At 40.0% G+C, this 72,089-nt stretch overlaps 1 long non-coding RNA gene across 1 annotated transcript; it reads left to right on the top strand.

Moving 5' to 3' along the window:
- The first annotated feature begins 6,051 nt into the window (after window positions 1-6,051).
- LOC132535835 (uncharacterized) lies at window positions 6,052-16,414 on the top strand. Its single transcript, XR_009547563.1, has 3 exons — window positions 6,052-6,294; window positions 11,508-11,653; window positions 16,314-16,414. It is a non-coding gene; the product is annotated as an uncharacterized LOC132535835 (long non-coding RNA).
- The last annotated feature ends 55,675 nt before the right edge of the window (window positions 16,415-72,089 follow it).

The raw sequence follows: 72,089 nt of genomic DNA on the forward strand, positions 1-72,089 counted from the left end.
TTGTTGTTGGATAAGACAGAGAGAAATGGAGAGAGGAGGGAAAGACAGAGAAGGAGAGAAAGACACCTGCAGACCTGCTTCACCGCCTGTGAAGCGACTCCCCTGCAGGTGGGGAGCCGGGGGCTCGAACCGGGATCCTTAAGCCAGTCCTTGCGCTTTGCATCACCTGCACTTAACCTGCTGCGCTACCGCCCGGCTCCCTTATATTTTAAGCCCAAGAAGAGTAAGGCATGGCCAGATTAGAGAATCATAGTGCAAGGAAATATCAGGCCCAATGAGTTTTTTAAAATTATCTTTATATATTTATTGGATAGAGACAGACAGAAGTTGAGAAGAAAGTAGAGATAGAGAGGGATCAAGACAGAGAGACGAGAGACACCTGCAGCACTATCTACTTCACTGCTTGTGAAGCTTTTCCTCTGCAGGTGGGGACCAGGGGCTGGAACCCGGGTCCTTACGCATTATAGCATGTGTGCTCAACCAGATCTGCCACTTCTTGGCCCCAATTTTTTTTAAAATGAAATTTGTTTTTGTTTATTGCCACCAGGGTTATCATTGGGGATTGATGGCTTCATGAAAACACCACTGTTCCGGGCTGCCACTCCTACCTCCCTCCTTTCTTTTATTTGGTAGGACAGGTAAATTGAGAGGGGGAGATAAAAGAAAGAAGCACCTGTACCACTGCTCTATTGCTTGTGATGCTCCTTTCTCTGCAGCTTGGGGCCAGGTGAGCCACCATCTGGCCCCATAATTGGATTTCTTTTAAAATGTTTCATTGAGGTGGGGCTAGGTGGTAGCGCAATGGGTTAAGCGCACATGGCTCTATGTGCGAGGACCAGCGTAAAGATCCTGGTTGGAGCCCCCAGCTTCCCACCTGCAGGGGAGTTGCTTCACAGGTGGTAAAGCAGGTCTGCAGGTGTCTATCTTTATCTTCCCCTCTCTGTCTTCCCCATCTCTCCATTTCTCTCTGTTCTATCCAACAATAACAGCAGCAGCAACAACAACAATAGTAACAACAACAATGATAAACAAGGGCAACAAAAGGGGAAAAAATGGCCTCCAGGAACAGTGGATTCATAGTGTAGGCACCAAGCCCCAGCAATAACCATGGAGGTAAAAAAAAAAAAAATGGTTTCATTGAGGAAATAAATAAGAGTTTATAGGAAAGTTGTCGTCACATGAATCTAACTGTTCATTCATCTTTCCATGGTTGATACCCGTATTCCATCTTAGGTTCACACACATGCATTGGGTCCTCAGTGTCTATTCTCCCCCCTTCCTCCTGTTCCCCCACATCCTTGGCTTCCCTGCCAACCTCATGCAGTCTACAGTTCATCCCGTGGTTTGCCTGTCCCTCATTGTTTCTCACATTCCACCTGTAAAAGAGATCATCTGGGATTCATAGTACTTCTCGTCCTGCCTGATCTCAACATGAGTTCTTCACGTTCTAGTCACGATGAGGTAATGGAAATGATTTCGTCATTACTTAGAGCAGAATAGTATTTATTTATTTTTTTAACTTTTTTATTTCTAAAAAGGACACATTGACAAAACCATAGGATAAGAGGGGTACAGCATCGTACAATTCCCACTACGAGACCTCCGTATACCAACCCCTACCCTGATAGCTTTCCTACTCTTTAACCCTCTGGGAGTATGGACCCAAGATCATTGTGGGGTGCAATAGGTTGAAGGTCTGGCTTCTGTAATTGCTTCCCCACTGAATATGGGCATTGACAGGTCGATCCATACTCCCATCCTGTCTCTCTCTTTCCCTAGTGGGGCGAGATTCTGGGGAAGCAGAGCTCCAAGGCACATTGGTGGGGTTGTCTGTTCAGGGAAGTCTGGTCACATCCTGCTAGCATCTGGAACTTGGTGGCTGAAAATAGAGTTAACATACAAAGCCAAACAAACTGTTGGACAATTATAGGTGAGGAGGGTATCTAAGTCTAAGTGGACACTTGTTGGTTGTGGCCAGGTGTCGGGCTGTGCCGCGGAGAAGAGAGAGAGAGGAGGTCTGGAGCAAATGGGGTACACAAATCTTTATTATAGGATTGGGGGGGTGGCTCAGGCCACGTGGAGTCAGCTGACAATGGCCGTCCCCACTACCTCACCACCGGGCAAGAAGGAAGGGGTGCTTAGAGAGAGAGAGAGAGAGCCTAGAGAGAGCCGAGAGAGAGCCGAGGGGGGGGAGTGAGAGAGCTTTTATTGGTCAACAGCCAGGGGTGACGTGTGGGGGCAGGATTGGTTGAAGGGGGGCACTGCTAGGATTTCGCGGGGCATGGTAAAACCTGGGGGCAGAGACTGCATCAGAATAATTCCTCAGCATCAGACACTATTTCATTATGAACTTGATACTGACTCACTAAAGACTACTGTGTATTTTTGCTTTCAGGTATATATTTTGCCCTAATTTATAGATACATGTGAACATATGCTTTATCTTATGGGACCTGGCCTATATCTAGGTTTTGGGACTTTGTTAGGAAGTGAACCTCCTGGAATAGAACTAGAGAATACCATGAAAGGAAAGGTCTCATCCAAGTGATGAGGGTAAAGGGTTGGCAATCCATGCCTGATGTCTCTGGACAGTATAGTATTTCATTGAGTATTTTGTGCCACAACTGTGTCCATCTCTTGTTGGACATCTGGTTTGCTTTCATATTTGGACTATTAAAATACTGCTGCTGTTTACAGAGGTGTATAGTGAACTTTTTTGCACAGATGTTTTTGTTTTCTTTGGAGAGATCCTTCACAGAGGAATTGCTTGGTCATAGGGTAGGTCCATATGTAATGTTTTGAGAAATATCCAGACTATCTTCCACAGAGACTGAACTGCTGTATACTTCCACCAGTTTCTTTGCCAATGCTTATTGTTTCTGTCCTTTGAGTTATGACATCCTCACAGGTGTTAAGGTGATATTTCCTTGTTGTCTTTTTTTTTTTTTAATTATTATCCTTATTTATTTATTGGATAGAGACAGCCAGAAATCTAGAGGGGAGTGGGAGAAAAGAAAGAAAAAAGAGAAAAAAGAAAGAAGAAGAAGAATAAAAAGAAGAGATAGAGAGAGACAGACACCTGTAGCCCTGCTTCACTACTCATGAAGCTTTTCCCCTTCAGGTGGGGACTGGGTACTCGAACCTGGGTCCTTGCGCATTGTAACATGCACTCAACCAGGTACGCCACCACCCGGCCCCTCGTTGTTGTCTTTATATTTTTCTGGTAATCAATGATTTTGAGTATTTTTGTCATGTAACTGGACTCTTTGGATCTCTTCTTTGGTGAGGAGTCTCTCCATGTCCATTTTTACTTATTTCTTTATTATTTAGTTATATACTTATATATATATTTTTGTGTGCAGGGAGAATTCATGGGGCCAGGTGGTGGCTTACCTGGTTAAGCGTACACACTACAGTGCTTAAGGACCTGTATTCAAACCCCTAGTCCCCATCTGCCCATAAGTGGTGAAGTAGAGTTGCAGGTGTCTCTCTGTCTTCCTCTCTACCTCTCCCACCCCTCTCAATTTCTGTCTTTGTCTAGCCAATAATAAATAAATAATATCAAATTTTTTTTTAAAGACAGAGAGGAACCTAGAGGGAAAAGGAAGATAGAAAAGGAAACAGGGAGATGCCTCCAGATGTTCTTTATCACTTCTGAAGCTTTCCTTCTGCAGATGGAGACCTAAGACTTGAACTTATGGGATTCGGGCAGTAGCACAGCGGGTTAAGTGCACATGGAGCAAAATGCAAGGACCCGCATAAGGATCCCAGTTGGAGCCCTCGGCTCTCCACCTGCAGGGGAATCGCTTCACAAGCGGTGAAGCAGGTCTGCAGGTGTTTATCTTTCTCTTCCTCTCTCTTTCTTCCCCTCCTCTCTCCATTTCTCTGTCCTATCCAACAACGAACGACATAAATAACAATAGTAACTACAACAGTAAAACAACAAAGGCAACAAAAGTTAATAAATGAATAATAATAAAAAAAAGACTTGAACTGGGGCCTTGCACATAGTAACCTATGCACTCAGCTAAATGTTCCATCTCCTGGCCTTCTATGCCTATTTTTAAATGGGATTGCTTTTTCTTTTTGTTGCTGATTTTAGTGAGCTTTTTATATATTTTGTTTATGAGCCCTTTTATGGACAGCATGCAAATATCTCCCATTTTGTAGGGTGTCTTGCTGTTTAGTGATTTTTTTTTTTTTTTGCTGTGCAGAAGCCTTCCAACTTGATGTAGTTTCTCCACACCCCCCCGTTGATTTTTTTTTTAATTCTTTATTGGGGGATTAGTGTTTTACAGTCAACAGTAAATATAATAGTTTGTACATGCATAACATTTCTCAGTTTTACACATAAGGGTGCAACCCCCACTAGGTCCTCTGCCATCATGTTCCAGGACCTGAACCCCCCTCAACACCACAGAGACTTTTACTTTAGTGCAATACACTACCTCCAGTCCAAGTTTTGTTTAATGTTTTTCTCTTCTGATCTTGTTTTTCAACTTCTGCCTGAGAGTGAGATCATCCCATATTCATCCTTCTGTTTCTGACTTATTTCACTTAACGTGATTTCTTCAAGCTTCAAGATAGGGAGGGGGCCCCATCTTCTCTTCCTTTCCAAGTCACATGTACACTGTTTATTACATCCAAATGCCCTTTTCTTTCCCTCCTCTCTAAGGTACCTGATGGAGTTGGAGTTCAGACCCCCGTGGTCATCTTCCCCCTAACATTTTTTTCCCCACTGTGTGTATTGATCAAAATTATTTTTGGGTTGCAAGAAGTGAGAGTTCTGGCTTCTGTAATTGCTTCTTTGCTTGACATGGGCATTGGCAGGTTGATCCATACCCCTGGCCTGCTGTATTTTCCATTTGAAGTTTTGGTCCTCCTTGTGAAAAAATTTATTGTCCTAGGTGTGAAGCATTCCATGGCCTAATTTCTAAGAGTGATCAAAATGCAAAGATGGAGACATATTTGGGAGGAAATATCCTCTACTGCAGATTACACACTGTTAAGGTAAAAAGAAAGTGAAGTTATTTATGACTTTTTTTTATATACAAGTGCGAATAGATAATGAAGGGGCAAATCCTTCTATGAAAGATGTGATAGTTTTACACTTTGGAGAGTGAGTAGTTTACAGAGGAGCAGCTTCACTATTCACTTTTTTGATAAGGTGCTTTTGATTCTGTAGTTAATATATCATTTCTTTATTATTTTTATTTATTTAATTTTATTTTTAAAAGTTTTTTTAGTATATCATTTTTGTCAACAGAGACAGAGAAATTGAAGGGAAATGGGGAGATAGAGAGGAAGAATGAAAGAGAGACAGATGCCTGATGCACTGCTTCACCACTCGTGAAGCTTCCTCTGCCTGCAGATGGGGTCAGGGTGCTTGAACATGGGTCCTTGTACCTTGTAACAGATATGCTCTACCAAGTACGCTGGGACCCAACCCCATTCTAAAGCCACCCACTGTACTCAATCTCTAAAGGGAGTTAGGGAGACAGACACCCCCCAACTCTTTTCTGATCCTTTATTTATATGAGTATGAGCAGACCTGATCTCCTAATACAATCTTAATCTAAGATCTGGCCCCTCTTTCAGCAGCATGCTGCTTTGGATACCAGTTGTACAAGCATAGCCTCTATTGGCTTTATGATAAACACATTGGGCTGTGTTGCTTTGAACTTAACTAATAGGAGAATCTGAGCCAGACAGACTTTTGTTGGCTAAAAATAGTTTCCCGTGGAATGCTCTGCTGAAGGAAAGTGCAAAGCAACAACCCAGCTCTCACAGGTTTTCATGGCATTGCATCAAAGGATGGTTTGACTGGGGGAGGAAAACTTAAGTTTCACCGGAAATGTCCATTCTTGTCACAATACCGGACATGGACATGGAACCTCAATTCAGTTGATTGGGACCTAGAGCAGGAGGGCTTCAAAAACAGAACAAGCAAACAAACAACTTGCAAATGGAACATTGCAAGAGAAGGGGAGAGTTACGTTTACAGGACAGGGATACAGGCTTCTGTTATGTTTGCATGTCATAACTTGTTCCCTAGTCTTTGGACTGAGAACTTGGCTCATTGCCCTCAGGGCTGTGCTGGTAGAAAGGGATTGATGGTTTTCACACAATCCAGTCCTACTGTGCCGGGAAAAATACAAAAGAACTCAGACTGGACAAGTTTTTGATGTGTTTTCTGGTAATTGAAAAACTCTCTTAAAGGCTCCTTCAGCCCAAGTGCATCTGGGAACTCCAAGTTAGTGCATCTGAAGTGGCCACTGCATAACTGAAAGAGAAGTGAGTGAGTTCTTCTTGTCCTTTTAGCTAGGCGGTGAGAACTTTTGACTTCTTGGCTACCTATTGTCCGGGCAACACACCATGAGCATAAGTTATTCATGATAATTGGCGGAGAAAAACTGAGCCATTCTGAGCTTCTTGAAAGAGTTTTGAAGGTGACAAGACTCCTGATTGGATTTACTTGGGATTTTAACACTGTATTTTTTAAAAATTAAATATTTTTTTCTATTTATTTTACTTGACAGGACAGAGAAAAATGGAGGTAGAGGAAGAATAAGAAGAGAGAAAGAGACACCTATAGACCTGCTTCACCATATGTGAAGCTTCTCCCCTGCAGGTGGAGAATGGAGGCTTGAACCTGGGCCCTTACCCAAGATTAATGCGTGCACTCAAAGACATGTACCATTGTCTGGCTCCATAAGACTGAATTCATTTTCTTCCATACAATTCCCATAAGCAGTTGACTATGCCCAAAGTGTCTTCTTGACTTAAAAAAAATTGTCAGAGGATGTGTCTTACCTGGGTTAACAGAGATGCTTAGACATAATAGAGCCAGTGAATTGACTTCCTTTTCTATGGATTTAAAAGCAAGGAATGAGAGGTGATTCTGAAGCTTCCTTCTTGGGTACCCAATGTTATTGATGTCATGCTTATCAGTGATATAAATGAATAAATAATTGTTTTCATCATTGGGAGGTTGGCAGCCCTGGAGATGCTCAGTGTTATACTCTCAAGCATGATATTTCGAGTTTGATCCCTGGCATAGCATGTGCCAGAGTGATGCTCTGGTTCTCTCTCCTCTATCTCTCATATATAAATAAATCTTTTAAAATTTCCGAAGAGGTTGCTTGTGTCATGGGTGCTGTATTTGTAGAGTTCTACATATACATTTAAAATCTTTTGATTTGGAGCTAAAGGATCTTTGTTTTTGAGATCCACTAATAATACGGCACCTTTTGATAAGTCACATTCATTTTATTTCTATTTCTCAGTTCTCTCATCAGTAGTTATAAAGTTGGGATGATGTTGCTAGCTAATGTTATAGCTATTTGTCAGGATTTGTCTTGTAGTATTTTTGTGTAGAACCTCTTTGGCTTTTACACTGAGTTCATGATGTGGACATAATCATCATTCTCATTTCACAGATGATGCAGCTGAGGGATAAAATGCTAGGTAACTTATTCAGGGTGTCCCAGCTGGTGAGTGAAGAGGCAATAGTTTACCTCAGGTAGTCCAGTTCCATAACCTGAGCTTTTGAATTCTTCACTTCACAGACTGAATGTGATTTTTCTGACACCCATCGAATGAAATCATAAGCACGAAAGTGCTCTGAAAGCTATAAAATAAAATGCTGAAGAAATAAATGTTAGCGATCCTAACAGGAGCCTTTGGTTCTCTTGGAAGAAGCATTTTCTTGGCAGGAAGAACATAATCTGTGTGGTCTGATGAAGCTAGAATGTACTAGAAATGAGGTCTTGGCTTTCAGTGCCCCCTGGGCATGTTGTATCGAAAAGCTCACCAGAAGAAAAAGAAGCAGACTTGAATTTGACTCGCAGCTGAGCTACCAGTCACCAAGTTTTCCTATTCTCAGTTTCCAGAAATGTGAAAGAAGACTATCAGTGGCATCAGTGACTGTTAACCTCTCAAGGGCCACAAACCCCCTGCAGATTGCTTGTGTACACAGATGAGTTATGCTACCTCCACAGATTTTGCGAACAATTTGAGGTCTTTACTACAGATGCCTGAAGCCCATCCATGGTCCTGTAGACCCATGGTTAATAACTTCAGGTTTTGTTGTCAGAATCCAAGACTTGCAAAGAACTTCCAGGCTTGGCAAATACATTAAGTCCTTCACTTAATGACATTTATGAGATTTTTGGATGGTGTTAAATCAAAGAAGATATAAAGAAATTCATTTTAGGGGCTGGGTGGTGGCACACTTGGGACATAAGACTGAGCTCCCGGTCCCCACCTTCAGGGAAAAAGCTTTGTGAGTAGTGAAGCAGTGTTGCAAATGTCTCTCTGTCTCTCTGTCTCCCCTTACTGCCTCAATTTCTGGCTGTCTTTATCTAACAAGTAAAGATAATAGAAAAACTTCAAAAAAAAGAGAGAAATGTACTTTATGATGGGTTACTTGACACAAACCAGAGTACAATTCCCATTACATATTTCTCTTCACAGAAGGATCACTAAACTTAGGAATAGTGTCCCCAAACATTTCTAACCTCAGTTCATATTCATCTGTCGATTCATTTTCTTCATTTTTTTGTTTTGAATTATTTTATTAGTGGTTACTAGTGGTTTACAAGATCATAAGTTTACAAAGTATAGTTGCACACAGCACCCACCACAAAAGCCCTATGACCTCACCACCCCAACAGTGACTACCATAGTTCTCACAAAGCCTTTGAGACAGTTTGGTGACTTTGTTTGTCTGTTTGTTTTGCAAGTTCATGAATTTCAGTTCTCTGTTCCACACATAAGTGAGTCCATTCAGTAGTTGTCTTTTATCTCTTTACTAGGTTTGCTGAGCATTCATTCATTTTTTTTAAATAAAGATTTTGTTTGTTTATTTATGAGAAAGATAGGAGGAGAGAGAAAGAACCAGACATCACTCTGGCACACCTGCTGCCGGGGATCCAACTCAGGACCTGATGCATGATGAGTCCAAAGCTTTTTCACTTGGCCACGACCCGGACCACAACATTCATTTTATTTATTTGTCTATTTATTTATTTATTTATTTATTTATTTATTTATTTATTTATTCCTTTTTTGTTGCCCTTGTTTTTTAAATTTTTGTAGTTATTGATGTCATCGTTGTTGGATAGGACAGAGAGAAATGGAGAGAGGAGGGGAAGACAGAGAGGGGGAGAGAAAGACAGACACCTGCAGACCTGCTTCACGACTTGTAAAGCAACTCACCAGCAGGTGGGGAGCCAGGGGCTTGAACTGGGATCCTTATGCCGGTCCTTGCGCTTTGTGCCACATGCGGTTAACCCGCAGCGCTACCAACCAACTCCCTCATTCACTTTTTTTTTTTTAAGCACACTTATTCCAGTTCAATCTCTTGGGTAACCAGATCCTATCCCAGTGACTCAGGGCAGAAGGCAGGCCCAAATCTTCCATCACATGGCATATCTCTCTGTCTCTCTGTCTCTCTCTCTCTCATACACACACACACACACACACACACACACACACACACTGAGACAATAAACATAACACAGTGAACTTACTGTGGCAGTTTTGGGACAGCTTTCTGAGGAGGCAGGAACAGAAGATGTAGAGGGAGAATGTATGACCCTTGCAGTGACCTGCACTGGAAATCTAAATATTCCACTCATCAGCTTTATAAAGAAGTGATGATGTTGAACAAAATGACATTGAAGTTATGGAAATAGTGCAGGAGCTCACTGTGCTGACACAGTGAGAATCACATGATTTCGAGCTTAGGATCAGGGCCAATGAAATAGCTTCCATGGATGGTGCATTGCTTTGTTATGTGCATGACTCGGGTTCGAGTTCAGCAGCCAGTGCACAGAAAGAAACTTTGGTGCTGTGGTTTCCTTTCTCTCCCCTCCCTCTCCTCTCCCCTCTCCCTCTCCCTTCCCCTTTCCTCCTCTCATGCCTATCTTAAAAAAAAAAAGTTTAGGAAAAGCACCACTAGTAGCAGTGGAGTAACAGAGCCATCATAAGTTATACAAGAATCCTGATTTCAATTTTATTTTGTTGAAGAGCTCTTTTTTTTTTTAATTGGGGGAGGAGAGAGACATAGCAGCAATACCCAGCTCACTACCTTAATCATATGTTCAGCTTTGCAGTGTATTTAGGAAAGTGCTGGACTTACTGCTTTTAGTTCTGGTATCAGCAAAAGATAAACAGTCCCACTTCATGCTGGTCCACAGGGAGCAGCAGTATTTTTATTCTTTCCTTCTTTCCTTTCTTTCTTTCTTTCTTTCTTTCTTTCTTTCTTTCTTTCTTTCTTTCTTTTCCTGAGAAGCAAGCTTTGGCATGAAAGAGACAGCATTTTTACATCTATAAAAGTAGATAATGTCAAATCCTACTGGGGGCATGATTTGTGGGTGGTCTGTTTGTGCAACATTTCTAATTACTGTGGCGAATCCTGCTGGGGTTGCTAAAATTAAGTGTCTGTTGTTAACCACTTCCTGGTGTTTTTGGAACAGCTGCAAGAATTGTCAATGACTTCCAGCCTCCATGGAATGGGAGTGTAGAGGAGAAGCATTTTTTATTTGTTTGTTTTGTGTTTATTTGTGTTTGGTTTGCAAGGAGTCAACTCACCTTTTCATGTTACAGATGAGAAATACTGAGATCCAGCCTTAATTTTGGTCCTTTGTAGATGATTTGGGGACAGGGGTTTGCAGGCTGAAAATGTATTGGGGAACATCAGGAATACCCCTGAAAGATAGCTTGTGGAATCAATCTGGGCAGGAAGAGAGACTGAACGGGGAACTTGCTTCTTTTTTTTTGTTGTTGTTCTTTCCCCATCCAGGGTTATCACTGGGGCTCAGTGCCTGCACTACGAATCCACTGCTCCTGGAGGCCATTTTTTCCCATTTTGTTGCCCTTGTTGTTTATTGTTATTATCATTATTATTAAAATTGTTGTTATTACTGTCCTTGTGGTTGGATAGGATGTAGAGAAATCGAGAGAGAAGGAGAAGACAGGGGGAAGAGAAAGATAGACACCTGCAGACCTTCCTCACCGCTTGTGAAGCCATCCCCCCTGCAGGTGGGGAGCGGAGGGGGTTTCGAACAGGAGTCCTTAAGTGATCCTTGCACTTTGCGCCATGTGCATTTAACCTGCTGCACCACCGCCCGACTCCTGGGGATCTGCTTCTATGGGGCTTATCAGCTGAGGTTACTCCAGACTGGCCTCCAGCGGGCACAAAATGGTCAAGCTTGTGAATGCCTGCTTTGCCATTCATTGGATGTTGGCTGTCATGCTAAAAATACTTAGGCTGGTGAAAACAGTTCATTTGGATAGTGCACTATTTTGCCATGTGTGTGAACCAGGTTTGAGCCCGGCTTCCATTTCACTGAAGGAAACTTTGGTGCTATGATCTCTTTCATACTGTCTCTGCCTCTCAGCCTTTCTATCGCTATCTAAACTGAAAGAAAGAAAAAAAAAGTCTGGACACCTGATTTTAGTTTGGATTCTAAGACCCTTCATGACCGGTTTTCTATCTTTAGCCACTGCTCCTGAAATTTCTCTGTCAGCCATCATGAACCAGTTATGAAGCTACTTGCAGTACCTTGAACACACTCTGCTGTCCCTTGCCTGTGAGAACTGCCTGCATACTCTTCCCCTTGGAACATTCCAGCATAGGTATATGCATGTAGGTATTTTGTATTTTATACACCTTTTAAAATACACATATATATTTATTGATTTAATAATGATTGACAAAATTGTAGGATGGTAAGGATACAATTCCATAAAGTTTCCACCAACAGAGTTCCCTATCTCATCCCCTCCATTGGAAGCTTTCTTACTCTTTATTCCTCTAGAAGTACTGACCAAAGGTCTTGATGGGGTGCAGAAGGTGGGAGGTCTGACTGCTGTAATTGGTTTTCTGCTGGCTGTTGGACATAGGAGTTGACAGGTTGATCTGTACCCCCCAGCCTGTTTCTGTCTTTCCCTAGTGGGTTAGTGGTCTGAGGAGGTGGGGTTCTAGGACTCATTGGTGAACTCCTCTGCCCAGGAAATTCAGGTTGGTGCTATGGTAGCATTTGCAACGTGGTGGCTGGAAAACTTTAAGATATAAAGCAGAAAGAATTGTCTCGTAATCAGAAACCTAAAGGTAAGAATATAGCTGATGAGATTTGGGGTCTTCATACTGGAAGAAGGTAGGAAGTCTACGTATATTTCAAGGGGCCCATGATGTTAAGGAACTCTTATTAGTGATTAAGATGACTGAAGCAGGGGTGGGTGAAAGGGAAAGGAAGTTTATTTTACACAGGCGGCCAAGACTTCAGATCTTTCTGAGAACTCTGGTCCCAAACAAAGGGACAGTACAAGCTTCTATAGGAGGTGCAGGCCTGAGAGCAAAAAGCGTTGTTACAGAAGCAGAGGCTGCAAGGTTAAAAGGTGGGACTTGGACCCATTGCTCAAGGTCTGGTTGCCTTAGTTACTGTTATCTTTCCTGAGTAGCTGTGTCTGGTAAGTTTAGCTTCAACACAACCTATAGCACTGGGCAGGCGCTTGGTACCTTTTAGGAGGGCAGAAGCTAGCCGGAGTTACAGAAGCTGACGTGATAAGCAATTGAAAACAAAATATGAGAGTAACCTTGGTTAGTAAAGATATGGGTAGGCACATTTGCTCCTTCTATATCAAACATTTTACTTTATTGGCCCTCTGCTCTGAGTTGGGGCCTTCTCAGTAAAAGTTCAGTCTGACCTTCATCGTCTCTACTTTGTTTTCGCTTGCTCACCCGGTGAAGGTCAGCCCGTACCACCTGCACTATCTCAAACCTTGGCACATACTCAGTCCCACACATTCTTGATGCTTTACTCTCAGTTAGTCTCTTTTGTGTTGAGGTCTTCTTATGAACATACCACAACCATATTATGAGCACATTTTCTGAAGCTCAAATTCTGGAAATTATCAATTACTTTTCTCATTTTTGCCTGAGCCTGATAGCTAATATGCAGATAGACCCGAAAGTATTGTCTAGGAAGATGGTGTCAGCATTGGGAATAGGACTAGAAAGCTGGATCAGAGGAGAGAGGAGCTTCCCAAATGTAGGGAAAGTATATATAAATTACCATGAACTGCAGACCTCATTGATCTGACCTAAGATCCTTGTCCACCCATAATTAGCACAGGATCCTGTGCAACCTCTGTTTCCCTGCTAGTCTGAACTCACATTCCATGGTCACAGCTAGGAACATTCTAGGCTGCACTCACTTCAGGACCAGTCTTCCTTGAGTGGCAGAGTATGTTAACCCAGTCTCCCTTTGGAGAGTTTCTTTTTTAAAAAAAATATTTATTTATTTACTTATTCCCTTTTGTTGTCCTTATTTTATTGTTGTAGTCGTCGTTGTTGGATAGGACCAAGAGAAATGGAGAGAGGAGAGGAAGACAGAGAGGGGGAGAGAAAGAGAGACACCTGCAAACCTGCTTCACCACTTGTGAAGCGACTCCCCTGCAGGTGGAGAGCTGGGGGCTCGAACCGAACATTCTTACACTGGTCCTTGTGCTTTGCACCACTGGCGCTTATCCCGCTGTGTTACCGCCCAACTCCCACACTCTTTCTTTTATGAAACTTTCCCAGACTATTTCCATGCCATCCAACGATTACTCTACTATGGATGTATTTGACCTTAGACCATGACTGGCACCTAGAACATAGCCAATAAAAATTTCTGAAATAGATGGGTGTCTTGTTTTGTCCAAGATCAGCCAGGGTGTATCCTATGGATGGACTGTTTTTCCCATTTCTTATTTGTGATTAGCAGTGGGCTACAGGATTGTAAGGCTACAGTGCATGGTTCCACACCACACCCACCACCAAAGTTCTGGGTACCTACCCTCCTACCTCCCAAAGACAACCATCATAGTTCTTTTTTTTAAAAAAATTTTTATATTTATTTATTTATTTTCCCTTTTGTTGCCCTTGTTGTTTTTTACTGTTGTAGTTGTTGTTGTTATTGATGCTGTCGTTGTTAGATAAGGTAGAGAGAGATAGAAAGAGGAGGGGAAGACAGAAAGACACTTGCAAACCTGCTTCATCACCTGTAAAGGTACCCACCCTGCAGGTGGGGATCCTGGGGCTCTAACCAGGATCCTTGCGCCGGTCCTTGAGCTTTGCACCACGTGTGCTTAACTCATTGCGCTACTGCCCGACTCCCACCATCATAGTTCTTATAAGTATTGGAAAGAGTTTGCTTGCTTCTGTATTTTTTTTTCCGTTTCCCTTGCAGGTTCATGTGTACCAGTTCTCTAGATTCCATAAATATATACAACTATGGGGTACTTGCCTTTTATCTCTTTACTAATTTGCTAAGTATAATGTTCTCCAGTAGAGTGGATTGTTTTTGATATTCTCTACTGTTGCCAGGAGAAAAACTCTTGTCACCTCCAGGTTCCTTTTTCTGTGTCCATAGAGGACTCTGAGAAAGCAGGCCATTGTCTGCATGCACTCCCATCATAGATGGAAACACTCTAGCCGAGGTGAGAAATAGAACATTTTGAAAATGGATGTGATCTATGTGTCAGATTCTTACAGGTTCTCTGAAAAGTGATTTAAAAGAGACTAATCCTGTGAGGGATGTATGATGACATGGTGAATCATAAAAGGACACTCAGAGCTGATAGACTAGAATATCTAAGTATGGTAATCATGGCCAATAAGATTAATCATAGATTAATCATTGATTAAACATGTCTTCATTTTGACAATCTCCTGACTCTTCAGGGATTTGCCTGTCAGAGATTTTAGCAGAAGCACAGCTGAAACAGGGCCTGACTACAACTGTGGTGCTTGAAAGCTATTGCCAAGGGACTTATAACATTTCAAGAGATTTTCAGGAAATGAAAATCTTGTGGTTAATGTCTGCATTCCAGGGTTATAGTATATCGTTTTCTTGGCCAGAGGTGGTCTCTTTAATGAGATAGTTAGGCTGGTGATACCTCCATTGCATAAGATGACCTTTATAAATGTTTTGAAAAGACTTTTATCTGAGTCAAACAAAAAATTAATCCAAAGCCAACAAGGATTAGTCAGGAAAGAGATGTTACTGCCCTTTCTGTAGGATCATGCTGAGTCTGCTCCCAAGAACAGGCCGTTTGCTTATTTTTCTTAGCGTTAGGAGTGGCAAAGGCAAGATTTTGGCAGGACACTTAGTTACTGAGAGCCTCTATAATCTATACAGTCACATCATGTACCTCAGATTGACCAATAAGAAAATGCAGGGCCTCTCAAGCAGTGCTTGTAGATGTCGCTGAGAAGGTTCTTTCCAGACTGTGAAAGTCCACTAACTTTTATCATCAATATTTATGGGAGGTCATCAACTCCCCAAAGTCTTTAGTGACGCAGCAATAAAAAGTCATTCATTACCTTAAAGATGGAGGGGGGGGGGAGGCTACTGCAGACTGCTCGTCAGGCACTGGGCTAAACACTTACTAAGCAATATTTCATATAATCTGAACAATGCCTTGATGGAATAAGTACACTAAAAAACCCACTTTATTTTCATTGGATAGAGACAGAAATTGTGGGGGTAGGATAGGAGGTAGAGAGAGAAAAAGAGACAAATACCTACAACACTGCTTCACCACTCACAAAGCTTTCCCTCTGAAAAACGAGGAGCAGAGACTTGAATTTGGGTCCTTGTGCATTGTAACTTGTGCTGTCAACCGGGTTTACCACCACCCAGACCCTTGAAGTAAGAACACTTAAGATTTAACAGGTCACTCTCAGGCAGAAGTTGAAAAACAAGATGAGAAGAGAAAACACAAGTAGAACCTGAACTGGAATTAGCGTATTTCACCAAAGTAAAAGAAAGACTCTGGGGTGGGTGGGTGGGTGTGTGGGGAGAATACAGGTCCAAGAAGGATGACAGAGGACCTAGTGGGGGTTGTATTGTTATATGGGAAACTGGGGAATGTTACGCATGTACAAACTATTGTATATACTTTTGAATGTAAAAGATTAATTCCCCAATTAAAAAAAAAGAAAAAAATAATAAAAAATTACTTAACAGTTTAGAGGTGATTCTAACAGATTCCAGATTCTAAAGATTCTAATAGAATCTGGGGTTCTAAAAGATTCCACATCCTAAAACCATGAAAGTTTACCATATAATGTCTACTGTGTCTTATACACTTATATCCAGTTGAAGCTTTGTTCTTTATTAACGTTGAATAGCAAGTATCTCTTTGAATTCTGTATTCAGAACAAATCTCAATTAATTCTTCATGGATTCTGAGTTTGATTATTCTGCCATATTAATTAGTTTGCTTAAATATTTTATTTATTTATTTATTTTATATAGAGACAAGGAGAAATTAAGAGAACTGGAAGATATAGAGGAAGAAAGACAGAGGGACACCTGCAGATCTGATTCTACCACTCATGAACTCCTCACACCCCAGGTGGGTACTGGAGGGGTTGAACTTCCACCTTTTGCATCCAAAAATGATCTGGGTCCATACTCCAGAGGGATAAAGAATAGGGAAGCTTATGAATTCTAGATCATCATTTTTAGCCTTAGTTCATTCCATGCCTTCCTTGAGTCTGCTAGAGGCTGTTTGTGCAGCTAAAGTTATCATCATTATCTCTCATCTATATTGGAAATATCAGATCCATGTTTTAAAATTTAATTTAATTTTTATATTTTCATATTAGGGAATTACATGTCGACAGGGTTTTGAATCCACACTATCCCACCACCAGAGTTCTGAAGGGACATTTTGGTTGCTTCCAAATTTTTGCTATTGTAGAAAATGCAGCTATGAACATGGGTATGCATATATCCCTTCGAATTAGTGAAATTATCTCTTTTGGATAAATGCCTAGGAGTGGGATTGTTGGGTCGTAAGGTATTTCCATCTGTATTTGTTTAAGGATTCCCCATACTGTTCTCCGTAATGGTTGTACCATTTTGCATTAGAGTGTAATGGTTGTACCATTTTGCAGCAGTGTATTAGAGTTCCTTTCTCTCCACATCCTTTCCAACGTTTATTTTCTCCTGCTTTGTTGATGAAGGTTCTTCTTGCAGGTGTGAGGTGGTATCTCAATGTGGATGTAATTTGCATTTCTCTGGTGATGAGTGAATTAGAGCATTTCTGCATATGTCTGTGGGCCATATCTCTTCTTGTATCTCTGCTTTGGAGAACTGTCTATGCATGTCTATGCATGTAACTCTGCCCACTTTTTAATTGGGTTCTTTTTCTTTTTGTTGAGCTGAATGAGTTCTTTATTGATGTTTGATATCAAGTGCTTGTCTGAAGTATGATGTGCAAATATGTTCTCCCATTTGCTGGGTTTCCTGTTTATCTTTATGGAGTTTTCTTTTGATGTATGGAAGCTTTTTAGTTTGATATAGTCCCACTTGTTCAATCTTGCTTTGTTTCTGCCCATGGGGCAGAAATATATCTTTGATGTCAATGTCATGAAATGTTTCACCGATATGTTCTTCTATGTATTTTATACTTTCAGGTCTGATATCCAGATCTTTCATCCATTTTGAGTTATGTTTGGTGTATGGTGTTAATTGGTGGTCTAGTTTCTTTCTTTCTTTCTTTTTTTTTTTTTTTACATGTGGCTGTCTAATTCTGCCAACACAATTTGTTAAAGAGACTTTCTTTTCCCCAATGGGTATATTTGGCCCCTTTGTCATATATAAGGTATCTGTATATGTATGGATTGAGTTCTGGCCCCTCTATCCTATTCCAATGGTCCATATGACCATTTTTGTTCCAGTGCCACTCTGTTTTGATCACTACTGCTTTGTGGTATTGTGATGCCTCCATTTTTCTTTTTCCTTAGAAGGGTTTTGGCTATTCATGGTTTCTTAGAGTTCCACACAAATTTTTGAATAATCTGTTCAATTTCCTTGAAATATATTATTGGGATTTTAGTAGGGATTGCATTGAATCTATAGATTGCTTTTGGCATAATAGCCCTCTTAATGGTATTTATTATCCCAATCCATGAACAGGAGATGTTCTTTCATTTCTTTGCATCATCCTTTATTTCTTTTAACACTTATAGTTTTCCTTGAAAAGGTCCTTTCCATCCTTTGTTAGATTTATTCTTAGATATTTGATCTTCTTGGGTTCAATTGTGAATGGTATTGCTTCCTTCAGTTTCATTCCTTCTTACCTATGCTTTTCATAAAGAAATGCTACAGATTTATGGGTATTGATTTTGTAGCCTGCTACTTTACTGAATTCATTGACGATTTACAGTAGTTTCTTGGCAGAGTTTCTGGGGGTCTACTACATATACCAACTTATCATCTGTGAATAATGAATGTATAACTTCATTCATTCCAATTAGGATTCCTTTGATATCTCTTTTCTTTTTAAAAAAATTTTATTTATTTTCTCTTTTGTTGCCCTTGTGTTTTTTATTGTTGTTGTTATAGATGTCGTTATTGTTAGATAGGACAAAGATAAATGGAGAGAGGAGAAGACAGAGGGGGAGATAAAGAGAGACACCTGCAGACCTGTTTTACCGCCTGTGAAGCAACTCCCATGCAGGTGGGGAGCCCGGGGCTTGAACGGGATCCTTACACTGGTCCTTGCGCTTTATGCCACCTGCACTTAACCCACTGCGCTACTGCCCAACTCCCGATATAGTTTAGTTAAATTCCAAAGGGCCTGTGGCTATACTACTTATTTTTTTTCCTTTTTCTTTTTGCCTCTGAGCCTGAAATCTGATAATGCCAGTGGATCCAAGTTATTGTCTATGGAGATATCATGGATGGAAAAAGGACCAGAAAGCTGGATCCAGGAAGAGAGTAGCTCCTTAATATGGGAAAGGGGTATAAATATTGTTGAATGTAAATCCCATCAATTTGATGTGATCTGGAGCCTTTAATTAGCTTAGGAGCCTATGTGACCACTGAATCCCTCTAGATCTGAACTCACATTCTGTGGTCATGAGTAGGAACATTCCATGCTGCCTCAATATTGCCCCATCTTCCTCAGGTGTAGCATAGAGTATGTAGTCCATTCTCCCTTTGGAGAATGGGATATTCTTTACCATTGTTGATCCAAGTTGAGGGCAAGATCATATGGGGGCCCACAAAGGGGTCTATTTTGTTGTTTTCGATAGAAATGACCAGTCACAATGGAGAGAGGGATATATTCGAGTTTTAGGCCCATCTTGTCTGTTTGGCAATCTCAGGACTCCCCGATTAGGGCCCAAGCTGATGGAGTGGCCTGATAGTGACTAAAGAATCATCGTTAAAGTATTCCAGTCTCTTGCCCTTACTCAGTTTTTGCAGTCCTTGCTTTGCTAAGCTTAGCTTTGGAGTGAGTGAGGGAAGGGTAATAGGAAGTAGATGAGGAAGGTATCTAAGTCTAAGTAGACACTATTTCATTATGAACTTTATACTGACTCACTGCAGACTATTGTGTATTTTTGCTTTCAGGTATATATTTTGCCCTCATTTATGGATACATGTGAACATATGGAATACTATGCCACTATTAAGAACAATGACCCACCTTCTCTGACCCATCTTGGATGGAGCTAGAAGGAATTATGTTAAGTGAGCTAAATCAGAAAGATAAAGATGATTATGGGATGATCCCACTCATAAACAGAAGTTGAGGACAGAGAAATAGAGAGAGGAAGGCAAGACAGAGAGATGGAGAGAAAGATAGACACCTGCAGAGCTGCTTCACCACTTGTGAAGCGACTCCCCTGCAGGTGGGGAGCCGGGGGCTAGAACCAGGATACTTAAGCTGGTTCTTGGCGCTTTGTGCCATGTGCGCTGGTTCTTGGCACTTTGTGCCATGTGCGCTTAACCGCTGCTCTACCGCCTGACTCCCCTCTTTCTTTTTTTAACCATGACCCTATTCAGCTATTCCTTTTGATGCTGTAAAGGATTGGACCTGGGATTTTGGAACTTTAGAGATGAGAATATGTTTGCATAACCATTATGCTAACTATCCTCTGTTGGACATGTAGTTTCTCTCTTTATTTATTTATTTATTTATTTATTTATTTATTTATTTATTTATTTCCAGGGTTATTACTGGGTCTCAGGGCTCTCCCTCTCTTACACTTTCTCTCCTCCCCCCTCTATCTCTCTTTTAAATATTTTTGGTTGTTACAATTTTTTCACTATTATCTTTATTTATTTATTGTGTAGAGATAGCCAGAAATAAAGAAGAGGTGGAGAGACAGAGAGACACTTGCAACACTGCTTCACTAGGTTTGAAATTTTCCCCTGTACATGGGGGCTGGGGGTCCCGCTTTTTCTCTATTTGTAGGAATCAAGATGGAAGTGAGTGGTAAAGAGAGAGAAAGACACCTGCAGCACTGCTTCATCACTCATGAAATTTCTTCCCTGCAGGTGCAGACAAAGCGCTTGGCAATTTGTAGACTGAAATGGGCACACCGTTTTTCTAGCTACTTTTGTAACTGAGCATCTGATATAAAGTCTTAGATTCAAGTCAAGCGTGTTTGAGAGTGTCATATATAGCCTAGTCTATGCTGAGTGCTTTATGTTGTATCACATTAATTAGATAATCACCCTTTCAGTATTGCTGAGATTCTTCCCTAATTACAGTGACGACTGCATAATTTCATGAATTTTGGAAAAGCTTACAATTTATTTGAATCCCTTTTGCCATCCCAGCTCTCCCTCCCCACTATGCCTCACTGCATCACATCTCTTTAATAGGCACCAAATTCTTTTAATTCTATAACCAGACAGACACATCAAACAACTGACTGCTTTTAGAGCCTTTAAATCCTTTCAAGTAAGGAGAGAGGAAAAGGTAGTTTAAGGCAGAGAGTCCAGAAGTGGTCTATGGGGGAATCTTAGAGAGGAAAAAAAAAAAAGGGAAGATGTCTTATAACTTCTCTGAGAGATTGCCTTGGCTTAAACTCTGGCAAGCATATATGAGACCCATTTCAGAAAAAGAAGACAGTGACCATATGAACACTTAACATGAGAAGAAGTATGCAAGACTTGGACTTCTTAGGACACACTGAGCTTAGATTAAGCAATGCTTAATCCCCACTTGCAGTTTCTCTTTCTTTTTCTCTTTCTCTTTCCCTTTCCTTTCTCTTTCTCTCTCATTCCCCCCCACACACACACAATTACCTTTTTTATTGTGTGCGTAGCTCAAGTTCTTCTCCATCCCCACAATCTACGTGATCTATATATCTCTGGCATATTCTTACTCCTCTTCCCTAAATGAGTCCTCCCTTACCAAACTCATCCAAAATGAAGAATTGCATTATTTTTTGGACACATTTTTTTAAAAAGAAATCATCTGTTGTCTCTGGGGCTTCACCACTTTGGGTTGACTTTATCAGACAGAGACAGAGGCAGAGAGATAAGAGGAAGAGAGGAAAGTACACCACAGTACTGGTACACAGCTTCTTTGTCCACTACTGTGGGGACCAGACTTGAACCTGGGTTGTCTGCATGGCAAAGCAGACTCCATGTCATGTGAGCTATCTCGCTGGCTCCATATTTAACTCATTTGAACTAGAGAGAGCAGTGCATGCCTGTAAGTGTAGGGCACGAGGATTTTCAGCATGTGATAGTGGGAGAGAAATAACTGAGGACATAGCTTTATGACAAGAGACACAGAATAGTTATTACGAAAAATTAACTCTTGGGCTGGCAAATTAACTCACTTGGGTAGTTACTTTGCCTTTTTTTTTTTTTCTGTTTTCTTTCTTAAGGATTATTACTGGGACTCAGTGCTGGCACTATGAACCTTCTGCTCCTAGAGACCATCGTATTTTCCATTTTTATTGGGTAGGACAGAGAGAAGTTGAGAGGAGCGAGAAGCAGTGAGGGAAAGGAAGATAGAGACCTGCTTTGGTACTTGAGAAGCTTCCCCTCCCTACAAGTGGGGAAAGGGGCCTTGAACCCAGATCCTTGTGCAGGTCCTCACACTTAGTACTATGTGTGCTTAACCTGGGTGTGCCACTGCCCGACCCCTCACTTTGCCATTTGCAGCCCAGGTTCAGTCCTGCTCCCATTCTATTGAAGGAAGCATTAGTGTTGTGGTCTCTTTCATCCTCTTTCTCTGCCACTCTGCCTCTCGCTAATAAGAAAAGGAATATTACAAGAAACAAAAAAACATACAAAACCTCCCCTTATTGGTGTTCACATTATGTAGTGGCTTCACAATATATTTCCCACTAGGACTGCCTAGTCTGTGGATATGAACATTCTATTGCAAATCTTGAGTTTCAACTGCCACTAGACCCGATATGCCATATTCTTTCTTCATAGCGCTTTTACCCTTGTGATTTAAAAAAAAACAGAAAATTGTCTGTGACATGAGTTTTGGAGAACAGAAGTCATGGCTCTCAAAGAAATACACCCTAGCTTTGGTAATTTTTTGACATGTGGACATGGGCTACAAAGTATTCGTAAGTCAGCGCGTCCAGCACAAACTGATAAGTCATCTAGAAGTTGTAAGTTGGTAGCCTTTCAGAGCTGAGTGCCAGGACGCCATTTATTCTCTTTTTTGTCTCTGTGTGTGGGAGGAGGGTAGGTGGGTAGTGGGAAGGTGTCTGTTTCAGTGAGAGTAGCCCTGTCTGAGCCTCTAGAAGCAGTGGGCTTGGGTACCTGCGAGCCTGAAAGAGAGTAGCCTGGCCTGATCTCTGGGCCCCGTGGCTCCAGGATTTGTGCTGCAACTCCCGGTAGCTCTGCTTGGATTTAACTTGGTCAGTAGCGCCTATTTCCCAAGATACTAATTAAATTAAACAAGACTATAGTCGATGATTCATTATTCCCTAAATACTTACTAAAAGCCCACGATGTGTCGGGCACTGTGGTAGCTGCTGCAGAGATACGGTAAGTTTCTCCTGCAACATTACCTCATCAAATTAAATCTCAGACAGACAGTGAATAGAAAAGCAGATACAAATCCCTTAAGTTGCAAGTGCTTTGGAAAAGAAAAAATAAATAGCCAGGGACTGCGGTAGAAAATAGCAGGGACTCATTTCGACAAAGGGTTGTGAGGAGAATTTTCACTGTGTGTGTACCCAGTGGGACTCTAGATGTGTTTGTTAGAAAGACTGTTGGGAAAGGGTCCGGTTGGTGTCTCACTTGGCAGAGTGCACATGTTAACCATTCTCGAGGTCACAGGTTCGAGCATCTGATTCCCACCTGCAAGGGGGAAGTTTCATGAATAAAGCAGTGCTATGAATGGAAAAGGTGGCCTCCAGGGGCAGTGGATTCTTTGTGTTGGCACTGAGTTCCAAGAATAAACGTGGAGAGGTGGTGGGGGAAGCATGAGGAATGATGGAGTCGTGCAGGTACTGAGCCCCAGTAATAACTGCAGGGGGAAAAAAGTAGCAAGAAGATTAGGGAGCATCTTTCCTTTGTGTCTGAGTTTCTACTCATTTCTGATAAGTTGAATAAGAGAAGCATACAGGAAGTAGAATGGGAACAAGAAAGAACACAAAAATCAATGACTCTTCCTGGTGGCAATTAGAGGAGGGAGGTCAGAGACAGAATGGTGGCATCCTTGAGAGAGAAAAACAGACAAACAGAAAGGCAGAGTTACAGGCTTGCTGGGTAAATGGGAAGGAGCAAGGATTAGGAAATCCTTGGTAATAGGGGAGGCAACAAGAGGAGGGACATGGAAGCATGTGTGAGGGAGTGTGGTAGGTCATCTCAGAGGCCAGAAGGACCCTGATGTGGCAACAGCATCATTGCCGAGCTGTTGTTTGAGGCCCCCTAGGTGTGAGTGATAGCTGAGCCTAGTAACCTTCCAAGGTTGTGAGAGCAAATGGTCACACACTTATCACTTAAATGCATTAAGACTCTATCTTTACTAAAATGTCTTTGTTTATTTACTTATGTGGAAGAGACAGAGAGGAGTTGAGAGGCAAGAGAGAGAGAGAGAGAGAGAGAGGCTCCAGCATTTGCTTCACCATATGTGAAGCTTCCTTCCTGCAGGTTTGAATCTCATGCATTGCACTTTGAAACACGTAGTCTATTGTGAGTGTCACTGGCCAGGCACTAGACTTATTATCCTACAGCTCTGTGGAGGACAGGATGGCAGAAGGGCAGCCAGGATGGCCTTTGCCTGATCTTGACAGATCCAAAAAGTACATTTTTTAAATTTATTGATATTTGCTATCTAGAAAATTAATCATGGGCTCTGAGAATCAAGATCCGGATGTCTATAGAATTCATTGTTCTGCTTACCAAGAACTAAGGATTCCTGTGAACTCCAGCCACCACCTGGTCCCTCACAGTTAATGTTTTAAGACCTGTAGGGGCCGGGTGGTGGTGCACCTGGTTGAACCCACATATTACAATGTGCAAGGACCCGAGTTCAAGCCCGCAGTCCCCACCTGCAAGGGGAAAGCTTCAGGAATGGTGAAGCAGGGCTGCAGGTGGCTCTCTCTCTCTCTCTCTCTCTCTCTCTCTCTCTCTCTCTCTCTCTTTCCTCTCTTGATTTCTAGCTGCCTCTATCCAATAAATAAATAAATAAATAAATCAAGATAATAAAACATTAAAAAGAAAAGGCCTGCGATGAGAAAAAGCCTTAAGAGGTTTGCTATGGGCTGCTGAAAGCCTGCAGACCTGTAGGAGTCCCTTAATCACGGTGCGGGAAGACTGGCATGGAAAAAGACAGAAAACACATGCCCAGAGGCCAGATGGTAACTTCTCTCAGTCAGCAGCTGTTAGCATAGAAGGGAGATGCCAGTCTGAGAACTTGACAATGATTATGCACAGCAGACACCCAACGTTTGAGAGTGGATGGCAGAGGACCACATGCCCTGTGTCCTTGTGATTCCTCTGGTGTGGGTATAAGTAAGCTCCTTGAAATAAGATCAGTCCTGGAACAAAATAGAGGGCATAGTGAGAGGACAAAGCCCCAAAGGGTGTCTCAGTCTAAAATGACAGAACAATCCAGAAGTCATTGGCGAGATTTTCTGCTTCTTGTTGGAATGCCGAGATCAAACTCAGCATGCGTAAAACAACATTTCTATAGACCTGAGAATGAAGATGGTTAAAATGCATAGTTGAGGGAGTCGGGCGGTAGTGCAGAGACTTAAGCGCAGGTGGTGCAAAGCGCAAGGACTGGCGGAAGGATCCTGGTTCGAGCCTCTGGCTCCCCACCTGCAGGGGGGTCATTTCACAGGCTGTGAAACAGGTCTGCAGGTGTCTGTCTTTCTCTCCCCCTCTCTGCCTCCCCTTCCTGTCTCCATTTCTCTCTGTCCTATCCAACAATGACGACAACAATAACAACAATAATAATAACTACAACAATGTTAAAACAAGGACAAAAAAAGGGAAAATAAATAAATATAAAAAAACCTTAAAAATGCATAGTTGATGTATATATGTATGTATATAAATTATATATATGTACACACATATCTATATCTAGATATAGATATAGTGCTTTGGATTTTATTCTATTCAACCCTTGCTAGCTGTAGGGTGACATCAAGGATTTTGACTGGAAGAGAGACAGAATCAGCTCTGCTTTTGAAAAGTGAATGTAAAGAAAGCTAGAGAGCATTTTGGAAGAAAGCTTGAAGGGTGTGGATAGCAGAGAAAGTTAGAGAACATTCTCTGGCCACCCAAGTGAGAGAGACCTATTTTCATGCCTTGTCACACATAATTGAGGCATGAAAGATTCCTGCTTTGCTGGTTCCTTGTGTTTTTATTTTGGGGGGGTGGTGGCAGCGAGGACAGGTAGTCACATTCAAATGTTACAGGTGAGGTAGCCGAGGCTCAGAGATGAGCAGTGAATCACAAATGACCTTGCTATTGGAATAATCATTTCACTAATGTGGGAATGATAGCCATTAAGGGCTAGGAGATACATTTCTTGTTTTAAATTTGCATCTGATCGATCACTGGGTAATACTGGCTGGAGTTTGTGGCAATCACAATGTACAGTAGTTAGCTTGGTATGTTTGGTAAGTAGAATCCGGTAGTAGATAGGCAGCAACTGGCCACCTGGTCATGATCTCCAAACTAGTAAGAAGTCACATGGGCTCCATTGTAACCTGTCATGTAACATTTTCTCTTCTGAGTGTGCTCAGTACTGAACTGGGAGAAAAAACAAGGAAAACAACAGCAACAACAAAAAACAACAATACTAATTAAAAAAAAAAAAACCAAAATCCCAAGGAGAGTGAGTATGGGGATTTGGTTGTTAATGAATTTTTAAAAAATCTTACTGATTGCTAGATGAGGCCACCAAAAGGTGACAAAGGGTATTATTAGGCCACCAATGTGCTACATTCTGAGCTCATAAGATTTTTCTGTTTCTTTTCTAGGAGAGTCACCACAACATTAAACCTTCCCCCCAGTGCTTTACTCCTTTCATGTGGTGTACAGGGAATTCTGAAACGTGGGTTGTATGTGTGACAAAGGACACTTCCCATGTGAGCTATCTCACTCTCCCCCGTATTTTTCTCTTCCTCCTGCTCCTCTTCCTTCTCCTCCTCAGTCTTCTTTTTCAGAGAAAATCTCACACATGCACAATTTCACTGTCCCTGGGTTGACATTTTCAGAGATAAAGAGATAGAGGATAGACACACAGATAAAGAAGAACCATCATAGGGCTGGGTGGTGGCATAGCTGCTTAAGAGCATACATTACAGTGTGCAAGGGCACACAGGTTCAAGCCCCCGGTCCCCACTTGCAGGGGGAAAGCTTCACTAGTGGTGAAGCAGGTCTGCAGGTGTCTCTCTTTCCCCCACTCTCTCCCTCTCAATTTCTATCCAATAAATGAATATAAATTAAAAACAAAACAAAACAAACCAACAAAAAGAATAAGAAGAACCATCATAGCAATGGAGCTTCCCCTAATGTATGGCTTTGTCATGTGGTGCTGGGATTGGAATCTGGGCCATGCAGGTCTCTTATCTAGTATGCTATGTCTCTGGCCCTGGCCCATGTTTTTTTTTTTTTTAAAGATAGGGTAAGAGAGGCCACAGAACTGAAGCTTCCTTCTGGGCAGTAGAGTCTAGGTCACACACATGGCAAAGCAGTGCATTATCCATGGGAAGTATTTGATTTACTTTCGTCATCTGACTAGATTTGCAAACTTTTTTTGTTTGCTTGCACTCTTTTTTATTTCAGTCCACATCCCCAACCTTTTTAATGCTGTAGTACTAATAGAATGAAAATGGGTAAAGTCTCTAGATGGTCAGTTTACTGATGGGGAAGCAATTTCGGCAGTACCTTACTCTAGACTGTTTCTCTCAGTTTGGTGACTTTATTCTTAATTTTTTTATAGATTCTTTTTTAAATCTTTATTTTATTTATTTATTCCCTTTTGTTGCCCTTGTTATTTTATTGTTGTAGTTATTATTGTTGTTGTCGTTGTTGGTTAGGACAGAGAGAAATGGAGAGAGGAGGGGAAGACAGAGAGGAGGAGAGAAAGATAGACACCTGCAGACCTGCTTCACCACTTGTGAAGCGACTCCCCTGCAGGTGGGGGAGCCGGGGTTTGAACCGGGATCCTTATGCCGGTCCTTGTGCTTTGCGCCACCTGTGCTTAACCCGCTGTGCTACAGCCCGACTCCCTATTCTTAATTTTTTAACAACTTCTTTTCCCCTTTTGTTGCCTTTGTTGTTTTATTGTTGTTGTAGTTATTGTTTTTATTGATGTCGTCATTGTTGGATAGGACAGAGAGAAATTGAGAGAGGAGGGGAAGAAAGAGAGAGAGAAAGACTGACACCTACAGACCTGCCTCACTGCCTGTGAAGAGACTCTCCTGCAGGTGGGGAGCCGGGCGCTCGAACCAGGATCCTTACACTGGTCCTTGCTCTTCTCGCCACATGTGCTTAACCTGCTGCGCTACTATCTGACCCCCTTTAATTTGTTATTATCATCATCCTAAATCTGATCTGTTCACTAGAGTCAGAGTTTTTTGTTGGTTAGGCTGGTTAGTTAGCTTTGTTATGAAACCAGAGCACTGTTTCGTTTTGGCTTAGGGTGGTGCTGGGGGTTGAACTTGGGACCTTTGGAGCTTCAAGCATGAAAGACATTTTGCATAGTTATTATACTACTATCTCCCCAACCCAGTTTATGATTTTTTGTTAGTACTTTTTAGTGGGTGTAACAGTATTCTCTTACTCCTCCTTTTGAAGTAAACATACTGCACTAATAACAGATATATCTGGAAAAAAATTAAGTTCGGGTCCCAGTGCATTCAAGTTAAGAATAATTTTACATTTATAACTTTTCCCCCCACTCTTTCCCATATATGGACACATTACTATAGCCTCTAGTTACAGTGGTCAAATGTCCTGTTTTCTCATTTCTTTTTTTAAGGTGCTGCAAGAGAGGGAGGACGAAAGAGACCATAGCACAAAAAGTTTCCTTCAGTGCTGTGGGAGACCAGGTTTGAACCTGGACCCTGCACATAACAAAGCAAAATACTGGCCAAGTTAGCTATTTTGCTAGCCTTTAAAAAAAATTAATTTCATATTATATGTTACATCTGTTTCTATATTTCCACATGGTTCACAGAACCAGTGTAACGTGAAGAAACTTCAAGGGTTGTGACTACCTCAGGTTTCATAGTTCAGTCTTCACCCCCCCTCTCTCTCTCCAGGCTGTCTAAAATTTGAGGGCCAGATATTTTTTTTTTTAATTTGCCTGCTGACTTGATGGCCCTCGGCTCAAGCCATCAGAAGAGAGAACTTTGAGCTGTGCATTTTGAGCAGAGGCTCTCTTGCCTTTGAATTTCAGTGACATCCATTTCAGTCACAGGATCGGAAAGTTGTGTTAAGGCAGTTTGGAAATGCTGGTTTCCATTTCTTTCCTGTTGGGGACATGCCAGCGAACACAGCTTTTACTGTAATAGGTCTGTACAGACTGCAGCTGGTGTGCCATGTGGGGCTGGAGAACTGTGAATTCAGTCCCTTTCCTGTTGGAAAGCCAGAGTCCCTGGGAATGATCCACACATTCTGAAAGGGAAGCAGGTGGGATAAAAGTTAGGAAATGGGCTGTCCAAGGGCTATGGGGCAAGGTGGTGCTTGAGATTCAAGAAAACATTAGTTGGAAGATATTGTAGGTGGGACAGATCTCTAGAAGATATTCAAGCATTCATAATAATAGTAATACAATTATATATATAATATATGTTTTATTTCTCTCCCTCCCAAGCTCATGCTCTTATTAATATCTGACTCTTAGGTTCCTCCAAACACTAGAAATGAGCCTGCCTTCATGAAATAGCACTTCCACTACTAGGGATCTATCCAAAGAACATAAAAACACTTGTTAAAAGTGTCCTGTGTTCATAGTTCATAATAGCCCAAACCTGGAAACAACCCAGACGGCCAAGGACAGATGAGTAGTTGAGATATTGGTAGTCTCTATACACAATGGACTGCTGCTCACCTGCAAGAAATTATAAAAGTTGCAGATATTGGTTGCCTATTATTTCTGTAACTATCTGTCTATATTTGTCCATTTTTCCCCCCCTCCGCATCCCCCCCCCTGTGGTCTTGTCTTCTCTTCCTTTGTCACACACCTACAGTTATTACTTCTTTTGAATGTCCTTCCTTTTTTCTTTTTTCTCTCTCCAGGTCCTGATGGAGTTCAGAGCTCTCTGTTCATTTTCCTCTTATCATTCCTCCACCTCTGGGAGTATGGACCAAATTTCTTTCTTTTTGTTCTTCTTCCCCTTCCCCTTCCCCTTCCCCTTCCCCTTCCCCTTCCCCTTCCCCTTCCCCTTCCCCTTCTCCTTCTCCTTCTCCTTCTCCTCCTCCTTCTTCTGTGCAGAAGGTAGAAGTTCTGGCTTCTATAATTGCGTTTCCAATGGACATGGGTATTGGCAGGTCGATCCATATCCCCAGCTTTTGTTTTCCTTTTTAAAATATTATTTATTTATTTAGTTTTCACTGGATAGAGACAGAGGAATTGAGAAGGGTGGGGAGAGAGATAGATAGATAGATAGGGATATATATATATACAAACATATATATATATATAGAGAGGGATATATATATATATATATATATATATATATATATATATATATATATATAGAGAGAGAGAGAGAGAGAGAGAGAGAGAGATACCTGCAGCTCTACTTCTCCACTTGCAGGAGCTTTCCTCCGGCCAATGGGGATTAGAGGCTTGAACTAGTCCTTACATACTGTAATGTATGGACTGAATCCCCAGCCTGTTTCTATCTTGTCATAGTTGGGCAGGTTCCATGATAAGTCAGCATGAAATCATGATGGCATCTGCAACTTGGTTGCTGATTTCTTTCACCTGCTTATTCTAATAAACCTTCTATAACTTTTGTTGCATGTTGCCTTATTCCCTACCCTTCTCTGCACCTTACTTGCCAGAGTATGTCTTTGCTTAAGATATGCCTTCAAATATTATGAACGTTAACTTTTTTTTTTAAATTAAGATTTCAAGAATAATTCTGCTTCTTTAAGTCCATGAGCCAGTTAATCAAATCATTGCCTACACAGGAATGGAAATGGGCATTGCTGACCTGTTAATGAAATTGGAAGGGGACTTTTTCCCCCCATTTTCATCTTTCATTGGATATTTTTTGTTTGCTTTCACCGATTTTGTTTTCCCCTCATTTTTAATTTTTTACATTTTAGTATTTTTATTTATAAAAAGGAAACACTGACAAAAACCATAGAAGATGGGTACAACTTCACACAATTCCCACCACCAGAACTCCATATCCCAAGGAGACTTTTATCATTAAAGTATGTTATTCAGGTATCTCCAAAGACAACCTTCTATACCTCTGCCTTGCCATTTAGAAGATTCCTGTGGTTTTGGTAACATCAGTGAAGACTGGTTTGAAAATTTAGCCAAGATACATGTCCAGGTTCACATGAATAATTAACTTGTGTTTTATTGATAAATTTACCAGGCTTTTCTGAAAGATGAGAATTAGTTGTCAAAGGCAACATTTCACTGACAACATATTGCACGAACCTTCTAGCAATAGGATAGTTTCCTCCTGGAGAGGCAGGCAAAAATTTCGCAGGCAATGAAATTAGAGTTTAAGAAAATCCACCTTGGGACTTGGGCAGTAGTGCAGCGGGTTAAGCTTACGTGGTGCAAAGCGCAAGGACCAGCATAAGGATCCCACTTCGAACCCCTGGCTCTCCACCTGCAGGGGAGTCTCTTCACAGGCGGTGAAGCAGGTCTGCAGGTGTCTATCTTTCCCTTCCCCTCTCTGTCTTGCCCTCCTCTCTTCATTTCTCTCTGTCCTTTCCAACAACAACAACAACAACAATAAAACAACAAGGGCAACAAAAGAGAAAATAAATAATAAAAAAAATTAAAAAGAAAATCCACCTTGAAGGGGGAAGCCAGCTGAAGTCATTATCTCTGTCTCTTCAAAGCTGATAAAGATACAAAACCGAGGCAGGTTTATCCGACCCAGGGGGTTGTGATCTTGAGTTCATCATAAACCTTCACAGTGACTTCTTACAATCTCTTCATTCTCTGTCAACAGTAATCTTCACAGTTAGTGCGGTTACTGCTAACTTCATTGTCTTCTCTGCTGGAGTAGATCCATCATGAGATCAGGTCTGGCTCTTCCTTATTATCTTAAACTCACGTGTTTCAGAATGTCCTGTAATCACTATCCAGTGACAGTTTCTTACATCCCAATATGATGTATTATTGAATCATAACATATAATGGTTAAGAGTCTTAATTTTGAATTCCTTGACTCTGAGATTGATTTCCTAAGGGAGCTGTCAGTATCTTGTTTCACTTTCTTGTGTTTCATTGGATCTTCTATACAATGATGATGGTGATAACTAATTCATAGGACTACTGTGAGCATTACATAAAATGTCCCACAGTTTATAGGACACATGGTATATATTCTGGGAATTGTAGTTCTACTAATGTAGTTTAACCAGAATGCTCATTGTTCTTGTTTGGAGGTAGAAAGGGAAAGTTGGCATAAATGGTATAGATTATGGGAAACTGGACAGATGATGCAAAATTCTGAAAAACAAAGATAGATATGTTCTATTAGAATGGAGTAACTCGAAGGAACATTTTAATAGTTAAGTAGATTAACTTATACTCTTGTGGACTCAATGATGATGCCTCCAAGTTTAACATGCTAACTAAATTTTACTAAGAAAATACTTAGTGTTACCCAAGGTGTTTTCATCCCAATCACCCAGCACAATCATATCTTGCATACTCCCAGAAAGACTCTTTTTTTATTTTTAAATTTTTATTTAGGAAAGGATTAATGAACAAAAACATAAGGTAGGAGGGGTACAACTCCACACAATTCCCACCACCCAATCTCCATAACCCACCCCCTTCCATGATAGCTTTCCCATTCTCTAGCCCTCTGGGAGCATGGACCTAGGGTCGTTGAGGGTTGCAGAAGGTAGAAGGTCTGGCTTCTGTAATTGCTTCCCCGCTGAACATGGGCATTGACTGGTCGTCCATACTCCCAGTCTGTCTCTCTCTTTCCCTAGTAAGGTGTCTCTGGGGAAGCTGAGCTCCAGGACACATTGGTGGGGTCTTCAATCCAGGGAAGCCTGGCCAGCTTCCTGGTGGCGTCTGGAACCTGGTGATTGAAAAGAGAGTTAACATACGAAGCTAAACAATTTGTTGAGCAATCATGGATCCGAAGCTTGGAATAGTGGAGAGGAAATGTTAGGGAGGTACTCACTGCAAACTCTAGTGTACTACTGCTTTCCGGTATATATTTTGCAGTAGTTTGTGGATACGTGTGCACATAAGCTCTCTCTCACAGAAACTGGTGTATATCTAGGTTATGCGACTTTGTTAGAAAGTGAACTACCTGAGATGAAATTAGAGTGTACTATAAAAGGAAAGGTCTCACCCAAGTAATGAAGCTGAAGGGTTGTCATTCCACACGTGAAGTCTCTGGACACAGTCTGAGGTGAAGCATGTTGAGGTGGCAATCGTTGCGTTGGTTAGGTTGTGATTGGCGGATGCAATATTATTTGGTTTGGATTGGGAGATGCATACGGGAAAGTGGGCCCTATCGAAAGGTTCCAGGACTGGGGGAAGTAGGGGCTCTATAGTGGAGATGTAAGGTTCCTGCTGTCTTAGGGTTCAAAAAGACAATCGATAGTTAATGTTATCATCACATTATTTGGTAATTGGGTTAACTTTGAAAAGTCCTTTTGTTATGGTTTTCTGTACAGTATCCAGTATCTTGTATATAGCTGTGCTATTGGATGCTTCTAATCTACTTGGTCTAGGCTTTTGAGAGAGTTCGCATATCAAATACACAGCCTATATATTAAAAGGATTCAGTCTGTGTTTTGAGAAACTTTGAGAAATACAATTGAGTTTCCCCCTCTCATATTAATTAACTACTGATTTATATGTCTACATTTTGCTAGGAGTGTACAAAAACACCATTCCCACCACCAAAGGACTGTGACCCATCCCTTCCGCCCACTCCCACCCCCCACTGGCCCAGGAAGCTACATGCCTACCCCTCACCACTGGGTTTTTACTTTGGTGCCCTACTTACAATTTGATCAGGTCCTGCTTTTAGTTTCCCTTTCAGATCTTCTTAGTCAGCTTCTGTTGATGAGTGGGATCATCCCATACTCATCTTTATCTTTCTGACTTAGTTCACTTAACATAATTCCTTCTAGCCTTGTCCAAGATGGGTCAGAGAAGGTGGGTTCATTGTTCTTGATAGCTGCATAGTATTCCATTGTGTATATATACCACAGCTTTTTCAGCCACTCATCTGTTGTTGGGCACCTGGGTTGCTTCCAGGTTTTAGCTATTATGAATTGTGCTGCTATGAACATAGTAGTACACACCTCTTTTTGGTTGGCTGTTATGGAGTCCTTGGGGTATAACCCCAGGAGAGGAATTACTGGATCATATGGAAGGTCCATGTCTAGTCTTCTGAGAGTTGTCCAGACTGCTCTCCACAGAGGCTGTACCAATTTACATTCCCACCAGCAATGTAAAAGGGTTCCTCTGTCCCCACATCCTCTCCAGCATTTGTTGCTGCTGTCCTTTTTGATGTATGCCATTCCTACAGGAGTGAGGTGGTATCTTAGTGTTGTCTTAATTTGCATTTCTCTGACAATCAGTGACCTAGAGCAGTTTTTCATATGTTTGTTAGCCTTTTGGATCTCCTCTGCGGTGAATGTTTTGTTCATATCCTCTGCCCATTTTTGGATGGGGTCATTTGCTTTTTTGGTGCTAAGTTTGCTTAGCTCTTTATATATTTTGGTGATTAGTTTCTTGTCTGATGTATGGCATGTGAAGATCTTCTCCCATTCTGTGAGAGGTCTCTCTGTTTGTTTAATAGTTTCTTTGGATGTGCAGAAGCTTTTCAATTTGATGTATTCCCATTGGTTTGTTTCTGCTTTAGTCTTCCTTGCAATTGGGTTTGATTCATCAAAGATGTCCTTGAGGTGTAGGTGGGAAAGTGTTTTACCAATGTTTTCCTCTAAGTATTTGATTGTTTCTGGTCTGACATCTAGGTCTTTGATCCATTTGGAGTTGATTTTTGTTTCTGGTGAGATAAAGTGGTTCAATTTCATTCTTCTGCATGTTTCAACCCAGTTTTCCGAGCACCATTTATTGAACAGAGCCGCCTTTTTCCATTTAATCCTTTGGGTCCCCTTATCAAATATTAGATGCCCATAGGTGTTGGGATTTACTTCTTGGCTTTCAATTCTGTTCCTCTGGTCTGTGTGCCTATTTTTGTTCCAGTACCATGCTGTTTTGATGATGATGGCTTTATAATATTGTTTAAGGTCTGGGAGTGTGATGCCTCCATTTCTGTTTCTTTTCCTCAAGATGGTTTTGGCAATTCTAGGTGTTTTCAGGTTCCAGATAAATGATTGTAGTGTTTGTTCTACTCTCTTAAAGAAGCTTGGTGGAACTTTGATGGGTATTGCATTAAATTTGTATATGGCTCTGGGGAGAATATTCATTTTGATGATATTTATTCTTCCAATCCATGAGCATGGGATATCTTTCCATTTCTTGGTATCAGTTTCTATTTCCTTGAGTAGCGACTCAGAGTTTTCAGCATACAAGTCTTTCACTTCTTTGGAGTCTATATATAGCAAACCTACAGCCAACAACATACTCAATGGACAGAAGCTGAAAGAATTCCCCCTCAGATCGGGGACTAGACAGGGCTGTCCACTGTCACCGTTACTCTTCAACATAGTATTGGAAGTTCTTGCCATAGCAATCAGGCAAGAGAAAGAAATCAAAGGAATATAGATTGGAAGGGAAGAACTATTTGCAGATGATATGATAGTATACATAGAAAGACCTAAAGAATCCAGTAGAAAATTACTGGAAGTTATTAGGCAATATAGCAAGGTATCAGGCTACAAAATCAATGTACAAAAATCAGTGGCATTTCTTTATGCAAACACAAATCTGAAGAAGACATCCAGAAATCACTCCCATTTACTGTTTCAGCAAAATCAATAAAATACCTAGGAATAAAGTTGACCAGAAAGACTCTTATCCTTAGTGTTACCCAAGATATTTTCATCCCAATCACGCAGCAGAATCGTATCTTGTATACTCCCAGAAAGATTCTTATCCTTAAGTCATTATACCCTTTGGTCAAGGAGGTATCCCCCCCCCCTGCCATGTATTTTGCCTGTGTCACTGAGTTTTGATAGACCAAACCTGAATTCTTATAAAGACCCCTTTTCATACTGGCATAATACTTCATGTGGCTAGTACACTGCTTTGTTCTGTGCTTGACTCGGGATTGAGACCTCCTGCACTGAAGGAACTTTCCTTTGGTGCTGTGGTTGATTTCCCTTTCTCTCTCAAAAGAAGAGAAAGAATGTCCTCTTCAATGCTGCCAGGGGAGACAACAATGCGGTAGCACACAAGATTTGCAAACTCAAGATCCAAGAGGCCCTAGGCTCAATCTTTGGTACTACCATATGTCAAGTCTGAGGAGTGCTTTGTTTGTCACCCTCTTGTCATGAAAATTAACAAATCTTAAAAGAAACTTCTTTTCAATTAAAAGTTCTTGCTAGCATTTCAATTTTTAATGTGTTTAAGTTCTTTCTTTTGCTGTTTGATTCACTATGGCCCTCTGTAGTTTGTGAAAAGACATCCTGTCTTTAGTTTTGATTACATTACATGTGTTTTGTTCCTTCACCCTGAAAATTCTGTTTATTGTGAATGAAATGCCAGATTCTGGATTCCAGCTCCTATGGACGTCATACAATCTTAAAGGTGAAAGTGGCTTCATGGAACCTCTGACTCTATTTCCTTCCTTCCTTCCTTCCTTCCTTCCTTCCTTCCTTCCTTCCTTCCTTCCTCCCTCCCTCCCTCCCTCTCTCCCTTCCTCCTTCCTTCCTTCCTTCCTTCCTTCCTTCCTTCCTTCCCCACTGAACATGGGCGTTGACAGGTCGATCCATACTCCCAGCCTGTCTCTCTCTTTCCCTAGTGGGGCGGGATTCTGGGGAGTCCTTTATTCTTATAAACACTTTATTTTGCCTGGTAATATAATGCTCCATAAGATAAAGCTCCCGGAGGGAGAGGAAGATGGCGGCCTGAGAAGTTGCTGACAGCGAGCGCTCTGACCGCATCGTCGGCAACGGTAGGATTTTCTGCCTTTAGCAGGCCAGTTAATAAGGGGTGACACCAAAGAGTGGGTACAATTTAATTTGGGTTAAGAATTAGAGTAAAGGTGACACGGACTAGCGGGGCTCCAGAATTCCCAGGGCGCCGGGCAAGGAGAGTGCGCCGGGCATTGTCCTCTGCCCGCCCAGGAAGGCGGCTCCTCCGCTGGTTGCAGAGCGCGGCGGGCAGAGGACCCGGAGAGAGCACTTTAGCTCGGGGGCTTCCTCTTGGGAGAATCCAGGGTCCACCGCGACCCTGAGAGCAGATCCAAAGACTTCTTGAGTATAGCTCTCATTGGATCAAAGGATTTGGAGCTAGTTTTCATTTTTGAGAAATCCTTTAAAAAAGTCTGGAGGGGGGGGGTTTCCCGGAAGATGGCGGACTACGGAGAAGCGGCTAGCCTTTGAGCTCCGGACACATCTCGTGTAAACAATAGGATTTTCTGCCTTTAGCAGGCCAGCCAATAAGGGGCCACAGCGGTCATACCAAGGTGTCTATAACTTAATTTGGGTTAAGAATTAGAGTAGGGGAAAAAAATTCTTTTTTCTTCCTTTTAATTTTCAAGCATACATCCTTCCCGCCGCTCCCCCTGCCCCACCATAAACAGTGCCTGGGATCAGCTACTAGCAGGATACCCCATACCACCAAACAGGGTTTTTTTTGTTTGTTTTTTTTTTTTTTAAACTCACTGATACACATTTGGGAAGTTCCTCGCACTGCTCTTTAATTACAACCCTTCTTCTTATATTCTCCCTTTTCTCTCTCTTATCTCTCTCTATCTCTTTTTTTATTTTTTATTATTACTATTTTTTTTTATCCTGTCATACACTTCTTTCTTCTTTGCCTTTCTGAATTTGTGAATTACTTTGGGGAAGAAATCTGACCCAGAGTGGACTTTCTATGTGTGTATCTCTGCTCTAGTTCCCTTTACACTCTTGTTACCCCTAGAATATACACTGGATAGTAGATTTGCATAACTGTCTATTCTTGCTATCCTCTCTTTCTTTTCTCTTTCTTCACTGGGATTTGGTTACTATTTTTTCACGGACTGGAGAAATTTTTTGGCTAACTGGTAATGATTAAACTCCTTCAATACTTACTTCAGTTGCTACTGTAATTCCGGAGGTTGGTGAGTGCAATTGTCATAAAGGTATTTAGTACAGTGCTACTTGTGCTCACAACACAACAACTGAGGAACAACAGAGCATTAAAAAAAAGAGAGAGAGAGAAACATATAAATAAAAAAAATATGGGTAGATTAAAAACAAATAAAACTGCTACCCCAATGAATGAAGACAAGAGCCCAGAAGAAACCATAAATCAATCAGAAGTAACCATAGATAAGAAAAGTATGCAAGCAATAATAAACTTATTAATCACAGAAATGAAAACAACATTGGAGGAAAGGAATGGCAGTATTAGGGAAACAACAGTTGAGACACCCAAGGAAAATACTGATTATCTTGAGACAATTAGAGAACTGAAAGCTGAAATAGCTGTAATGAAGAAAGAAGCTGAGGCAAGGGAAAGCAGACTAACAGAAGCAGAAAACAGAATTAGTCAGACAGAGGATGAGTTAGAGAAAACTAAGAAAGAGGTGAAAGAGCTTAAAAAGAGATTGAGAGACACTGAAAACAACAACAGAGACATATGGGATGATCTCAAAAGAAGTAACATTCGTATAATTGGCCTGCCAGAGGAAGAAAGAGAGGAAGGGGAAGCAAACATTCTAGAGGAAATAATACAAGAAAATTTCCCAGACCTGAATAACAGAAAGGATATCAAGGTGCAAGAGGCCCAGAGAGTACCAAACAGAATCAACCCAGACCTGAAAACACCAAGACACATCATAGTCACAATGAGAAGAAGTAAGGATAAAGAAAGGATCCTAAAGGCTGCAAGAGAGAAACAAAAAGTCACATACAGGGGAAAACCCATAAGACTTTCTGCAGATTTCTCCACTCAAACTCTAAAAGCCAGAAGGGAGTGGCAAGATATCTATCGAGCCCTGAATGAAAAAGGGTTTCAACCAAGGATAATATATCCTGCTAGACTTTCATTCAAGCTAGATGGAGGGATCAAAACCTTCTTAGACAAACAACAGTTAAAGGAGGCAACTATCACCAAGCCAGCCCTGAAAGAGGTACTAAAAGACCTCTTATAAACAAGAACAACACTATAATACTTGTAATATATCAGAGTAAACAAATCGTTTTTTAGAACAATGGCACTACAATACATTAAATCAATAATATCAATAAATGTCAATGGCTTAAACTCACCCATCAAAAGGCACAGGGTGGGGGGATGGATCAGAAAACATAACCCAACCATATGCTGCTTGCAAGAATCCCATCTGTCACAACAAGATAAACACAGACTTAAAGTGAAAGGATGGAAAACTATCATACAGGCTAACGGTCCACAAAAAAGGGCAGGAACAGCCATTCTCATCTCAGACACGATAGATTTTAAATTAAATAAAGTAATAAAAGATAGGCAAGGACATTACATAATGATTAGAGGATCAATCAGCCAAGAAGACTTAACAATTATTAACATCTATGCACCCAACGAGGGACCATGTAAATACATTAAACACCTACTGAAAGAATTTCAAAAATACATCAATAGTAATACAATAATAGTGGGAGACTTCAATACCCCACTCTCACACTTAGACAGATCAACAAAGCAGAGAACCAATAAAGATACAAGAGAATTGAATGAAGAGATTGACAGACTAGACCTCTTGGACATTTTCAGACTCCTCCACCCCAAAAAACTGGAATACACCTTCTTTTCAAATCCACATAACACATACTCAAGGATAGACCACATGTTAGGCCACAAAGACAGCATCAATAAATTTAAGAGCATTGAAATCATCCCAAGTATCTTCTCAGACCACAGTGGAGTAAAACTAACTTTTAACAACAAACGGAAAATTATTAAAAGACATAGAATTTGGAAACTAAACAACATGCTCCTTAAGAACCACTGGGTCAGAGACTCACTCAAACAGGAAATTCAAATGTTCCTGGAAACTAATGAAAATGAAGACACAACCTATCAAAATATTTGGGACACAGCTAAAGCAGTACTGAGAGGGAAACTTATAGCCATACAATCACATATTAAAAACCAAGAAGAAGCCCAAATGAACGACCTTACTAGACACCTCAAGGACTTAGAGGAAGAGGAACAAAGGAACCCTAAAGCAACCAGAAGGACAGAAATCACTAAAATTAGAGCAGAAATAAACCACATCGAAAATAAAAGAACCATACAAAAGATCAATGAAGCCAAATGTTGGTTCTTTGAAAAAGTAAAGAAAATTGACAAACCCCTAGCCAGACTCACCAAACAAAAAATAGAGAAGACTCAAATTAATAGAATTGTAAACGATGCAGGAGATATCACAACTGACACCACAGAAATCCAGAGAATTCTGCGAAACTTCTATAAAGAACTATATGCCACCAAGCTAGAGAATCTGGAAGAAATGGAACAATTCCTAGAAACCTATGCACTTCCAAAACTGAACCAAGAAGAACTACAAAATCTAAATGCACCAATCACAGACAAAGAAATTGAAACCGTTATTAAGAATCTCCCCAACAACAAAAGTCCTGGACCAGATGGCTTCACAAATGAATTCTACAAAACTTTCAGGAAACAGTTAATACCCATACTTCTTAAGCTATTCCATAAGATTGAAGAAACAGGAATACTCCCTTCCACCTTTTATGAAGCCAACATCACCCTGATACCAAAAGCTGATAGGGACAGAACAAAAAAGGAAAACTACAGACCAATATCTCTGATGAACATAGATGCCAAAATATTAAACAAGATCTTGGCCAACCGGATACAGCAACACATCAAAAAGATTGTTCATCATGACCAAGTGGGATTCATCCCAGGAATGCAAGGCTGGTTCAACATCCGTAAATCAATCAATGTCATTCATCACATGAATAAACGCAAAGCCAAAAACCACATGATTATCTCAATAGATGCAGAGAAAGCCTTTGACAAAATCCAACACCCATTCATGCTCAAAACTCTACAGAAAATGGGAATAGATGGGAAATTCCTCAAGATAGTGGAGTCTATATATAGCAAACCTACAGCCAACATCATACTCAATGGACAGAAGCTGAAAGCATTCCCCCTCAGATCGGGGACTAGACAGGGCTGTCCACTGTCACCGTTACTCTTCAACATAGTATTGGAAGTTCTTGCCATAGCAATCAGGCAAGAGAAAGAAATCAAAGGGATACAGATTGGAAGGGAAGAAGTCAAGCTCTCACTATTTGCAGATGATATGATGTTATACATATAAAGACCTAAAGAATCCAGTAGAAAATTACTGGAAGTTGTTAGGCAATATAGCAAGGTATCAGGCTACAAAATCAATGTACAAAAATCAGTGGCATTTCTTTATGCAAACACTAAATCTGAAGAAGAAGACATCCAGAAATCACTCCCATTTATTGTTTCAGCAAAATCAATCAAATACCTAGGAATAAAGTTGACCAAAGAAGTGAAAGACTTGTATGCTGAAAACTATGAGTTGCTACTCAAGGAGATAGAAACTGATACCAAGAAATGGAAAGATATCCCATGCTCATGGATTGGAAGAATAAATATCATCAAAATGAATATTCTCCCCAGAGCCATATACAAATTTAATGCAATACCCATCAAAGTTCCACCAAGCTTCTTTAAGAGAATAGAACAAACACTACAATCATTTATCTGGAACCTGAAAACACCTAGAATTGCCAAAACCATCTTAAGGAAAAGAAACAGAAATGGAGGCATCACACTCCCAGACCTTAAACTATATTATAAAGCCATCATCATCAAAACAGCATGGTACTGGAACAAAAATAGGCATACAGACCAGTGGAACAGAATTGAAAGCCCAGAAGTAAATCCCAACACCTATGGGCATCTAATCTTTGATAAGGGGGCCCAAAGGATTAAATGGAAAAAGGAGGCTCTCTTCAATAAATGGTGCTGGAAAAACTAGGTTGAAACATGCAGAAGAATGAAATTGAACCACTTTATCTCACCAGAAACAAAAATCAACTCCAAATGGATCAAAGACCTAGATGTCAGACCAGAAACAATCAAATACTTAGAGGAAAACATTGGTAAAACACTTTCCCACATACACCTCAAGGACATCTTTGATGAATCAAACCCAATTGCAAGGAAGACCAAAGCAGAAACAAACCAATGGGACTACATCAAATTGAAAAGCTTCTGCACATCCAAAGAAACTATTAAACAAACAGAGAGACCCCTCACAGAATGGGAGAAGATCTTCACATGCCAGACATCAGACAAGAAACTAATCACCAAAATATATAAAGAGCTCAGCAAACTTAGCCGCAAAAAAGCAAATGACCCCATCCAAAAATGGGCAGAGGAAATGAACAAAACATTCACCACAGAGGAGATCCAAAAGGCTAACAAACATATGAAAAACTGCTCTAGGTCACTGATTATCAGAGAAATGCAAATCAAGACAACACTAAGATACCACCTCACTCCTGTAAGAATGGCATACATCAAAAAGGACAGCAGCAACAAATGCTGGAGAGGATGTGGGGACAGAGGAACCCTTTTACATTGCTGGTGGGAATGTAAATTGGTACAGCCTCTGTGGAGAGCAGTCTGGACAACTCTCAGAAGGCTAGACATGGACCTTCCATATGACCCAATAATTCCTCTCCTGGGGTTATACCCCAAGGACTCCATAACACCCAACCAAAAAGAGGTGTGTACTCCTATGTTCATAGCAGCACAATTCATAATAGCTAAAACCTGGAAGCAACCCAGGTGCCCAACAACAGATGAGTGGCTGAGAAAGCTGTGGTATATATACACAATGGAATACTATGCAGCTATCAAGAACAATGAACCCACCTTCTCTGACCCATCTTGGACAAGGCTAGAAGTAATTATGTTAAGTGAACTAAGTCAGAAAGATAAAGATGAGTATGGGATGATCCCACTCATCAACAGAAGCTGACTAAGAAGATCTGAAAGGGAAACTAAAAGCAGGACCTGATCAAATTGTAAGTAGGGCACCAAAGTAAAAACCCAGTGGCGAGGGGTAGGCATGTAGCTTCCTGGGCCAGTGGGGGGTGGGAGTGGGCGGGAGGGATGGGTCACAGTCCTTTGGTGGTGGGAATGGTGTTTATGTACACTCCTAGCAAAATGTAGACATATAAATCAGTAGCTAATTAATATGAGAGGGGGAAATCAATTGTATGTCTCAAAGTTTCTCAAAAGACAAACTGAATCTTTTTAATATATAGGCTATGTATTTGATATGCGGACTCTCTCAAAAGCCTAGACCAAGTAGATTAGAAGCTTCCAATAGCACAGCTATATACAAGATACTGGGTACTCTCCAGCAAACCATAACAAAGGGACTTTTCAAAGTTAACCCAATTAACAAATAATGTGATGATAATATTAACTATTGAGTGTCTTTTTGAACCCTAAGACAGCAGGAACCTCACATCTTCACTATAGAGCCCCTACTTCCCCCAGTCCTGGAACCCTTGGATAGGGCCCACTTTCCCGTATGCATCTCCCAATTCAAACCAAATAACATTGCATCTGCCGATCACAACCTAACCAAAGCAACGATTGCTACCTCAACATGCTTCACCTCAGAATGTATCCAGAGACTTCACGTGTGGAATGACAACCCTTCAGCTTCATTACTCGGGTGAGACCTTTCCTTTAATAGTACACTCTAATTTCATCTCAGGTAGTTCACTTTCTAACAAAGTCCCATAACCTAGATATACACCAGTTTCTGTGAGAGAGAGCTTATGTGCACACGTATCCATAAACTACTGCAAAATATATACCTGAAAGCAGGACTACACTAGAGTTTGCAGTGAGTACCTCCCTAACACTTCCTCTCCACTATTCCAAGCTTGGGATCCATGATTGCTCAACAAATTGTTTGGCTTCATATGTTAACTCTGTTTTCAATCACCAGGTTCCAGATGCCACCAGGATGCTGGCTAGGCTTCCCTGGATTGAAGACCCCACCAATGTGTCCTGGAGCTCAGCTTCCCCAGAGTCACACCCTACTAGGGAAAGAGAGAGGCAGACTGGGGGTATGGACCGACCAGTCAACGCCCATGTTCAGCGGGGAAGCAATTACAGAAGCCAGACCTTCTACCTTCTGCATCCCTCAACGACCCTGGGTCCATGCTCCCAGAGGGATAGAGAATGGGAAAGCTATCAGGGGAGGGGGTGGGTTATGGGGATTGGGTGTTGGGAATTGTGTGGAGTTGTACCCCTCCTACCTTATGCTTTTGTTCACTAATCCTTTCTTAAATAAAAAAATTAAAAAAAAAAAAAGAAAATGTAAAAAAAAAAAAAAAAAAGATAAAGCTCCCATTTATAAAGTATGATGTGTGATGAGACTCTGTTTATTGTTTGTATAGTGTTTGGCACATGGTAGGTACATATTTGACTCCACTGGAAAAAAAAAAAAGATCAAACTCTATCTTTTTCAATAAGTCACATTTTTAAAGTTGAGAGTCTTCTATATTCCAGCACACTGTCACAATCAATTTTATGCTTGCATACATTAACTATTCTTAATACTGTTTAGTCGTCTTCTGGGCAGGATGGGAAAATCGTCTAAGAAGCAGTAGAAAGGTCTTGATGCTCCTCATTGAACTGGAGTCAGAAACAAAATGAAATGATAAGGTACTTAGGTGTCCTTTCACATGTATCAGAAGGTACTTTCTAAATTGATTTCCAAGTAGGTTTTCAGGGATGAAATAAGTATGTGGCATCTTAAAACACTCTGGAAGTGAAAACACTTATAAAGAAAATGGTACACAGTACGATAGATTAAAGTATTCATATTACTTTATAATCACGTTTATTATAAACCAGAGATGACACCTAAACACCTAAAGCTAAAAGAATACTTGACAGCTACTCAAAAGGTAAATTGTCAAAATGTGAGATGCCACTGGTACAGGCCTGAGTAACATGTTGATGTTATTTGACTTTAGAACTTAATTTTCAGTCTTTTTACACCGTAAAATTGTTTGGAAATATTTGTATGGTATATATCCTTCTATCTGCAGAAGGTAGGATACATATATCATACTATATTATTTGCTTTTGGCTGTCAGGTCTCAGAAGCCCAATAGGTTCTGTGTCAAATCATATTGTTTATTCTGTTTTAGTCAAAGAGAAGACATTGAAGAAAGGTTCTTTGCTACAACCAAAAGTCTTCGTGCTGAAGATACCCTGTTGAAAAAAATCCTAATGGAAAAATGAGTGTGCTCCTAGGTTAGAGTTTTTTGCCTTAACAAAGACTTCCTCATCTGCTGTGAAACTGTGTTTTCTTTGATGTGTTTTGTAATTTAATAACCTTACCATGGGCTTTTTAGTAGAACCAAATATGGTGTGGTTCAATAAAATGTACACACAGTCAAACCCAATATTTATTTAACAGCTTGCAGTACTCTAGCTTTAGGAAGCAAATGGTTACCATTCTTCTCTCCTATTCTTTGAGCAAGACCTGTGTTCACCATGTTTTTCTCATCTTTACCTGTTATCTTCCAGGTGAATAGATATTTATATCATCTTCCTGTAAGTTATATTATGTATCTGTACAGTGCTGTTTTCTTGGTAACATTTTTTTGTTTTTCACCCTTTATTATATTGTATACATATTACAGTGCATGAGTGTTTTGTGGAGAAAAACACAGAGCAAAAAAATGAAGAAAAAAAAAGAGCAGAAAGCATTAAATCTAAAATGTACCTTAAATCTGGGTATTACCTCCGAAAAGAAATTTGTGACTTATAGGGTGAACTTATACTCCCTCAAAATTGCTTCAGGCTTTGATTAGGTAGTAAATATGCTAATTGACTTTAAAGAAAATGTAAGAATGTTATGTACTACTCAACTTGAGTTTAGAAAGTAAGGAAATGTTTTTTACCCAAAAGACTAATACTACTCATAATTTTACCCTTGCCCTCAGGGAGAAATATTGCTAATATTTGGATTTCTTTTCTGAAAGCTATATATATTTTGGAGTCAAATTCCCAATGACTAAATAATTTAATATAGATCCTTCTCATTTATTATCTTGTAAGCATTCAATATTACAAATATTGAAGTTTCTTCAATAATGTTTAGTTATGGAAAATTTTACTATCATCATCGTTGACTTTGAATGAGGAATTTTTTCACACAAAGAAAATATAACTAAATAAAGAAAGTTACAGTGACTAGGATATTAATTCAGCTGGTAGATTGTGAGGACTTGGATGCTTGAGGCTCCTGGTTCAGGTTCAAGCCACAGTGCCACAAATATTTGTGTGGTGCCCTTATACTCTCTCATGTTAAACTTTATCACATGAAATAAAAAAATAAATAAATAAACGAGTATAGAAAAGTACAAAGAATAATGTTTATATCATTTGTTAAGTTTAATGTATATCATTTAGTATTAATACATTTTCTTTGATATTTTTATATAATTTAAATTACATGTTTATATTCATATATAAATGATATTTCTTGTTATTCATGTATTCTATATTTGCAGATTTCCTTAATTGTTATGATTTATTTGTAATCCTGAATGAATACTCACAGTGTTTTCACAGTGATTTGAAGAGTAACAAAATATTTGAATCACCCATCATACAAAGTTCCCAAATTGGATTGAACAAATGTGTTATTCTGCCTTGGTTTAGTTCTTAGCCTGGAAAAAAATATCCTTTTTACAGTCTGTTAAGTGCCATGATTTTGGAACTTAATTTTTTTTGTTGTATTGGAGTCAGGAAGATAGCTCACCTGGATAGTGTGCCTGCGTTGTCATGTGTATTAGCCAAGTTTGAAGTTGGTCCCTACTGCATTGGAGGAAGCTTCATTGTTGTCTCTGTCTCTTTTCAAGTCAGATAAGAATAGTGAAGCTCTGGGGATAGAGAAGAGAGAGGAAAAGGAAGAGAAGAGGAGAGGAGAGGAGAGGAGAGGAGAGGAGAGGAGAGGAGAAGAGAGGAGAGGAGAAGAGAGGAGGAGAGGAGAGAGAGGAAATATGATGTATGAAAATGAAGACATGAGCTATCAAAATATTTGAGACAAAGCTAAGGGGGTACTTAGAGGGAAGTTCATAGCCATATAAGCACACATCAGGAAACAAGGAAAAGCTCAAATAAACAACTTGACTGAATACCTTAAAGAGTTAGAATAAGAACAAAGGAACCCTAAAACAGCCAGAAGAACTGAAATATCTAAAGTTAGGGCAGAAATAAAATACTGAAAATAAGAAAACCCAGGGCTAGCCTGTGTCACACCTGGTTAGACACACACATTACAGTGTGCAAGGACCCAAGTTCAAGCCCCTGGTCTCCACCTGCAGAAGGAAAGTTTCATGAATGGTGAAGCAGGGCTGAAGGTGTCTCTCTGTCTCTCTCCCCTATCTCCCCCTCCCCTCTCAATTTCTCTCAGTCTTTATTCAATAATAAAAATAAATAAATATTAAAAATAATAAGAAAAGAAAAAAGAAAAGAAAACCATAAAAAGATCAACAAAGCTAAATGTTGGTTCTTTGAAAGAGTAATCAGAGTCAACAACCCTTTAGCCAGACTCACAAAACAAAAAAGGGAGCAGGCCCAAATAAATCGGATTGTAAGTGAAAGAGGAGATATCACAACAGACACCTCAGAAATCCAACGTATCATACGAGGTTTCTATTTACAACTATGTGCCACCAAGATAGAGTACCTGGAAGAAATGGATAAGTTCCTAGATACCTACAAACTTCCAAAATTAAATAAAGAGGAACTAGAAAATATGAACAGGCCAATCACAGCCAAAGAAATTGAAACAGTTATCAAAAATCTTCCCAAGAATAAAAGACCTGGACCAGATGGTTTACAAATAAATTCTACAAAACCTTCAAGGAACAGTTAATACCTCTACTTTTAAAGCTCTTCCAAAAGATTGAAGATAGAGGAATACTCCCTTATGGCTTCTATGAAGCCCACATCACTGATACCAAAGGTAGACAGGGTTACAACAACAAGAACAACAACAACAAAATAAAACTATGGACCAATATCTCTGATGAACATAGATACTAAAATATTGAACAAAATTCTAGCCAACCAGATATAGCAGTATATTAAAAAGATTGATCATCATGACCAAGTGGGGTTTATCCCAGGCATGCAAGGTTGGTTTAATATGTGTAAATCAATCAGCGTGTTCCACCACATCAATAAAAGCAAGACTAAAAACCACATGGTTATATTAATAGATGCCGAGAAATGTTTTGACAAAATCCAACATACCTTTATGATCAAAACACTACAAAAAATGGGAATAGGTGCAAAATTCTTCAGTATAGTGGAATCCATATATAGCATAGCTACAGTCAGTGTCATACTCTATGGTGAAAAACTGAAAGCATTCCCTCTCTGATCAGGTACTACACAGGGTTGCCCACTATCACCATTACTATTCAACATAGTGTTGGAAGTTCTTGATATTGTCTCGTTTGCTGTTTCTCCATTTCTTACTTTCAAACTCTTTCCTCACTCCTGTGACTACTAATTCAATTGGTGTTTGGGTCTTGTACTCAAAACCCTTTGTGTGTGTGTGTGGGGGGGGGTGCTTTATCTGGGCTTTTGTCCTGGTTCAATTCTGCAATGTTTCTTCTTGGTTTAACCATTGTATATGGTGTGTTATGAGGTCCCCCTGTCTGTTCCTAGTAAGAGAAAGGGGCTTAAAACCTCTCAATCTTTGACTCAGTGGGTATTTAACCCATCTGAATTTAAGGCAAGGGTGCACCATAAAACAGAATATTTGTGACCAGAAGACATCCCAAAGCAACCATCCTCCCCCAGTCCCACCCTATCCCACTTGCAAACAAAAATAAGCCTAGAGAACACAATATCGCCACCTACTGGCCATCAGTAACCAGCACAGAGTAGCCACAGTTGTCTCCTCTCCCCAGAATGGTCAGACACATGTCAATCCAGGCAAGTGTGATTAGTAGATTGAAAGGATTTTGAATGTAAAGATCATTTTCTAGGTAGAATAGCAAGAACACAGTCTGTCAATGGAGAAATGAAAAAAGCTGAATGACTACAAACTTGAACGGTTTTGAAGACACTGTTACAAGCATGAAAATGCACAGGTAGAGAAACTTTGCTAGATATAGATCTGTTAAAGGGTTGGTACCCAAAATATATAGAACTCCATGAACTCAACAAAAAAGAAAGTAAACAATTCAATCCAACTGTTGGCAAAACATCTGCATAGCCAAATAATAGCAGATAATAATAATAATAATAATAATATCTTTGGAAAAGATCCCTGACATGTGACAAGGAAATACTTAGGAGACACTATGCACATCCTTCATGCTGGATATGCTGTAGACGAACAGGAACTCTCATTTCTGGTGTGAATTCAAAGTGGTATGGGTACTTTGGAGACAGATTAACAGCTACGTAAGCGTATCCACATTCTAAGGTCCAGTGTTAACTCTCCTCAATATTTTCTGAAAGGAACTGAAACTTACTACCATTATACCAACCTACACATTTATGTTTATAGAGGTCCATAATTGACCAAACTTGATTTCCTTCCCAGTTTTCAGTAGATAAGTGGAAAAAGTATGGTTCGCAAAATGAAATAATTAGCAGTAAAACAAAACGAATTATGTCATGAGAATGCATGGCAGCAAACTTACTGCACATTGCTAAGTAGATGAAGGCAATTCGCAAAAGATTCTGTTAGGGGAAGGTTAGGGCAAAGAGAGTCTGAATCTCAGTTCCATGGTGACTACTTGAGCCCAGGGCCATTTTGTTTCACTATTTGTTTCCCCCATAGAGGAGGAAGGGAATTGGAGAGCACCTGAAGAAGTAGTGATTTATATGAGATTGACTTATATAAGAATTAGGAGGAAAAAAAGAATTAGGAGAAAGAGAAGAAGGAAGCAGGGGCGGTAGAATGGCTTGTCTGTAGGACAGGGCTAATCAAAGAGTCAGGTCATTGAAATAAGGCAATGATCCAATGGGTAGTGATGTATCCCAATGAGTGCACAGATTATCATGTGAAATAATCCTGGCTCAGGGGCAGGGCTAGATAGCATAACGGTTATGCAAAGAGACTCTCATGCCTGAAACTCCAAAGTCTGCTTTCAATCCCCTGAACCACCATAAACCAGAGCTGAGCAGTTCTCTGGTAAAAAAAAAAAAAAAAAAGAATCCTGGTTCAAGTCCCTGACTCCAGCTGTAGGTTATCCCTTCACAAATGTTTAGGTAGTGCTGCAGGTTTCCCTCTCTCCATTTACTTATTTATTTATTTATTTATTTATTATTACCAGAGCACTGCTCAGCTCTGCTTTATGGTAGTGCAGGGGTGGGGACTGAAACTGGGACTATGGAGCCTCAGGCATGAGAGTCTATTTGCATACCATTATGCTCTTTACCCCTGCCTGGGTTTCTCTTTATCTCCCATCTCTTCTCAGTTTCTGTCTCTATTCAATAGGAATAAATAAAATAAAGTATTAAGAAAAAAAAAAAAGCAAACAGACCGAAGAAAATTGATCATTTCAGGTAGACAGGCCAGGATAGTAGAGCCCTGATTTAACAATTTAGACGTCATTTCCTCCTATGACCTGTGTGTGTTTGTACATGTGTTTTCATTTTCTTAAAAGTATTTGATGTCTAGTTGTGGCTTTGCTAATTCTTTGTGGAACTTTTCATGACAAATGAGACACTACGTGTGTGGGGGGGGACACAATTAGATGTCACCACCCCTTCACAGACAATACATTCATCTGGAAAAGGCAACAACTGTAGAAACATTATACATATCAATGGTTGTTAGGTGTTGAAGGGCAAGGAAGGAATAAACAGTAGGTACAAGTTGTTTTGAGAGCAGTGAAGCTTGTAATGGTGGATACATCTCTTTATACATGTGTCCAAACCCATAGAATAGACAACAGAGTGAATCCTACAGTAAATTATGTTAATTGTATTATTGCATCATTAATTATGATGCATCACTACTAGCTCATCAGTTTTAATTGTTCCATGTAAATGTATCACACAAGACCAAAACAAGGCAGATACTCCACAGTAATGGAAAATGTTAATAGGTGAATTGATTAAAGGATGATAATGGGAACCATAAAGAGAGTATAGACTTATTTTTTATTCCTTCCACTCAATTTTTCTCTAAATCTTAAACTGAAAGAGGAGGATGAATATGGGATGATCACACTCATAGACAGAAGTTGAAAACTAAGGATAGAAGGAAAAACACAAAGCAGAACTGAGACTGGAAGTTGGTGTATTGCACCAAAGTAAAAAACGGGGGTGGTGGGGGGAGGGTTTATAGATCCTGGAACATGATGGCTGAAGAGGACATAGTGGGGGTTGAATTGTTAATGTGGAAAACTGAGAAATGTTACACATATACAATCTACTGTATTTTACCTCTGACTGTAAACCATTAATCTCCCAATTAAAAAAAAAGAGTCAACTAGGATCAGAAACGAATGTGGAAGAATCACAACAGATATTATGGAAATGAATTGTTTTATAAGAAATAATTATGGACAAATATAAGCCACTAAACTGGACTATCTAGAGGAAATGTATAAATTATTAAAATCATGTAACTTCCAAGGACTGAATCAGGAGAAAATAGAAAACATGAACAAACCAGTTATAAGTTACTTAAAACAGTAATCAAAAATATCTCCAATCTAAAGTCCAGAACCAGATGATTTTACCAATGGATATTCCAAATGTATAAATGCAGCATAGAATACATACCAATGACTTCCAGAAATTGAAAAAAATAAATCTTAAAGTGCCTGAGAATACAAATTTGAATAAATCTTGCTGAAACATCAGGCAACCCTCTTGGAAAGTCTGTTTGTGCTCTTCACACTGCAAAAATGTTCCACCACTCCTATAAGCAATAGCTATCCATATGATATGTTTTAGCAACTGCTTATGGATGTCTCAATGGCCAAGTTCTACATGCATTTCGCTAAAATATTCTGGATATGCAAAGTTCACTTCTTAAGTTCACTTAAAGTTGTTCGAGGTGGTATGTGAATGAATACAACTGGGGCTGAAATTCCTCATCCTTTCCCCCCTGGCCTTTGATGAAACAGAAGAGGCTTTTTGGAGGGTAGGTAATAAAAGGCACACATGGCCTAAGGGACTTGGAGCTTTCTAAAGAGCAAAAGCTTTCTAAGATGCAGCACTTGAGCTTTAATCAAACAGCCTCAAGTGCATGTGCTGTTTTCTATTCTCTTGGGCTGAGTGGGTTTTGGTTTTGAAATTTCTTTGGCACCTTGAGCAGCTGGGGAATTAGTATGCAGGGCTTGGTCTGTTGGCTTAAACAGAGGAACAAGGGAAGTCTTATGTGGGTTAGTTTTGTTCTGGGTCACCTTAAGTCCCAAAGGTATTCCAACTCCTTGGAGCTGTGAGTGACAATTTCTTTCTTTTTTCTTTTTTTTTTTTCCACACCACTACCATTCTCAGACAGGGGAGCTGCTGTAGCAAGAGTTCCCTTATTTGGTACCCCTCTGTGTTTTGAAATTGTGTTTATAACAAGTAATCTGTGAGAAGTAATGGAAAACCCTGAGTAATGTAAAGGTGTTACAAAAAGGCAAGGTTTTATTGTCTTTCTTCCTGCCTCTTAAAGGCAAAACAAAAGACAGAGGTATCTAGCATAGCTGTAGTCACAGATTTATAAAGGATTACTCCCTTTTTAAAAAAAAAGAATCTCAATTTTTGTTACTACTTGTTTATTGAATAGAGACAGAGAAACCGAGAGGGAAGGGGGGAAATAGAGATAGAAAGAAAAAGACAGGTACCGATTAACACTGCTTATGAAGCTTTCCCACTGCAGATGGGGACCAGGGACTTGAACCTGTGTCCTTGCACATTGTGCCATGTCTGCTCTACCAAGTGTGCCGCCGCCTGTCACCACTCCTTATTTTTGGTAGACATTTAATCTATATATGTCCTTTGGAGGTACGCATGGCATGAGGACATACTAATAAATGCTTGATAGATTATAACTGTTAAGGATATAGGTGGCCTGAGTCAGGATCCTGTTCTGTGAGACAAACACAATATTGAAAATCTGTTAGTGTGGTCCTGGAGGTGGTGCAGTGATAAAGCATTAGAATCTCAAAAATGAGATCCTGAGTTCAATCCCTGGCAGGATTTCTGGCACTTTCTCTCCTCTTTCTCATTAATAAATAAAATCGTTATTAAAAAAGCACTAGGCACTTAATTTTAGAGGTGGTTGTGTCTTCTGGTGCCAGACTTGGCATTAGCAGACATTTCGGTGTAGAATTCTGAGTTGTTCTAGAATGCTCTTTAGCCAAAGTGGTGATGTAGGCAGTTTGTTTTTTGCCTCTTTCATTGTTTTCCCATACCTGTATTTCTCTTTTGCCTGTACAGCTAGACCTTCTTGAATCTATGACGTTCTGGAATCTTAGTTTTCACTAACAGGCATTCTTTGGTTGTAAGTTTTAAGGATTTTGACAAATGTGTAAGGAAATGTATCCTCCATCAACATCATAGTGCAGGTGACTGTCTTTCGGGGTGGTGGTGGGGAGATAGAGAGATAGAGGTATACACAGAAAAATCATCGCAACACCGAAGCTTCCTTCAGTGCAGTGGATGCCTTGATTTTAAACCTAGGTTGTATCTATGAGAAAGCAAACCCTATCTGTGTGAGCTATCTTGCCAGTATGATTCTCATGTCCTCAAGTCCAGACTGTTACAACTGCTGTTGGGTTTTTGGAAAACTCATGATGTATGTTTTCTGCTTTTCTCTATGCAAAAATGTCTCATGAACTTTCCAATCATTTGATAACTTAATGTTATCATTCAATAGTGGAGTCCTGAAGAGAGTAGTAAATTGGTTTTCTGGTAGTATGTACTCATGTAACCAGTGACATCCTAGATAAAACTTTCTTTAATTCATCACTTTCTGCTTGATAATATTGGTACTTTCTATTATTTCTCTTTTCATTTTAATTTGCTACCAGGATTATAGCTGGGACTAATTTCCCACAAAACTCCTCCATGATTTCATGGTGGCCACCCCCACCCACCTTTGCTTCTTGTTTAGTTGATGAGAGATAGAGGAGAGGGAGATGGAGGAGAGGGTAAGGGAGAAGGAGAGGGAGAGGTAGAGAGAGAGAGATGCATGAAATACTGCTTCACTGTGGAAAAGTTTTCCCCTGCATATGGGGACCAACTACCCCCCTTTGCTTCTTGTTTAGTTGATGAGAGATAGAGGAGAGGGAGATGGAGAAGGAGAGGGTGAGGGAGAAGGAGAGGGAGAGGGAGGGAGGGAGGGAGGGAGAGAGAGAGAGAGAGAGAGAGAGAGAGAGAGGTATGCATGAAATACTGCTTCACTGCAGAAAAGCTTTCCCCTGCACATGGGGACCAAGGCCTTGAATCAGGTTCTTCAAATGTTCATGTGAGCACTTAACAGGGTCTGCCATCACCATGCCAATTATGTCACGATTTTTGAGAAAGTGGGGTGGGGGAGGGCAGGGCGAAGGATAGCATCACACTGCAACTGTGGATGTGGATGGTGGTTTTTGTTTGTAGCTATTTGTAAGAGAGTGAACCAGGACCTTAGACTCCATGGTCTAGCATTTTAGCCTCTTCATCACCTTCCAGGCTGCAGAATGGGGAGACTTTTAACATTATGGTCTCCTACTCATTGCACACTTGTATTCACATTTTGAGCCTAGTCTGCACACCCTAGAGACTGCAGATAAATGTAGAGAAGTGCTAAGTTTCAGATGGGAGTGATATTGATCTTTAACTTGCCAATACTTGGCTATTCCCAATGAATATGATGGGCCAAATCAAATAATTAAAATAAGATTCCAGAATGGTAGAAAATTCTAGGCCAGAATTGTTATTATGTGTCAACACTCAGTGGTCAGATATCATCAATTCCTGTTGGTACGGAGCTGTGTTGCCCCAAAATTTGCATTGTGAAGCTGTAATTCTCAGTGAAATTGTACTTGGATATTGGTGCTTTGCAAAACTATCACAGTGTATGTATGTGTGTGTGTGTGTCCACTTCCACTGAGTTGTTGCTGTGGCTTAGTGCCTACACAATGAATCTACATTTCCCATCAACATTTTTTTTTTCATTGAAAGGACAGAGAAATTGAGAGTGAAGTTGGAGAAGCTGCAATGTACCCCGGTTTAAGCCCCTAGACCCCACCTGTGCGAAGGACTGCTCAGGCGGGGAGCAGCAGGAGTTGTTAGGGTCTGCTGAAGAGAGCCCCGGGTGGGTCAGGAGTCAGCGCCAGGGAGAACAGATAGACACCACACTCTATTGGAGGGTGAATCTGAACTCAATGTTTATTAGACAGGCAAACATTTATATACTTTTTAGCATTTACATGATATTTTGGAAGCAGGAATCTGGAACAGAATGTAAAGTATTTCTGATAATTGTTGTTATTTCAAGGGAGTGTTGAGCCCTGCGGGAGTAACCTGTAATGCATTCATGAGTAGGAGCTCTCTGTAAAAATTTAACTTTCTCCCTATTGTGAAAATCTAACTCCCTCCTTAATCATGGGGGGGCAGCGTAAGCTAAGCCTTTGGCTTCTGAGGGGGGCAACATATGTCTGATTGAGAAATCTTCTTAAAAGTGTATGTATGTCTTCTATTCCTGATACTACTTCTGGCTCATTACTTTTTAATATACTTGCTAATTTTAATTTATCTACATTAGGGCCTCTAGATATACTGCAGTCTTTGTATCTGGTGCGCCACAAATGTGTTAATTGGGTATATAATTTATAACGCGTTCTGAGAGGAAGCAAACACCAAAGAGGTCTGCTTCTTGCTAATCTTTCTAAAAAGAGCAAACTATACCAGGATACATGAGTGCCATTAATACTAACTTTTCTGTCACCCTGCATGTAGGCACCGGTATAGTGCAAAGGGCAGTCAGTGGGCTTAGGTAAATATTTGTGGTAAAGACAGGGAGGAAACCACAGTCCATCACCCATGGGGTAAGCTGGTCCCCGTTTGGCCATAACTGTAGGTGCTGGTCTGTGGTAGGACACTCTGTCTGGTTTTCTAACTTGCTGAACTCTGGGTTTTTCTTCAGTTTCTATTTCTTGGAAATGTGAGTCATCAGGGGCTGTATCCCGGGCTGGGCCTCCGGGAATTACTGACTGAGTATCCTGGTCGTTTGTTATTAATCTATAGACCAGGGAAGCTTATCCCCACCTGTTCCCGCCAAACATAAGACTCATTGTGATCATAAGAATAAGGAATTGTAATCTAAATTTGATCGGCATGCCATGTCTCATTCCCAGAATCACTCTTCCTTGAAGATGTGGTTCCAGGGTGTTGACTTTGTCAGACCCTTCTTTTCTGGTTCGATAGGGACGTGGCACACCTGCAGGGGGCAAGCTTTCTGAATGGCTTCCTAAAAAATAATAACAGACTATGTCAGATGGAGTCTTTATTTTTTAAAAAATATTTATTCCCTTTTGTTGCCCTTGTTTTATTGTTGTAGGTATTATTGTTGTTGTTGATGTCATCGTTGTTGGATAGGACAGAGAGAAATGGAGAGAGGAGGGGAAGATAGAGGGGGGAGAGAAAGAGAGAGACCTGCAGACCTGCTTCACCACCTGTGAAGCGACTCCCCTGCAGGAGGAGAGCCGGGGACTTGAACTGGGATCCTTACTCTGGTCCTTGTGCTTGGCGCCACCTGTGCTTAACTCTCTGTGCTACCACCCGACTCCCAAGATGGAGTCTTTAATGCCAGGATTTCAAAGGAATATTCCTTGTCCATCCTTGTTTAAGACACGATTACCAGATGTCAGCATGTTTGCTGGAATAAGGAGCAAACCAAAATAATCCAGTTCTTAGAAATTATTAAATTATCAAATAAGACTAATAATCTAAACTGCGCAATGATTCATAGTTGTTAAAGAACCCAAATTATTTGAGGCCGTTTGGAAAGCGATGAATAACATTTCTAAGGTACAACATGTTTGTGTCTGGAAAAAGATGGCAGTGTAACATTTTTTTTCATTTACTAAAGTTTGAAAAATAAATGCAGAGGTCTCCAGGAAAGAAACAGCAGAATTCATTATCAAGTAAGTTTCAAGAGTAGGGGTGTGGGGGCATAATGAGCCAAATGAGCATAAGGAGTAGTGGAAAGAAAAAGAAAAAGAAAAAAAAAAGTCCATATGTAACCAAGTGGAACACTGATAGAAGAGGTGAGGGGACTGTTGGTCTGCTTCTGTTCCCCTGCATTGGTTGACACTGTGGTCTATTTACATAATCATTGTTTTGAGACCAGCACTGGTTTAATCCCCACTCTTTCCTGAGCTTTTTCCTTCTCCCTACCCCCTATTCTAAGTACATCCTTTTCTGACCTGACACTTCCGCCTCAGGAGATATATAGGACAGGATTGTGATTAGAGATTAGTTAGCTTGCATTGCATTCCTCATCAATAAAGATTGAACTGTGTCCCACTCAGCCATGAGTCCCTGGTCATCTCTCTCCCTCCCACGAAGCTAGACAGGCAGGGATAGCTTTGTTTCTTTCCACCTTATTGAAAAGACCAAAATTAGAAATGGAAGTTCATGTCATAGCTATTTTAAAAATATTTTTTATATTTATTTATTTTCCCTTTTGTTGTCCTTGGTTTTTTATTGTTGTTGTTGTAGTTATTATTATTGTCACTGATTTTGTCATTGTTAGATAGGACAGAGAAATGGAGAGTGGAGGGGAGGACAGAGAGGGGGAGAGAAAGATAGACACCTGTAGAACTCCTTCACTGCTTGTGAAGCGACTCCCCTGCAGGTGGGGAGCTGGGGGCTAGAACTGGGATCCTTGGTGCTTCGCATCACGTGTGTTTAGCCCGCTGCACTACCACAGGACTCCCCTATTTCAGAATTGTTAGTTACCGTTGAATAAATGATAGTGCCTTACCCTGAACTGAATTAACTTGCTAAACTATTGAGTTATTGTTTAGAAGGTACTAATTTGAGCTGCCCTTGAAGACAAGAAAATGACCACGTATTTGCTGATTAGCTCAAGGTTCTGCCGTACTTTTTACAGTCTCACTGAACCTTTGCGAGTACTCTGATGTGTCATTGTATTTTCCTTACTTACACATTTAAGATGCTTTGCTCATTTATGTTCTCAGCCTAACTGCAAACTTGTCAATTTGAAAGAGTCTTAATTCAACTTCTCATTAGTATTTTGTGTCTAGAATCATTTATGTAAATTCAACAATGTAATTATAATTTAAACTATGAAATATAGATGTAAAAAGAACTTCAGAAGTCCCTTTTAGTCCTTGGGAACTTTGGCTTTAAGTCACTGTTTTAAAAATGCACACATTTCAGTTTATAGCCACATCTATCTTGGGTGCCATTTAGGCCTTTCATTCCTCTATTATTGCCAAGCCTGGAATCAACTTTATTAAGGTGATTTGCTTAGGCATTTCGAGTCATTTTGGCAATGATTATGCCCTCACATACTCAACTGGAGAACAAAACTTGCCTTTTCTTTCAAACTAATCATTATAATTATCTCTAATACGTTCCTCTTAGTAGGCTTGTACATCTCAGGATGTATTTTGTGAGATTTGATTTTTTTCCCTTACATTTCATTGTTAAAAAAGATTTAATTTATTTTTATCATGAAGACCAGAGCACTGCTCAGGTCTGGATTATGGTGGGGCTGGGATTAAATATGGGATGTTTGTGGCCTCAAGGCAGGAAAGTTTGATTCAGTAATCCTGGCAGTATCTCCCTGATCAGTAAACTTGAGTGTATTAATTCACTGTTAAATAAGTAAATAAACTGACAAGCAAGGGTTGTTCTCAAAGATGGTTGGTTTGAATCCAGTGTATTTTTTCATCACGATGTTTTATTTGTTTTTTCTCTTTTGAACAAAAACGTTCCCTACAGTAGCCATAAAAGTTCAATGATTTCCTACAAAGAATTTGATCTGACTGACTGTTATAACCGGCCTGGCCTTTAAGACGATTTCAGTGTTGATCATTGTAAAATTCAATAGTTTAAGTCATAGAATAGCTTTCTTACTCAGTTTACAAACAGGACTCAGATGTAATTCTGAGGGTGATCTAGTGTTACATGCTCGTTTGTGCATGTATTCGTGTACTGATGGCACACAGAACTTGGGTGGTGGGTACAATTTTGAGCAGTACTCCTGAAATTTTATAAACTTGTAGATCACTATTAAAACACAAATGAGGTTTTTTTTAAAAAATAAAAAAGTAATTTGTTGTAGTTCAGAGTATTCGGAGTGCTATAAGAAGAAGATAGTGGTGTAATGCACGTGCATTATGTTACTATCTATAGTATTAGGGTGGACTAAGTACTGTGATCCTTTAGACTGATTCCTTTACTTGAGTGGAAATTCTTCATTTTAATGTGCAAGGAAATGTCTTCCAATTGTGTCACCTTGGGAGATTTAGAAGAAGGTAAATTTGATATTTAAGTCTCTTTGTTTACTTAGAATTCTTCTATTTATACCTAATAACGACTTGCATTGACAATTCTTTACCATATGAGCTGCATTACTGGGAACTGAGTATTAATAGACCTTCTAGAAGTCCTAACTCACTCTGAATCTTTGGTATTATACTGGGCTAGTTTCATGACTTTTCACTGGCAACATCGGGGAATGTGTCACTAAAGGACAGAGGTAAAAAAATCAGAGACGTTAATGACAACCCTTCAGCTTCAACACTCGGGTGAGACCTTTCCTTTCATAGTATTCTCTAATTCCATTCCAGGTGGTCCACTCCCCAATAAAGTCCCCAAACCCAGATACAGTCCAGGTCCCCTGAGATAGAGCATAGGTACACACGCTCCCATAAACTAGGGCAAATATATTCCTGAAAGCAGTAGTACACTAGAGTTTGCAGTGAGTACCCCCCAACACTTCATCTCCACTATTCCAACCTTTGGGTCCATGATTCTTCAACAGTTTGTTTGGCTTTGTATGTTAACTCTCTTTTCAGCCACCAGGTTCCAAATGCCATCAGGATGCCGACCAGGCTTCCCTGGACTGAAGACCCCACCAATGCGTCCTGGAGCTCTGCTTCCCCAGAGCCCCACCCTACTAGGGAAAGAGAGAGGCAGACTGGGAGTATGGATCGACCAGTCAACGCCCATGTTCAGTGGGGAAGCAATTACAGAAGCCAGACCTCCCACCTTCTGCAACCCACAAGGACCCTGGGTCCATACTCCCAGAGGGATAAAGAATAGGAAAACTATCAGGGGAGGGGATGGGATATGGAGATTGGGTGGTGGGAATTGTGTGGAGTTGTACCCCTCCATCCTATGATTTTTTAATGTCTCCTTTCTTAAATAAATTTAAAATAATAATAATAATAATAAAAGTAAAAAAAAGAAAGAAATGAGAGACGCTGTTTATCTCTGACAAGAGTAAAGGGACATAGTATATAGGTTTTCCCCAGAGTTAGAGAAGGAGAAATCTTCATGAACCAGAGAGCCACATGAGCTGCTTTCTTACCTATAGATTGATCACTGTCAGTACCGAAAAGCTTGACAGTTACATAGGCTCTCAGCATTTGCCATTCACTGGAGAGAACAGTGAATATCTACTTATAAAATTATGCTTCTAGAAAGAGGTTGGAATTGCCTTTACACCAAAAAAGAACCATTCATTTTTTAAATTAGCTGGTGATTGTATACACTATTTTTTTTATATCTTCTTCACTGTCATACTAGGTCTTCCTTCAAATTATTTATTTATTATTGGATAGAGACAGAGAGAAATTTAGAGGGAAGGGGGAGATAGGGAGAGATACAGAGAGATACCTGCAGTTCTACTTCACTATTCGTGAACCACAGGTGGGGATCAAGGGATCGAACCTTGCACACTGTACTGTGTGTGCTTAATCAGGTATGCCACTGCCTGGCCCAGGTAATTATTATCTTTCTAAGTATAGAGATGAGGAGAATGATGTTCAGCCATGAAACTGAAATTTTCTCCTTTGTTTCTAAACACACACTCCTTCCAACCTTTTCCCTTATAGTTATAAAACTGTGACTTCATCATTACCTAGCTAACTCAATTGATAGCACACAAGACTTTTAAACTTTTGACTTCATTTCAAATTCCAGGTCTGTCTCTGACCTTTTGGACTTGACATTTAAATGCCCAGCATTTGAGTCTCCTACCCTAAGGCATTTTGGATTGATTCTTCCCTGGCACTTGCAACTACAGAAACCTTGGGGGTGGGCGCAGATGTTGGCACGAGTGCACACATTACTACTACGTGCAAGGACCTGAGTTCAAACTGTTGTTTTTTTGTGTGTTGAAAGTTCATGTTTTTCACTTTTCTAGATTCTATGTGAGTGAAAGCATTCATTAGTTATGTCTTATTTTGCTAATAAGCACAATAACTTCCAGTTTCATTGGCTATGATTGAAAAATATTTTTTCTAGTCTCTGATATTTCCCTTTTATATTGTTAATACATTTGGGCTTCTTTACATCTAATATACTTTCGGTCATTTGATGACTTTAGATTAGATGAATCTTCACCAGTTTCAGAAACTATTCTACATTATGTAGCTGTTTACCTTTCTGTCAGTTCCCTTGCCAAAAAGCAAAACTTGTACATCCTCTTTCTTCATTTCTCTTGGGCTTTGCTCTGACTCTGCTGGTTTGTTCAGAATCTTTCACAGCACTAACTTTTTAGAAGGAAGCATTGTTGAGTATAGATAGCTAAAATGTGCATTTGTGTAATGTCGAGATCTGTATTTGTTACTCATTCAATTATATGTTGCTTTAATAAAAAGTCGTTAAATTATTTTAGCTTATTTGGTGGTGTGTAGCTTGATCCCGCCCCCCCCCCCAGAAATTCACTCATACTGACCAGTGAAATGTGATATATTTCAACATGAATATCTCCAGCGTTGACTGATCACATAATATTATTTTATTCCTCACCAGTGAATTGATCATTTGCTGGTTACTAAATGGAAGTTTCCTCAATAGCCATTGTGGGGTTCACCATGAAATATGATCCACTGTTTTTTTCTCCTGAAGAATATTTGATCTTGATGAATAATTTTTAGAATTAAGGAAAATTACTTTGGCTCATAGTCTATACTGTCATATTCTAGGAAATTAAAAGCTATGTTCATTTAATAGGCGGTGTTTATTTTTAATGTGAAATAGAGCTATCATTTTGACTTCTGTGGTGGAAAAGATTTTTTGGGCTCCCCTCTACCTTTTCATACATAAAGAACATCTGTTGGAACCCCATCATAAATTAGGTCATAAGGAAAAATGGGCCTGCCTGAAATGCTTTTTCTCAGTCTTTTATGAGACAAAATGTTGGAAGAGCTGACCTCTGGGTTGGTTCACTGTTTAAAAATGCTGCAATTCTTAGAACCATAGCATAAAATAACTATTTGTGTACTGAGGTGGAATTCCCTTATGATGTTCCATTTTCAAACTGAACTTGCTAATTGGAAAGCTGGTAGCAATCATTTTTCAAATCTACTCCTGTTCAAATCCTTTTATGTATGTTATCCTGGTGCTAGTTACCCAACCCTCCCACTGGGCACATTCTTTATTTTAAAATCAACTGTTCAGTGATGTCATTATAAACCCAGATTTATAACTGCAAATGCACAGCATTTTTTTAAAGGAAGAGACAGGAAAGCAAAGGAGAGTTTAATATAACCACAGCTGGCCTAGGCTCTATTTATAGTGGTTAATGCTTTGGGGTCTGGGAGAAGTTCATAGCCCAGTATTTCTGTTAAACCACATCCTGACTATATTCAGTGCAAGAAGAAAAAGAAAAAGAAAAAGAGAGGAACAGATGAATGAAGGGTAGACAACGGGTAGAAAGAACAGCCATGATTTAGAAATAAACATAAAAGGGGAGCTAATAAGAGGGGGATTTCTGGCCCCTGCCTAGAAGCCTGCCCTTCTATCCTGCTCTCAGGTATTGTCATAAACAACATCATTATCTTTTCACTCTGTCCTAGAGAATAAAGGGCTCTTCCTCTTTTTAATCTAACACTGTCCAAGTCAAATGAGATCCATCTGTTTTTCACCTGACTTCAAATAATAATAATAATAATAATAATAATAATAATAATAATAAAGATTGGCCAACATGTGTATACAGCTCATGCTTTGCCATGAGTGCAGTCTGAGTTTCAGCCCTGGTACCATATATCATGAGGAAGTGTTAAAAAGAGACCCAGAATAGTGAAATTGTACTTGGGCAACCCCCAGATAGATATAGATATAGATATAGATATAGATATAGATATAGATATAGATATAGATATAGATATAGATATAGATATAGATATAGATATAGACATATAGATATAGACATATAGATATAGACATATAGATATAGACATATAGATATAGACATATAGATATAGACATATAGATATAGACATATAGATATAGACATATAGATATAGATATATAAATAGTAATAATACTGCCATATTGCCATCTTGGCACATTGTGCTGTAACTATTGTAAAATCTCAGTGCCTTTCACACCTAGGAGTGCTAGCTCTTTTGGTTGAGAAAATAATACCTGATTGATTGGGGTTTCTTAGGTCTTGCATTTCCCTCAAGAGAGTGGTGCTGTACATTTTTTTTTACTTTAGCTTGTTTCAGTTTATTACTTTTATTTTCACTTTTATTTATAAAAAGGAAACACTGACAAAACCATAGGATAAGAGGTGTACAACTTCACACAATTCCCACCTCAGGAACTCCTTATCCCGTCCCCTCCCTTGATAGCTTTCCTATTCTTTAACCCTCTGGGAGTATGGACCCAAGGTCATTGTGGGATGCAGAAGGTGAAATGTCTGGCCTCTGTAATTGCTTCCCTGCTGAGCATGGGCGTTGACACTTTGATCTATACTCCCAGCCTGCCTCTCTCTCTTTACCTAGTGGGGCGGGGCTCTGGGGAATCAGAGCTTCAGGACACATTGGTGGGGTCATCTGTCCAGGGAAGTCTGGTTGGCATCATGCTAGGATCTGGAACCCACACATTGGTGGGGTCATCTGTCCAGGGAAGTCTGGTTGGCATCATGCTAGGATCTGGAACCCACACATTGGTGGGGTCATCTGTCCAGGGAAGTCTGGTTGGCATCATGCTAGGATGTGGAACCTGCTGGCTGGAAAGAGAGTTAACATATAAAGCCAAACAAATTGTTGACCATTCATGAACCTAAAGGATGGAATAGTGCTAATGAAGCGTTGGGGAGGTCTCCGTTTTTGTATATAGGTAGTAAGCATATTTTAGTTATATTCCAAAGGGCCTGTGGCTATACTAGTTTTCTTTTCCCCTGAACCTGAAATCTGATATGCAGGTGGATCCAAGTTATTGTCTGGGGAGATGATGTCATGGCTGGAAAAAGAACCAGAAAGCTGGACCAGGGAAGAAAGTCATTGATCCAAATATGGGAAAGGTGTATAAATATTGTTGACTGTAAACCCCATCGACTTGATCTGATCTGGGGCCCATATTCAGCTTAGGAGCCTTTATAAATAACATCTGCTTCCCTGTAGATCTGAGCTCACATTCTGTGGTCATGAGTAGAAATGTTCCAGGCTGCCCCAATTTCAGGACACATCTTCTTCAGGTAGAACATAGGGTATGTTGTCCAACCTCCCTTAACTGTTATTGATACAAGTTGAGGGCTAGGTCCTATGGGGGTCCATTGTGTTGTTCCTGACAGAGATGACCAGTAAAAATGGAGAGAGGGATTTATTTGAGGTCTAGGCCTATCATGTCTGTTTGGGAATCTCAGGACACCCCGACTAGGGCCCCAGCTGAATGGTGGCCAGATAGTTGCAAAAGAGTCATCGTTAAAGTATGCCAGTCTCTTGATCTTATTCAACTTTTGCAGTCCTTGTTTTGATAAGGTTAGCTTTGGAGTGAGTGAGAGAAGGGTAATAGGAAATAGGTGAGGAGGGTATCTAAGTCTAAGGAGATAGTATTTCATTATGAACTTTACACTGATTCACTGCAGGGTATTGAACACTTTTGCTTTCAGGTATATATTTTGCCCTAATTTATGAATACATGTGAATATATGCTGTATCTCATGGGACCTGGTCTATATCTAGGTTTTGGGACTTTGTTAGGAAGTAAACCACCTGAAATGGAATTATAGAATCCTATGAAATGAAAGGTCTCACCGGAGTAATGAGGCTGAAGGGTTGACACTCCACATTTGACGTCTCTGGACACAGTCTGAAGTGAAGCATTCTTAGGTGGCTGGTACTCATTGAGTTGATTAGGATGTGATCGGGAGATGTAATATCATTTGGTATGAATTGAGAATAGCATGCACGAAAATGAGCCCCACCATACAGTTTCCAGGACTGGGGGAAATACAGGCTCTATGGAGGAAGCTGAAGATTCCTGCTGTTTTAGGGTTTAAGAAGACATTAGATAGTTACTGCTATAATCACATTTTTTGGCAACTGGATTAATTTTGAAATATCCCTTTGTTAGGAATTGTTGTATCATACACAGAATCACCATAATTAGTGTCATTTGACATTATTTGTATATAGTTGTGGCACTGGTTGCTTCTGTTCTCCCTCGATTAAGCTTTTTAGAGAGTCAACCTCTTAAAGACTCAGCCTATGGTCTGTGCATTAAAAAGTTTGAGACATTCCATCACTTTTCCCCCTCTCATATTAATTAAATACTGATTTAAATGACTACAAATTTATAGGAGTGTACAGAAACACCGTTCCCACCCTGAAAAGACTGTGTCCCATTCCATCCTCCCCCCTCAATCCCCCCAACCACACCCCCTGAAGCCAAACATCCACCCTCACTTTCAAACCTGGGTTTTTACTTTGGTGCCTTACTCCAAATTCAGTCAAGTCCTGCTTTGAGTTTCCCTTTCTGCTCTTCTTTCTCAACTATGTTTATGAGTGGGATCATCCCATACTTATCTTTCTGACTTGGCTCACTTAACATAATTCCTTCTAGCTCCATCCAGGTGGGTCAATGATGAAGGCGGGTTAATTGCTCTTAATAGCTGTATATATATATATATATATCACAGCTTTGTCAGCCACTCATCTGTTCTTGGGCAACTGGGTTGCTTCCAGGTTTTAGCTATTACGAATTGTGCTGCTATTAACATAGGTGTACACATAAGTTTTTGGTTGGGTGTTATGGAGTTTTGGGGGTATATCCCTAGGAGATGAACTACTGGGTTATATGTAAGGTCCATGTCTAGCCTTGTGAGAGTTCTCCAGAGTGCTCTCCACAGAGGCTCGACCAATTTACATTCCTACCAGCAGAGCAGTTGGGTTCCTTTGTCCCAACAGCATCTCCAGCATTTGTTGCTGCTGTCTTTATTATTTATTTATTTAAAAAAGAGACAGTAACAAAACCATAGGATAAAAGGGGTACGACTCCACACAATTCCCACCACCAGATCTCCTATCCCATCCCAGAGTTCTCCAGACTACTCTCCACAGAGCTTGGACCAATTTACATTCCCACCAGCAGTACAAAAGGGTTCTTCTGTCCCCACAGCCTCTCCAGCATTTGTTCCTGCTGTCCTTTTTTGATGTATGTCATTCTCATAGGGGTGAGGTGGTATCTCAATGTTGTCTGTGTATTTCTCTGACAATCAGTGACCTGGAGCAATTTTTCATGTGTTTGTTAGCCTTTATATATCTTCTGCAGTGAATATTCTGTTCATACCATTTGCCCATCTTTGGATGGGGTCATTTGGTTTTTTGTTGCTAAGTTTGCTGAGCTCTTTGTATATTTTGGTGATTAGTCTCTTGTCTGATGAATGGCATGTGAAGATCTCCTATTATGTGAGTGGTCTTTTTGTGTGATAGTTTATTTGGCTTTGCAGAAACATTTGAATTTGATGTAATTTGATTTTTGTTTCAGGTGAGCTAAAGTGGTTCAATTTCATTCTTCTGGTTGTTTCAACTCAGTTTTCCCAGCACCGTTTATTGAAGATAGCTTCCTTTCTCCATTTAATACTTTGGGCTCCATTACCAAAGATCAGATGTCCATAGGTGTGTGGGTTTAGTTCTAGGCTTTCAGTTCTGTTCTACTGTTATGTGATATACAAACTTTTTGATATACTTCTGTATCCAATTGGTCAGGATCTTGTTTATTATTTTGGCATCTGTGTTCATCAGAGATATTGGTCTGTAGTTTTCCTTTTTGTTGTGTCCCTATCTTCTTTTGTTATCAGGGTGATGTTGGCTTTATAGATGGTGGAATGGAGTGTTCCTGTTTCTTCGATCTTGTGGAAGAGCTTTAGAAATACAGGTATTAACTGCTTCCTGAAAGTTTTGTAGAATTCGTTTGTAACACCATGTGGTCCAGGACTTTTGTTGTTGGGAAGATTCTGAATAACCGTTTTGATTTCTTTGTCTGTGATTTGTGAATTTAAGTTTTGTAGTTCTTCTTGGTTCAATTTTGTAAAGGTATATGTTTTCAGGAATTCTTTCAGATTCTCTAGCTTGGTGGCATATAGTTCTTCTTAGAAGTTTTGCATGATTTTCTGGATTTGTGTGGTGTGAGTAGTGATAGCTTCTCTATCATTTACAATTCTATTTCTTTGAGTCTTCTCCCCCCCTTTTTTGTTTAGTGAGTCTGGCTAGGGTTTTGTTAATATTGTTTAATTTTTCAAAGAACCAACATTTGGCTTCATTGATCGTCTGTATGGTTCTTTTATTTTCGATGTTATTTCTGCTCTAATTTTAGTGATTTCTGTCCTTTTGGTTACTTTAGGGTTACTTTGTTCCTCTAAGTCCTTAAGGCATGCAGTAAGGTAATTTCTTTGAGCTTTTTCTTGTTCTCTAATGTGTGTTTGTATAGCTATGAGTTTCTCTCCCCTTACTGCTTTAGCTGTGTCCCAAATATTTCGATAGCTTGTGTTTTCATTTTCATTTGTTTCCAGTAACATTTGAATTTCTTGCTTGAATGCCTCTCTGACCCAGCAGTTCTTAATTAGCATGTTGTTGAGTTTCCAAATTTTGTGAATTTTAGTAATTTTCTGTTTGTTCTTAAATGTTAGCTTTACTCCACTGTGGTCTGAGAAGATACTTGGGATGATTTCAGTGTTCTGGAAATTGTTGATGCTGTCTTTGTGGCCTAACATGTGGTCTATCCTTGAGTATGTGTTGTGTGGATTTGAAAAGAATGTGTATTCCAGTTTTCTGTGAAGAAGAGCTCTGAGAATGTCCAGGAGGTCTAGTCTGTCCATCTCTTCATTTAATTCTCTTGTTTCTTTGTTGATTCTCTGCTTTGTTGATCTGTCTAAGTGTTAGAGTAGGATGTTAAAGCTTCCCACTATTATTGTATTACTACTGATGTATGATAGTTTTCCATCTTTTCACTTTAAGTCTGTGTTTGTCTTGTTGGGTCAGGTGGGATTCTTGCAAGCAGTATGTGGTTGTGTTTTCTTATCCATCTTCCCACTCTGTGCCTTTTAATGGGTGAGTTTAAGCCACTGACATTTATTACTATTGTGGATTGAATGTATTGTAGTGCCATTATTCAACAATCTTTTATTTTTCTGATATATGGCAAGTATTATAGTGATGTTCTTATTCATAAGAGATCTTCAGACCCTCTTTCAGGGAAGGCTTGGTGATGGTTGCTTCCTTTAACTGTTGCCTGTCTGAGAAGGTCTTGATCCCTCCATCTAATTTGAATGAAAGTCTAGCAGGATATATTATCCTTCATTGAAACCTTTTTTCATTGAAGGTTCAATAGATGTCTTGCCATTCTCTTCTGGCTTTTAGAGTTTGAGTTCAGAAGTCTGCTGGTAATCTTATGGGTTTTCCCCTGTATGTGACATTTTGTTTGTCTCTTGCAGCCTTTAGGATCCTTTCTTTATTCTTACTTCTTTTCATTGTAACTATGATGTGTCTTGGTGTCTTCAGGTCTGGGTTGATTCTGCTTGGGACTCTCTGGGATACTTGAATCTTAATGTCCTTTCTGTTGTTTAGGTCTAGGAAGTTTTCTTCTATTATTTCTTCTATGATGTTTACTTCCCCTTCCTCTCTTTCTTCCTCTGGTAGGCCAGTTATAAGAATGTTACTTCTTCTGAGATCATCCCATATGTCTTATTTGTTGTTTTCAGTGTCTTTCAATCTCTCTTTTTTTTTTATATAGCTCTGTTACCTCTTTCTTAGTTTTCTCTAGTTCATGCTCTGTCTGGCTAATTCTGTCTTTTTCTTCTGTTAATCTGCTTTCCCTTCCCTCAGCTTCTTTCTTTAGTTCAGTTATAGTATTAGCTTGTTCTGTTATTTGGCCTTTTACCTCAGCTATTTCAGCTTTCAGTTCTCTAATTACCTTGAATTAACTAGTAGTTTCTTTAAGGATCTCATCTGTTGTTTCCATAATTCGGATCACCCTTTCCTCTATAGTTGTCTTTATTTCTGTGATTATTAGGTTTACTATTGCTTGCATAGTTTTCTTATCTATAGTTACTTCTGACTGACTTAATGTTTTTTTCTGGGCTCCTGTCCTGATTCATTGTGTTAGCAGTTTTATTTGCTCTTCATTTAACCAGTTTTTTAATTGATGTTGTTTGTATTCTTGTGTTTTGTCTTTCTTTAGTTGTTGTGTGTGTTGTACTTTCTGGCTACCTTGCCATCCATCAGTCAGTCTTTCTGACTCAGGTATCGTATTTTGATTTTTGTTTTTAATCCACGCACACGTTTTAATTTATTAATAAAGCAGAAGACTGCCATAAGATACCATTATCTCTTGTGTTACATCATTAATTTCCTGAGGTATTTGTCATTTAGATAATATAGAAGAAGAAGATGATTGATAAAACACAGGAATAGAATTGTCCTTTGGAAATTCTTATTGATCCAGGACCTCCCAAACTCAAAAGGTAATGGTTGTATTCCTTATCAAACATGTACTTGACAGTGCTTTGTATACCTAGGACTATGTTAATTCCATATTCTTCAGACATTCTTATGTTAATGTATTTTTAAAGTATTCATTTAATTTGATAGAACAGAGAGAAATTGAGAGAAGTTTACACAACAGACTTTCATTCCAAAGGCTTGGCAGTCCCAGATTCAATCCTCTGAATCATTAGTAGCCAAAGCTAAGCAGTTGTCTGGTCAAAAATAAGAACAATTAAAAAAAGTAATAAGCAAATGAACCAGCCGATTTATGCCACTTATCAGCAACTTTTATAAGTTATTCCACTTTTATAAACTCTTACGTCCTCAAGTTTAAGAGGAAAATAGCATCTAGTTACCATGATGCCAACCTGACTTCCCTCTGCAGAAGACCTCACAAATATGTCCTGGAACTTTACCTCCCCAGTGCCCTACCCAATTAGACAAAGAGAGACAGGCTGGTAGTTTGGATCTACCTGCCAACACCCACATCTGAGGCATGAAAGTCTGCTGTGCTTGTAAACTGCTGTGTGGATTCCCACTCCAGTATGTGTTACTTTCCATTTTTGCATTCTTATCTGGCTCCTAAGGTAATTTTCTATTTTACTTCATTGAAATTCATAGCATTTTGTATAAGTACCGTATGCTAACCAATTGCACCACTGGAGCTCCGAAATTCGTAGCATTTGAACTGATTCAAAATTTCTACTAGCTAGAGTGATCCAGGCTAGGTTATAGGAATCAACCCACAGATGTTAGTTTTTTTCTCTTATAGTTCCCATGCAGAGAGACTGGTGTTGCACTGTCTAATTCTCTAAAAAGTTATAAATGTCTAGAACTTCCAAAGTGTGCATATTTTAGCTCCCGTGGTACATTGTAGAAGCTACATAAGTAACCAGGAGTTGTTTTTATGCTAAAGAAATTATTGGGGACCATGATATTATTTGATCTTTTTTATACTGTGCCTGGGAAATTGAAATAGAGTAAGTGACAAGTCATTGTTTCCAATTTTGGAGATGGAATGAAGCAATCACAACCTCTAGGTAAAAAAGAAGCAAAGAACCTTTCTTTCTCACTTCTCAGATTTGCCTAGGGATAGCCCTTCACAGGAACCATTGGTTTTCAGTGTCTCTTGTGGGATATTGAAGAGATGAAAGAAACAAGAGTCAGTGACTTTGACATGACTCAGAAAACATATGGCTCTAACTAATGAAACCCTTTATCTTGGAGGAAAATCTAAAGGGCATGGGAGAAATCCACATATAACACACACATACACACAAAAAGGAAAACTCTGTAATTTCCTCTCTGAGAACTTAATTTTCTGATTTTTTTTTCAGATGTTGTGCCAAGAAATAAAAGCTGAGGGTTTGGTAGAAATTGCATCAATTCATTAGTAACCTCTTGATTTGACATTAGCCTTCTGTTTCTTTTGCTGCAAGGGGCCAAGAATGTTGGGGGGAAATCAAATTATTTTTAATTAAATAAATAAAAACTGCCCTGTTCAAATTGTACTGCTTCTCTGGAAATGATATTTCCTGCTAGATAAAATATATATTTATTAATTTATTCCCTTTTGTTGCCCTTGTTGTTTTATTATTGTACTTATTGTTGTTATTGATGTCATTTTTGTATAGGACAGAAAGAAATGGAGAGAGGAGGGGAAGACAGAGGGGGAGAGAAAGAGAGACACCTACAGACTTGCCTCACCACATGTGAAGCAACTGCCCTGCAGGTGGGGAGCCGGGGGTCGAACCGGGATCCTTATGCAGGTCCTTTCGCTTTGCTCCTCTTGTGCTTAACCCGCTGTGCTTCCACCCGACTCCTGCTAAAATATTATGGATAAGGGAATGGGGTGGCGGCACACCTGGTTGAGTGGCACATGTTGCAATGTTCAAGGACCTGGGTTCGAGCCTCCAGTCCCCATCTGCAGGGGTAAAGCTTTGTTTATGGTGAGGCACTGTTGCAGATGTTTCTCTGTCTTTCTGTCTCTCTCTCTCACCCCCTAACCTTTCAAGTTCTGACTGTCTCTATTGAATAAAGATTTAAAAAAAAATAATATTATGGAGAAGATGAATATGTCATTATGTGGTGAAAAATGGGGGTGTAGCAGGGGAGCAAGAGAACAGGACAAAAGAAGTTCAATTGCTAGAATTCTAGACAGTCATCTACTATGAGTGCGGGGAGAGAGAGAGAGAGAGAGAGAGAGAGAGAGCGAGCCATGTATAAGGGAGACTAGTATTTATTGAGCCAAAACCACAGTAGAAAATAGAAGAAAATACATACGTTAGAGGCCTGTGTGGGAGAGAGAGAGAGAGAGAGAGAGAGAGAGAGAGAGAGAGAGAATATGTGTGAACTGCGTATGGTGGATTTGTATAGACACTAAGCCCCAGCAAAAAATCTGGATATATATTTTTTTTAAATGTCATTAAAATTATGAATAGGTTTGATATAATG

This window comes from Erinaceus europaeus, chromosome X, assembly GCF_950295315.1.
Source record: "Erinaceus europaeus chromosome X, mEriEur2.1, whole genome shotgun sequence".
In the NCBI taxonomy this organism is placed as follows: domain Eukaryota; kingdom Metazoa; phylum Chordata; class Mammalia; order Eulipotyphla; family Erinaceidae; genus Erinaceus; species Erinaceus europaeus.